Below are 68,111 nucleotides of genomic sequence, written 5' to 3'. Positions count from 1 at the left end.
GCGCGGCGTGAGGGGTTTTATATTTCCAGTGATTGCGCGGTGTGGGGGGTTTATATTTCCGGTGATTGCGCGGTGTGGGGGGGGGTTATATTTCCGGTGATTGCGCGGTGTGAGGGGTTTATATTTCCGGTGATTGCGCGGTGTGAGGGGTTTATATTTCCGGTGATTGCGCGGTGTGAGGGGGTTTATATTTCCGGTGATTGCGCGGTGTGTGGGGGGTTATATTTCCGGTGATTGAGCGGTGTGGGGGGTTTTATATTTCCGGTGATTGCGCGGTGTGGGGGTGGGTTTATATTTACGGCGATTGTGCGGTGTGAGGGGTTTATATTTCCGGTGATTGCGCGGTGTGAGGGGGTTTATATTTCCGGTGATTGCGCGGTGTGGGGGGGGGTTTATATTTCCGGTGATTGCTCGGTGTGGGGGTTTTTATATTTCCGGTGATTGCGCGGTGTGAGGGGTTTTATATTTCCGGTGATTGCGCGGTGTGAGGGGTTTTATATCTCCGGTGATTGCGCGGTGTGAGGGGTTTTATATCTCCGGTGATTGCGCGGTGTGAGGGGTTTTATATTTCCGGTGATTGCGCGGTGTGAGGGGTTTTATATTTCCGGTGATTGCGCGGTGTGGGGGGTTTATATTTCCGGTGATTGCGCGGTGTGGGGGGTTTATATTTCCGGTGATTGCGCGGTGTGGAGGGTTTATATTTCCGGTGATTGCGTGGTGTGAGGGGTTTATATTTCCAGTGATTGCGTGGTGTGAGGGGTTTATATTTCCGGTGATTGTGCGGTGTGGGGGGGGGGGGTTTATATTTCCGGTGATTGCGCGGTGTGAGGGGTTTATATTTCCGGTGATTGCGCGGCGTGAGGGGTTTTATATTTCCAGTGATTGAGCGGTGTGGGGGGTTTATATTTCCGGTGATTGCGCGGTGTGGGGGGGGGTTATATTTCCGGTGATTGCGCGGTGTGAGGGGTTTATATTTCCGGTGATTGTGCGGTGTGAGGGGTTTATATTTCCGGTGATTGCGCGGTGTGAGGGGGTTTATATTTCCGGTGATTGCGCGGTGTGTGGGGGGTTATATTTCCGGTGATTGCGCGGTGTGGGGGGTTTTATATTTCCGGTGATTGCGCGGTGTGGGGGTGGGTTTATATTTCCGGCGATTGCGCGGTGTGAGGGGTTTATATTTCCGGTGATTGCGCGGTGTGAGGGGGTTTATATTTCCGGTGATTGCGCGGTGTGGGGGGGGTTTATATTTCCGGTGATTGCTCGGTGTGGGGGGTTTTATATTTCCGGTGATTGCGCGGTGTGAGGGGTTTTATATTTCCGGTGATTGCGCGGTGTGAGGGGTTTTATATCTCCGGTGATTGCGCAGTGTGAGGGGTTTTATATCTCCGGTGATTGCGCGGTGTGAGGGGTTTTATATTTCCGGTGATTGCGCGGTGTGAGGGGTTTTATATTTCCGGTGATTGCGCGGTGTGGGGGGTTTATATTTCCGGTGATTGCGCGGTGTGGGGGGTTTATATTTCCGGTGATTGCGCGGTGTGGAGGGTTTATATTTCCGGTGATTGCGTGGTGTGAGGGGTTTATATTTCCAGTGATTGCGTGGTGTGAGGGGTTTATATTTCCGGTGATTGTGCGGTGTGGGGGGGGGGGGGTTTATATTTCCGGTGATTGCGCGGTGTGAGGGGTTTTATATTTCCAGTGATTGCGTGGTGTGGGGGGTTTATATTTCCGGTGATTGCGAGGTGTGAGGGGTTTATATTTCCGGCGATTGCGCGGTGTGGGGGGGGGGGTTTATATTTCCGGTGATTGCGCGGTGTGAGGGGGTTTATATTTCCGGTGATTGCGCGGTGTGAGGGGGTTTATTTTTCCGGTGATTGCGCGGTGTGAGGGGTTTATATTTCCGGTGATTGCGCGGTGTGAGGGGTTTATATTTCCGGTGATTGCGCGGTGTGAGGGGGTTTATATTTCCGGTGATTGCGCGGTGTGTGGGGGGTTATATTTCCGGTGATTGAGCGGTGTGGGGGGTTTTATATTTCCGGTGATTGCGCGGTGTAGGGGTGGGTTTATATTTCCGGCGATTGCGCGGTGTGAGGGGTTTATATTTCCGGTGATTGCGCGGTGTGAGGGGGTTTATATTTCCGGTGATTGCGCGGTGTGGGGGGGGTTTATATTTCCGGTGATTGCTCGGTGTGGGGGTTTTATATTTCCGGTGATTGCGCGGTGTGAGGGGTTTTATATTTCCGGTGATTGCGCGGTGTGAGGGGTTTTATATCTCCGGTGATTGCGCGGTGTGAGGGGTTTTATATCTCCGGTGATTGCGCGGTGTGAGGGGTTTTATATTTCCGGTGATTGCGCGGTGTGAGGGGTTTTATATTTCCGGTGATTGCGCGGTGTGGGGGGTTTATATTTCCGGTGATTGCGCGGTGTGGGGGGTTTATATTTCCGGTGATTGCGCGGTGTAGAGGGTTTATATTTCCGGTGATTGCGTGGTGTGAGGGGTTTATATTTCCAGTGATTGCGTGGTGTGAGGGGTTTATATTTCCGGTGATTGTGCGGTGTGGGGGGGGGGTTTATATTTCCGGTGATTGCGCGGTGTGAGGGGTTTTATATTTCCAGTGATTGCGTGGTGTGGGGGGTTTATATTTCCGGTGATTGCGAGGTGTGAGGGGTTTATATTTCCGGCGATTGCGCGGTGTGGGGGGGGGGGGTTATATTTCCGGTGATTGCGCGGTGTGAGGGGGTTTATATTTCCGGTGATTGCGCGGTGTGAGGGGGTTTATTTTTCCGGTGATTGCGCGGTGTGAGGGGTTTTATATTTCCGGTGATTGCGCGGTGTGAGGGGTTTATATTTCCGGCGATTGCGCGGTGTGGGGGGGGGTTTATATTTCCGGTGATTGCGCGGTGTGGGGGGTTTTATATTTCCGGTGATTGCGCGGCGTGAGGGGTTTTATATTTCCAGTGATTGCGCGGTGTGGGGGGTTTATATTTCCGGTGATTGCGCGGTGTGGGGGGGGGTTTATATTTCCGGTGATTGCGCGGTGTGGGGGGTTTTATATTTCCGGTGATTGCGCGGCGTGAGGGGTTTTATATTTCCAGTGATTGCGCGGTGTGGGGGGTTTATATTTCCGGTGATTGCGCAATGTGAGGGGTTTTATATTTCCGGTGATTGCGCGGTGTGAGGGTTTTATATTTCCGCCGATTGCGCGGTGTGGGGGGGGGGTTTATATTTCCGGTGATTGCGCGGTGTGGTGGGTTTTAGATTTCCGGTGATTGCGCAGCGTGAGGGGTTTTATATTTCCAGTGATTGCGCGGTGTGGGGGGTTTATATTTCCGGTGATTGCGCGGTGTGGGGGGTTTTATATTTCCGGTGATTGCGCGGTGTGGGGGGTTTATATTTCCGGCGATTGCGCGGTGTGGGGGGGGTTTATATTTCCGGTGATTGCGCGGTGTGGGGGGGGTTATATTTCCAGTGATTGTGTGGTGTGGGGGGTTTATATTTCCGGTGATTGCGAGGTGTGAGGGGTTTATATTTCCGGCGATTGCGCGGTGTGGGGGGGGGGTTTATATTTCCGGTGATTGCGCGGTGTGAGGGGGTTTATATTTCCGGTGATTGCGCGGTGTGAGGGGGTTTATATTTCCGGTGATTGCGCGGTGTGAGGGGTTTATATTTCCGGTGATTGCGCGGTGTGAGGGGGTTTTATATTTCCGGTGATTGCGCGGTGTGAGGGGTTTTATATTTCCGGTGATTGCGCGGTGTGAGGGGTTTATATTTCCGGCGAATGCGCGGTGTGGGGGGGGGTTTATATTTCCGGTGATTGCGCGGTGTGGGGGGTTTTATATTTCCGGTGATTGCGCGGCGTGAGGGGTTTTATATTTCCAGTGATTGCGCGGTGTGGGGGGTTTATATTTCCGGTGATTGCGCAATGTGAGGGGTTTTATATTTCCGGTGATTGCGCGGTGTGAGGGGTTTATATTTCCGGCGATTGCGCGGTGTGGGGGGAGGGGTTTATATTTCCGGTGATTGCGCGGTGTGGGGGGTTTTATATTTCCGGTGATTGCGCGGCGTGAGGGGTTTTATATTTCCAGTGATTGCGCGGTGTGGGGGGTTTATATTTCCGGTGATTGCGCGGTGTTAGGGGTTTATATTTCCGGTGATTGCGCGGTGTGAGGGGTTTATATTTCCGGTGATTGCGCGGTGTGGGGGGGGGGTTATATTTCCGGTGATTGAGCGGTGTGGGGGGTTTTATATTTCCGGTGATTGCGCGGTGTGGGGGGGGGGTTTATATTTCCGGCGATTGCGCGGTGTGAGGGGTTTATATTTCCGGCGATTGCGCGGTGTGAGGGGGTTTATATTTCCGGTGATTGTGCGGTGTGGGGGGGGGGGTTTATATTTCCGCTGATTGCGCGGTGTGAGGGGTTTTATATTTCCAGTGATTGCGTGGTGTGGGGGGTTTATATTTCCGGTGATTGCGAGGTGTGAGGGGTTTATATTTCCGGCGATTGCGCGGTGTGGGGGTGTTTATATTTCCGGTGATTGCGCGGTGTGAGGGGGTTTATATTTCCGGTGATTGCGCGGTGTGAGGGGGTTTATATTTCCGGTGATTGCGCGGTGTGAGGGGTTTATATTTCCGGTGATTGCGCGGTGTGGGAGGTTTTATATTTCCGGTGATTGCGCAATGTGAGGGGTTTTATATTTCCGGTGATTGCGCGGTGTGAGGGGTTTATATTTCCGTCGATTGCGCGGTGTGGGGGGGGGGTTTATATTTCCGGTGATTTCGCGGCGTGAGGGGTTTTATATTTCCAGTGATTGCGCGGTGTGGGGGGTTTATATTTCCGGTGATTGCGCGGTGTGGGGGGGGTTATATTTCCGGTGATTGCGCGGTGTGAGGGGTTTATATTTCCGGTGATTGCGCGGTGTGAGGGGTTTATATTTCCGGTGATTGCGCGGTGTGAGGGGGTTTATATTTCCGGTGATTGCGCGGTGTGAGGGGGTTTATATTTCCGGTGATTGCGCGGTGTGAGGGGTTTATATTTCCGGTGATTGCGCGGTGTGAGAGGGTTTTATATTTCCGGTGATTGCGCGGTGTGAGGGGGTTTATATTTCCGGTGATTGCGCAATGTGAGGGGTTTTATATTTCCGGTGATTGCGCGGTGTGAGGGGTTTATATTTCCGGCGATTGCGCGGTGTGGGGGGGGGGGTTTATATTTCCTGTGATTGCGCGGTGTGGGGGGTTTTATATTTCCGGTGATTGCGCGGCGTGAGGGGTTTTATATTTCCAGTGATTGCGCGGTGTGGGGGGTTTATATTTCCGGTGATTGCGCAATGTGAGGGGTTTTATATTTCCGGTGATTGCGCGGTGTGAGGGGTTTATATTTCCGGCGATTGCGCGGTGTGGGGGGGGGGGTTTATATTTCCGGTGATTGCGCGGTGTGGGGGGTTTTATATTTCCGGTGATTGCGCGGCGTGAGGGGTTTTATATTTCCAGTGATTGCGCGGTGTGGGGGGTTTATATTTCCGGTGATTGCGCGGTGTGAGAGGGTTTTATATTTCCGGTGATTGCGCGGTGTGAGGGGGTTTATATTTCCGGTGATTGCGCAATGTGAGGGGTTTTATATTTCCGGTGATTGCGCGGTGTGAGGGGTTTATATTTCTGGCGATTGCGCGGTGTGGGGGGGGGGGTTTATATTTCCTGTGATTGCGCGGTGTGGGGGGTTTTATATTTCCGGTGATTGCGCGGCGTGAGGGGTTTTATATTTCCAGTGATTGCGCGGTGTGAGGGGTTTAATATTTCTGGTGATTGCGCGGTGTGAGAGGTTTTATATTTCCGGTGATTGCGCGGTGTGAGGGGTTTTATATTTCCGGTGATTGCGCGGTGTGAGGGGTTTTATATTTCCGGTGATTGCGCGGTGTGAGGGGTTTATATTTCCAGTGATTGCGCGGTGTGGGGGGTTTATATTTCCAGTGATTGCGCGGTGTGAGGTGTTTTATATTTCCGGTGATTGCGCGGTGTGGGGGGTTTTATATTTCCGGTGATTGCGTGGTGTGGGGGGTTTATATTTCCGGTGATTGCGCGGTGTGAGGGGTTTATATTTCCGGTGATTGCCCGATGTGGGGGGTTTTATATTTCCAGTGATTGCCCGATGTGGGGGGTTTTATATTTCCGGTGATTGCGCAGTGTGAGGGGTTTTATATTTCCGGTGATTGCGCGGTGTGGGTGGTTTTATATTTCCGGTGATTGCGCGGTGTGAGGGGGGTTATATTTCCGGTGATTGCGCGGTGTGGGGGGTTTATATTTCCGGTGATTGCGCGGTGTGAGGGGGGTTATATTTCTGGTGATTGCGCGGTGTGAGGGGTTTATATTTCCGGTGATTGCGCGGTGTGGGGGGTTTATATTTCCGGTGATTGCGCGGTGTGAGGGGTCTTATATTTCCGGAGATTGCGCGGTGTGGGGGGTTTTATATTTCCGGTGATTGCGCGGTGTGAGGGGGGTTATATTTCCGGTGATTGCGCGGTGTGAGGGGTTTATATTTCCGGTGATTGCGCGGTGTGGGGGGTTTTATATTTCCAGTGATTGCGCGGTGTGGGGGGTTTTATATTTCCGGTGATTGCGCGGCGTGAGGGGGGTTTATATTTCCGGTGATTGCGCGGTGTGAGGGGTTTATATTTCCGGTGATTGCGCGGTGTGAGGGGTTTATATTTCCGGTGATTGCGTGGTGTGAGGGGTTTATATTTCCGGTGATTGCGCGGTGTGGGGGGTTTTATATTTCCGGTGATTGCGCGGTGTGAGGGGTTTATATTTCCGGTGATTGCGCGGTGTGAGGGGGTTATATTTCTGGTGATTGCGCGGTGTGAGGGGTTTATATTTCCGGTGATTGCGCGGTGTGAGGGGGTTATATTTCTGGTGATTGCGCGGTGTGAGGGGTTTTATAGTTCCGGTGATTGCGCGGTGTGGGGGGTTTATATTTCCGGTGATTGCGCGGTGTGTGGGGGGGGGGTTATATTTCCGGTGATTGCGCGGTGTGAGGGGTTTTATATTTCCGATGATTGCGCGGTATGAGGGGGTTTATATTTCCGGTGATTGCGCGGTGTGAGGGGTTTTATATTTCCGGTGATTGCGCGGTGTGGGGGGGGGTTTATATTTCCGGTGATTGCGCGGTGTGAGGGGTTTATATTTCCGGTGATTGCGCGGTGGGGGGGGGGGTTATATTTCCGGTGACTGCGCGGTGTGGGTGTGGGTTTGTGGGGTGAGATGTAGATTTTGTGGGTGACATTTTGGGGACTTTTTATTCCCTATGTTGGAGAATCGCGGGGACCATAAACAGCGACGTTCACATGTGAATTATTTCTGCCGGTTAGAACTTGATAGTTAATAATTTGGATAATAACGGATGCGGCGATTCCGTTACTTATTTTTAACATTTACATCATTTATTGTAAAAAAAAACAAAAGAACACATAAAACGCACTACAATGTCTTACTCTGGTGACCGGTCGGCATCGCGCACTTTCTTCGGAGGACAGAGGAAGCCGCTATCTCTTAGGCCTCATGCACACGACCGTGGTTTCCGTGGTTCCTGCGTGGCCCAGGAGCCGGGACCAAGAAAAGAACGGGCATGTGTTATTGCGGCCGTGTTCTGCGGTCCAGACTCTTAGAAAATAATGGCCACGGCCGTGCATGAGGCCGAACTGATCAGAAGCCGCCGTCGCTATTAGTCACGGCATCTGATGGGTTACACGGCCGGGATTGCGCTGTCTCCGATCTCGGCGGTTGCAGGCGGCGATCAGAAGTCGTGTACGGTGCCGGCTCCGCTCCTTCTAGTGTGACGGCGCACGTCCAACAGAATACTATAGATCTGATGACACCAACGGGTTAAACCCTCCTGTATTTCATATTTACAGCGATAATAATAAATAATAATCACCAGCACTGTGCCAGACAAAAACGCACCAAAACCGGACAGAAACCACCTCATGTAACCTTACCTTACTACTGCATGATGGGAAATACACGAAAACAGCTGAAGGACCTGTGATTGCGTCACCACCATGTGACCGGGACATTTCTCCGCCTCTCATGCCACGTGATTCTCTTTGCAGGTCCTTCATACAGCCTCAATCTTTCCACTTCTAAGCTCCGCCCCTGATGCCGCAGTCACGTGATCCTGATATAATCACAGGTGATTCATACGTCCTCAATCTCTCCACTGATAAGCTCCACCCCTTCTGTCTGTCATGTGGAGTGACGACGTCATCACAGCTCATTCATCCACCACGTCTCTCCACTGATAAGCCCCGCCCCTCCTGCTTGGTCACGTGGTGGTCACGTCATCACAGGTCCTTCAGCTATTGCCGTGTATGAGGTAGAGAGCAGCGCTGGTCGGGTGTTCTCTCTGTTATCAGTCACCCCTGTATGAGTGTGTATACAGAGAGCTGTCAATCATTGAGTGACCCCGCCCACTGGACTCCTAGCCGGGATGTAACCCCTCCAGTGCCGGCCTCTTTGGGGTAAGTTGTTATTTGGGATGTTTTGTGGGACGAGTCGTATTTTGTAATGACATAATATTCGGGACATACAACTTATTCACTGACTTTTATACGTTTCTTGTTCATGTCGTTCACCGTGCGGTTTAAGGGAATGTTCACACGCAGCGAATCCGCGGTATAAATCGGATATCCTGCGTGTTTAGAATCCGCAGCGCCGGTTAACCCCTTCACCACCAGGCCAGCTTCTGTTTCCGGTTCCCCCTCCGTCTTCTCTGATCTATAACATTTTTATTATTCCGTGGATGGCGCGGAGTGAGGATTAGATTTTGCGGGACGAGTTGTAGATTTTTACATTTTTATTTAGACCAATAAACAGCGATTGTAGTGATTGTTTGTCTTTATTGTGTTGGCCGTGCGGGTAAATAACGTTCTATTGTAATTCTGACTTTTACGGACGCCGAGATTCCAGTTTAGTTTATCGTTTTGTTTTTTTGTTGCTTTGGAGAAAAAAATGGAAAATGGTTTTATTTAAAAAAAAAAAAATCTAATTTTTTATTTTTTTTGTACAAAACTAAAAAGTGTGACTTGTAACAGATTGTATTCCTGGAGGACGTGAACCGGTGCTGATCAGATCGCTGGGACAATGCACTGTAAGGCGGGTCTACACCAGCGGGTGCGGTTCAGCTCCGGGTATCTTCACCATATGAGGCGCGGCTGAGCCGCCATCATTATGACACTCCGTTTGGATGTTTGTAGCAGGCCGTGCTCTTCTGTTTACGTTCATTCTTTTACTGCTGTGCGAATCACGCGCGTCCCACGGAAGGGCTTCTATGGGTGCGCGATGTGCGAAAAACGCACAAATATCGGACATGTCGTGAGTTTTTCGCAGCGGACACACACTGCGCAAAAGTCACGGACTGTCTGCACGGCCCCATAGACTGGCATAGGTCCGTGCGACACGCGTGAAAAGCAGTGTAAACGAGCCCTAACACTAATGTATCGCAGTATATTGTGATTAAGGGGTTAATAGGAGCAGAAAGATGGCGGCCCTTCATTAACCCCCAGGCTGATTACATTGTGAGGGGCCGATGAGCTGTCAGAGAGGACCCCCCCCCCTCTTCTAAAAGCTTAGATTCTGCACTCGCTATTGACCGCAGCATCTAAGTAGTTAAATGTCCGGGATCGGCGTTCTCTCTGATCCTGGCCGTCAGTGCGAGGTGTCGGATGTAATACACCTGCAGCGTGTGGAGCGGGCTCAGCCTGTAAACCCGCTCCATACTTCTCTCCCCGCACCATGACATTCAGTGTTGTCATGGGGATGGCCGCCTTTGGACATGACTGATGGATTACTGGCGTCTTTCTTGTTAGTATCTAGAAGAGGTTTCTGTATTCGCACCATTAATGTTGTACAACTGACATATTGACCCTGACATTGTAGAGAGCGGATGAGATAAATGACGTGATGTGTATAATCTATATCTGTCTTACTAGTGACACCCCGTTATCTGTACAAGACCAAGAACTATTTGTAGCTCTGTTATAATTCCAGGATCGGCTTTTTATGACCACGGTGGAAATAACCTTCAGTGGTGAGACAAGTCTGACTCCGTATTTCACTCTCACATAAACTCGGGGGAGACGTTGTCCTCGTGTTGGGGTCTCTCTGGAATAACTCGTACACCATCCCGAATAATGTCATCCAGTCCTGACCGCAAATGGGAAGACACTTTACAATAATGTTTCTGAGCTCCTTATACTTCACGCTGAAAGAAGTCGTAAAATATCATCATTTATAAGTCCGGACATTATTTTTGGGGCGATCAAAATTATTTATAGTTCCAAAAAATCCATAATAAAACATTTTGTAAGGTGAAGTTTTTTTCGTTTCTGTTCACAATTGAAATTGACATCTCATCATTACTACACAATCTCGAGGTTCGGATGATCTCACAGAGGAGCCCCCTCCCAAACACTTAGGTACCTCAGTCACTATTGACCGCAGCATCAAAGGGGTTAAATGGCTGTAATCGCAGTCCTCTCCGGTCTCCGGCCTTTGCAGCAGGTGTCCGGTCTTCCCTATGTCATGTGAACAACTCCTGAGCGGTAAATGTCCTGTGCAGGAAGGGGTTAAATGAGTAAAATACAAGTTTATACTGAATCTTATCCCATTAAACAATGTATCACTCTGCTCCGCTCCACCTGCGCTATAACATGATGATAAGAGATCACACTGCATGTTCCCTATATATAAATACACCTCAGCTGCTGCAGAACCTCACAGTTCATATCAAACACTGACTGCATAGTGTGCACCACGTCTTGTGAGATGTCAGCAATGTCTCCCCAGTATCCGCCATGTGTCAGGTTGTCAGGAGTCAGGTCTTCATTGTCTGGAGGGGAAATGTCTTCATTTTACTCTTCTCACCTGAGAGATATGCCATAAATGTCTGCTATATGGGGGTCCCACCTCTATGTGGAGAACGGGGGTCCCCCGACCCGCCCGGTGAGGTGATGACTACATCCAGGGGGAGAATGAATGGAGAGGTGACCACACATGTGCACGACTCTCTCCATTCACTTGTATAGGAGTTACAGAAACCACCTAACAAAGCCACCCAGAGGTGGAGCCACATCTATCAGACATTTCTGGCATATCCTGGGGAGAAATGTCCGTGTTGGGAATACCCCTTTATTCCATGTGGTGACGGCTCTGAGAAGATGTTTCTCTCAATGATGAATAAGTGAGGTTCTGTATGTCACACATGATGTTGTCCCCTGTATGATCTCCATCTTCTCCTTTCTTCATAAAGACGTCCTCAGTACTAGATCCTCCAGTTTTCTCATCTTCTCCTCCACAACGCTCCTTCTCCTGAGTGACCCACCAAGGATGGACAAGGACAGGAATGAGATGAGCAGAAGAATATTAGACTTCACCTTGGAGATCATCTACCTGTTGAGCGGAGAGGTAAACTTTTCTACATTATAGAACAAGTCACACATAGGCAAGGGACAATACATAATAGGAAGAATCCAGTGTCCTGTATAACAGCGTCCAGACCGTCCAAGTGACGTCAAGAAGCCACCAGCAGAAAAGCTGAAGATCAGCCGCCAATATGGTCAGTTATGTGTCATGTCACCAATGCAGCAATAGTAATGTTGTAGAGCAATGAGAATGACCAGGAACCAGGAGGATCAGGATGACATCTATATAGAAACATAAAAGATGACGGCAGGAGGAGAGCACATGGTCCATCTAGTCCCCCCAATATTATTTCCTGTTTAGTTTTGGCCTCGTTCTATTTTCTCAATGTCTTATTGTAGGTGAGGTCTCCAGTATTACAGATGTGGGGTCACTAGAGCTCTACACAGCGGGGTCACAATCTCCCTCTCTCTACTGAGGGGGGACTACTGTGTTCAGTTCTCTAAGTGTGTCTCTCCATACACAGGAGTCCACAATAGTGAAGAAGACATCGGGTGACTGTACGACTCCCATCATCCATGAGTCAGGAGGATGGAGCAGTAGTCAGATCCCCATCACAGAGCCTCCCCCTCACTCCCGGATACATGAGAAGAAGATCTTAGAACTGATCTACAAGATGACTGAGCTGCTGACTGGAGAGGTGGGAATGCTGGGAAATTCTACAGTAACAGCACTGGAGGTGTCTGGGTGATGACTGTATCATTGTGTGTGTCAGGTTCCTATAAGGTGTCAGGATGTCACTGTCTATTTCTCCATGGAGGAGTGGGAGTATCTAGAAGGTCACAAGGATCTGTACGAGGAGGTCATGATGGAGAACTACCGGCCGCGCACATCACAGGGTGAGATATAGATATATAATTGATATATTATTAGTTTGTTGTTGCAGTGTTAGTTTCGTAATGTGCAGTATATACAGACATGTGATTCCTGATCTCTGATCGCACGTTCCTCGCTTTGCTGCAGTGCTGCACTAGGGGATGGTCCCAGATTTGTTGTAGAAGTTTCCATATATCTGAATGTTGTAGTTTCTGCAGCAGGTACATTCAGCTGAGATGGACAGTGACTTGTGTGTGTGAACATGGTCTTATATAACCAGTGACTGATCTGCGCCGCTCTTATAATCTCCTACATGAGGAGTGTAAAGTTCTACCATGTGTGAACAGCGGACAGGACAATCATGTGGAAAGATGTTCTGCAGCTTCAGTGTGAGATCTAATACTGGGGTCTTCTCTTCTGCACATGGATGAGACGTTCTCCTGGTAGACACTTCATTCTGCACTTACACCGTCGCCTTTATGTCCTGGGGCAATGTTTTCCAACCTGTGTCGCTCCTGCTGTGCAGAACTACAACTCCCAGCATGTCCTGACAGCCTCCGTTATTATTGTCCCCAGTTCCCCCATAACTGCATGGAGTGCACATCTTTACACTGCAGTATACAGAGGTATTGCCGTGCCGGGGGGGTGTATTCCCCACATGATGAGACTCTTATTGTCCGGGACCCTCTTCTGTGTCATCATGTGGGGTATACACATCCGCAGCTTGGTAATACACATCTCCATACTGCGGTGTGTGATAGACGTGTGGTCCAGGGAGTGAGCGGCTGCCTCCCCCTCCTCTCAGTACAGCGGGCGAGGTGGGAGCATGCTCACTACACACTGCTGTATTACATAATGGGGTCACCCCCCCCCCCCTATTCTCTTATGTCCAGTGCTTGCTGTCCGGCATTCTATAGAGCTGTCGCTGGCAGCTCCAAACAAACACTTTGTCATGGAAATCCATCGCTCAAAATATATTAGACTGAAATTTATACGAGTCCCAACAGACTCTCAAGGCCAGACTCCATTAGTCAGAATCCTAATTAGGATATTTCACCGATATATATCGAGAGAGGAGAAGAAAACACACAGACACGCTTATATGTTCAAAATGCTCCTCTGAAGGATTTATTACCAAACTCAAACTGTTAAACTGAAATTCAGAAGGGGTGTCGGCTTGAGGTAAACCAATCAGAGACAATGTAACAATATTTGTTATTCAGTAAAAAGCATACAATAAAATACATCATTATAATACTTCACACATCAGGTTTGCAGGTGCCTTATCTCTTTTGGACAGAATGTTCTCGTGGAGATGGGGGAGACCTTCCCTCACGAATACTTGCCACCCTCCCTTCTTACTCCCTGTCCATTCTCTACCAACTACGCATGGGAACCAAGGTCAAAGATAAAACATACGAAATCAACATTACTTGTATTAAAGGAACAATGACTTTCCTATTCACTACAAAAGAACCAAGATGGGAACTCCAGACAAGATGGGAACTCCAGACAAGATGGGAACTCCAGACAAGATGGGAACTCCAGACAAGATGTGAACTCCAGACAAGATGGCTGCTGCATGAAACTAAATCATTTACACATTATCATCACTTTCAGATATTACACATCTTAGTAATCGGCCTCCTGCTTGATAATTCACAATGTAATTTCATACAGAGAATATAAGCAAATAAATCATCCTTCATAACTTTATAGAAGATGTTTGACCCCAGAACATAAGGTACACGTTAGACTAAAAAAATGCTTAAAGTGTAACTAAACGTTCACCAGACTTCTGACGTCTACTGAGACCCCCACCGATCGCTAAAACGAAGCGGCAGAAGCGCTCAGAAGTTTAGTTTCTGTTCGGCTTTGCTATGGCAACTGGAGGTCTAACAATGTCCTCCAGGTCTGCCATCTACGGAAGCCTGTCAGGTCCTACCAGAGGGAGAGTCTAATAGTCAGTCTGTCAGTGTAAAGCTGACGGGTCTAATACCCTGCAACACATAAGTATTATACCAGTGACCACAACGTTGGATCTTCAAGTCCCCTAGTAAGGCGGGATTCACACGACCGGGTCCCGCCCGAGTCCGAGTATCGGCCGGTAAAATCGGCCATTTTTCCCGGCCGGTTTGCATTAGTTTTGCATCCGTGCAGGTCTGGACAGTGACATCAGCGGCCACTCCTGAAGGGGAATCCCCATGTGTTCGGCGATTCCGCTTCTGGAGTTTCCCCTGATGTCACTGCCCAGATATGGACAGAGACATCAAGCGCTCTGTCCAGGAGCGGAATCCCCGAACACACGGGGATTCCGCTCCTTCAGGGAGCTAAAATGGAGCTAGCACATAGAGCGGGGAGATACCTCCCTGCTCTGCTATAGTGGCGTCGCTACAGCAGTAGCAGCCGCAGCAGCTGCTAGCAGCGCCATGGAAGGTGTCGACGAGCCAGGGTGCTTTTAAAACAAGCAGGGGAAGGGAGCCAGCGCAGCGCTCCCTCCACCTGCTGTACACCCCGGCCCTGCCACACAGTGTACAGCGTAGCCATTCGTCCGAATGGCATAAACTCCTCCTCACATGCGCTCTGAGGAGGAGGGGATAGAGCGCAAGCCACGGAAAACCCAGCCATCACTCGGGACACATTCCGGTGATGGCCGTGTATTACCCGGCCCCATAGACTTCTATGGGAGCCGGGCGGCCGGGTACCCGGCCGAAAATAGAGCATGTCCTATTTTTTGACGGCCGGTTTTCCCGGCCGTCAAAAAATCGGTCGTGTGAATAGCCCCATTAGGGGTCTATTATTCCTAATGCAGCCGGGTGCCGGCCGATTTATGAACGGCCGGCACCCGGCCGGGAAACCCTGTAGTGTGAATGAGGCCTAAGACGAAAAAAAGAAAAACGATTTCAAGTTTAACCCCTTTGTGACCACCAAAATGCCTTTTCATGGCAGCCCAGTCTAAGTTCTGCACGGTCGTCCCGTGCAGGCTGGAGCGGGTACCCCATAAATGCTGCAGTCAATGGTGATCGCATCATCAATTGTAGTTTACGAAGGGAGGGAGCTCCCTCTGTCACCCATGGGCGGCCCGCAAACGTGATCGCAGGCCCACGATGAGGTACCATGGAAGCCGGGGTCCTAACAAAGCCCCCAGGCCTGCCCTGGCTGTATGCCTATTAGGCCGTGCCAGAAGCAGAAATACTCCGGTATACTAAGTATACCAAAGCACTATATCTGCGATCAGAAGATCGCACAGTGAAGTCCCCTAGTGGGAGAAAAAACTAACTAATTACTGTGAAATAAATATTATTAATAAAAATGACTATATTGGAAACATTTTTTCCATTAAAAAGTGTTTTTATTTAGTAAAAGTGTAAAAAATAAATAAACGTACACAAATATGGTATCGCCGCGACCGTAATGATCCTCACAATAAAGTTAACATGTAATTTAAACCGCAGGGTGAATGCCGTAAAATAATGGCGGAATTGTTGTTTTTTTTCCATTGGCTCCCAAAAAAGTAATAATAAAAGTTAATCAAGAAGACCCATGTACCCCAAAAAAGTACCAATAAAAACTACGTCTCGTCCGGCAAATAACAAGCCCTCATATCACTACATTGATGGAAAAATAAAAAAGTTCTGGCTCTTGGAAAGCGACGATGCAAAAACAAATGATTTCGTTCAAAAGGGATTTTATTCTGCAAAAGTCGTAACACATAAAAAAACGGCGTAAAGGCGTAAGTTTATAATGCATAGAACGATGGCGGAATTTCTGGGTTTTTTTTCTATTCCCCCACCCCCCCCCCCCCCCCAAAAAAAAACACACAAGCACTGCACCTCCTTCAAAACAGCTGAACATTGGGGGTACCAGGAGTCGGACCCCGACCATTCAGCTATTGGTGGCCTATCATCAATTTGTAGGGTCTGGAAAACCCCTTTAAGGCCTCCTCAAACCTATAGTGGTGCCTAGAAAACACCCTAATGAAAAGGAGACCCCAGAATCCACAAGGTGCTCCTTCATTTCTGGGGCCCGTGTTTCACTAAATAGGACACATGCGCCACATGTGCGATATTTCTATAAAATGCGGAATCGGAGGAATAAATATTGGGTTGCGTTTCTTTGGTATCCATAGCGAGCGCCGCATCTGAGTGGTTTTGGAGAGAGGGAGGGAGCTCCCTCTCTCACCCCACCGGCACCCTGTGTAAGATCGCAGGGTGTTCTATGGCCGCCGTGGGCCTAATGAAGTGTCTGAATACATGACTACTGTATATCTGTCTATATATCAGTCACTGTGTGTTTCCTACAGATGGATCCAGTAGAAGAAATCCACCAGAGAGATGTCCCAGTCCTCTGTATTCCCAGGACTGTCCAGGGGAAAATCACAATGTGCCAGAGAATCATCAGGTAGATGCAGTGGCGGATTAAGTAGACCATAGGCCCTGGGCTGTTACCCAAACTTGGGCCCCCTTCTCCACTGCTGCACCGTAACTATTGTTAACACTACCTTTTTGTGCAATCATTGACAATTGGGTGTTACAATTCCCCTTGTCACAGGGTTGTGTCCCTACATGCTGACAATCTCCAACCATCGCTGACAGTATCACACTCTGCAGGGACACATCCTCCTGACAAGGCGAATGGTAACACACATTTGTCTATCAGTCCTGGACTGCACAAAGACATTATGCGAAATACATGGATTTCCTATAATAAACATGTCAGCAGAGGTGACAGATTCTCTGTAAATCTAGTGACTCACAGGTGACGTCTTCTCAAACTCTAGTAGTTTTTTTTTCCTCTTTTCTTCTCCATCGTATCCAGGCCATGACCCATTTCTGAAGAATTTTCCACTCAGATGTCTTCAGCTTCTCACTTTTCCAACGTTTCCACACCTATAAACGAAGATAAAATTATCATGGTACCACACATTATTCCCCTAAATATGATGGCACCAAACACTGTGCCTCTAAATATAATGGCACCACACACTGTGCCCCTGAATATAATACCACACACTGTGCCCCTAAATATAATGGCACCATACACTGCGCACCTAAATATAATAGCACCATATACTGCACCCCTAAATATAATAGCACCATATACTGCACCCCTAAATATAATAGCACCAAACACTGTAAGGTAAAGCACCACATACACAGTGCCCCCTGTACATAGTTCCACACACAGCCCCCTGTACATAGTGCCACACACAGCCCCCTGTACATAGTGCCACACACTGCTCCCTGTAGATAGTGCCACACACTGCTCCCTGTAGATATTACCACACACACTGCTCCCTGTAGATAACGCCACACACAGCCCCCTGTAGATATTACCACACACACTACTCCCTGTAGATATTACCATACACACTGCTCCCTGTAGATAATCCCACACACGCTGCCCCCTGTAGATATTACCACACACGCTGCTCCCTGTATATATTACCACACACGCTGCTCCCTGTATATATTACCACACACGCTGCTCCCTGTAGATATTACCACACACGCTGCTCCCTGTAGATATTACCACACACACTGCTCCCTGTAGATATTACCACACACTGCTCCCTGTAGATATTACCACACACACACTGCTCACTGTAGATATTACCACGCACTGCCCCCTGTAGATATTACCACACACGCTGCTCCCTGTAGATATTACCACACACGCTGCTCCCTGTATATATTACCACACACACTGCTCCCTGTATATATTACCACACACACTGCTCCCTGTATATATTACCACACACACTGCTCCCTGTATATATTACCACACACACTGCTCCCTGTATATATTACCACACACACTGCACCCTGTATATATTACCACACACACTGCCCCCTGTATATATTACCACACACACATTGCTCACTGTAGATATTACCACACACACACTGCTCCCTGTATATATTACCACACACACTGCTCCCTGTATATATTACCACACACACTGCTCCCTGTATATATTACCACACACACTGCTCCCTGTATATATTACCACACACACTGCTCCCTGTATATATTACCACACACACTGCTCCCTGTATATATTACCACACACGCTGCTCCCTGTAGATATTACCACACACACTGCTCCCTGTATATATTACCACACACGCTGCTCCCTGTAGATATTACCACACACACTGCCCCCTGTATATATTACCACACACTGCTCCCTGTAGATATTACCACACACACTGCTCCCTGTAGATATTACCACACACTGCTCCCTGTAGATATTACCACACACACTGCTCCCTGTAGATATTACCACACACACTGCTCCCTGTATATATTACCACACACACTGTTCCCTGTAGATATTACCACACACACTGCCCCCTGTAGATATTACCACACACGCTGCTCCCTGTATATATTACCACACACACTGCCCCCTGTATATATTACCACACACTGCTCACTGTAGATATTACCACACACGCTGCTCTCTGTAGATATTACCACACACACTGCTCCCTGTATATATTACCACAAGCTGCTCCCTGTAGATATTACCACACACGCTGCTCCCGGTAGATATTACCACACACACTGCTCCCTGTAGATATTACCACACACACTGCTCCCTGTAGATATTACCACACACACTGCCCCCTGTAGATATTACCACACACGCTGCTCCCTGTATATATTACCACACACACTGCCCCCTGTATATATTACCACACACTGCTCACTGTAGATATTACCACACACGCTGCTCCCTGTAGATATTACCACACACACTGCTCCCTGTATATATTACCACACGCTGCTCCCTGTAGATATTACCACACACGCTGCTCCCGGTAGATATTACCACACACACTGCTCCCTGTAGATATTACCACACACACTGCTCCCTGTAGATATTACCACACACACTGCCCCCTGTAGATATTACCACACACGCTGCTCCCTGTATATATTACCACACACACTGCCCCCTGTATATATTACCACACACTGCTCACTGTAGATATTACCACACACGCTGCTCCCTGTAGATATTACCACACACACTGCTCCCTGTATATATTACCACACGCTGCTCCCTGTAGATATTACCACACACGCTGCTCCCGGTAGATATTACCACACACTGAAGCCGTGGGCTCTGCTCTGCTCTCCGCTCTGCCTGACGTGACTTATCGGATCATGTGCTCTGCGGAGCTTCCCCCCTCTTACCACCTAATTGCGCCTGGGGCACATGCTCCGCCTGCCCCCCTAGCTATGCCCCTTGGTGGCTGTTGCTAGAACCGGTCCCCCTCCGGTGCCAGCGATGCGACCAGGTATGAGGGGTCATGTGCGGTTCGGGCGGCCATGGGCCCCCTGGAAGCCTTGGGCCCCAGGCTGCTGAACAAACCCTAATGATAATCTGCCACTGGGTAGATGGTGCCGAAGTCTCATCAAAATATGACCATAAAGTAATTAACCCGAAGTTCATACTATGTTTTTTCTTTTCTTGTTTGTTTAGAGTGAAAATCTGATGGATATTAAGGTTGAGGTTAAAGATGAAGCAGAAGAGGAGACGGATGTAATGGCTGATCAGTGTAAGGAGGGGGGGGGATGTTCATTAGTTGTAAAGACAAACCCGTATTGAGGGTCACCTAGATACCACTCCCATCATCTCATCATCCCATGTAAATAATCTATTCCGTCACTGTGTGTTTTCTACAGATGGATCCAGTAGGAGAAATCCACCAGAGAGATGTCCCAGTCCTCTGTATTCCCAGGACTGTCCAGAGGAAAATCACAATGTCGCAGAGAATCATCAGGTAGATGAAGCTGAGCCCTATACCACATTTATATAGGGGGGTGTGGAGCTTTATGGTCCTGCGGTCATAGATGGGGTCATAGATTTTGGTGGTTTCTTATGTTGATCTGTTAGATTCTTCGCACTCTCCGCTGTATTGTACTGAATTGTTACATATGTGAAATCAGGGGGAAGATCTGACTAATATTAAAGCGGAGGATGAAGAAGAGCGGGTGAGGGGCGATCAACCGTGTAAGAGTGAAGTGGAGGAGGAAATTCCAGGAGGTGTTACCAGAGGTCAGTAATAATGATATTAGAAAGTGAATTGGGAGGTTTGGTAAGGTGGGGTTCCTCCTTAGTTCTACATTACAGTAAAACGTCAGACAATGTGTTATACATAGTGCCGGAGCTGAGGGAGCTGTGACTGCACATAGAAGTTCTCTACAAGGTGTTCTATGAATCCGGTCATGCACTAGGCTTAGTGTCAGATTTTGGGGGGCACCAGGAGCCTGTAAAAATGACAATAATTCAATACATTAGTATGTCTGACGATCGCTGGTCCAAATCCCGTGCAGGGACTAATAAAAAGTGTTACAAATAGTTAAAAACATTATTTAGTGGTGTACAGAAAATACAAAACAAACTTTTCCCACTTTTCCTTTTAAAGTATTGTAAAAAAATAAACCTAATTACTATCACCGCATCATTAAAAGTCTGAATTACAATATAAGAGTTCACTGAAGTGATTAATGAGTAAAATGTATCATTTTTATTAGATAACTCTCTAAAAACAGGGGTACAATCACCACCGTGACAAGAGCCCCCCCGTGCTTGTTAAAAAACGTATTCTATGTATACTGCAATTACTGGTTCGTTTGTGACCCCTCCTCTAATTGAGTGCTTGAAAATGTGGGATCAGCGGTTAAACATTGGTGTATCAGTGGATGGGACCCTGCAACACACCAGAGCCCTCAGTTACCGCTCCTCAGTACCCCAGTGCTGCCACTGTCACCTGCGCTATAATCCCTCTCTCACCTGACCTACGCGTTTCTATGTATTATTTCATCAGGGGTCTGTACTTTTATCAGCCTGGCTGAAGCGCCAGTGATGTAGAACTGTAAGAGATATTCTGTTACACACACGGAAGCGTGCTCGCATGGGTGTCAGCGGCGCGCTTCACTCAGGACTCAGTGTTTATAGAATTAATACTCCTCCCCTGGGGCTGAGGCAAAGCCTCGAAAACGGCCAATCACCGTCGCCCATGTCATCCGTGACGTATGGTCATGCGACTCCCGGCGCGCCATTAGACGGAAGTCCACCACCAACATCATGCCGAACGCGCAGGCGCAGAATTACAATATAACGTTATTTAAATCGCACGGTGAACACTGTAAAAACAAAACAATGAAACCGGCAGAATCGCTATTTTTTGGTCACTTTAGCGCTAAAAAATAATGTAATGAAAAGTGATCAAAAAGTCGTACCAATAAAAACTACAGCTCGCCCACAAAAATAACCCTTTACTCTGCTCAATCACCAAACAATAAAATAAACGGCAGGATAAAGGTAACGAGATTTATACAGAACCGGGAAAGCAAATAGAATAAAAAGTGTCTAAAAAGTTGCAAGTGCCCAAAATGGTGTTAAAGGAATAGTGTCGTCGCAAATAATTTTTTTATATGTTAAAGATGTTAGTGCTTTAATAAAAACGTTTATATTCATTTGTGTGTTTGTGTTTTACTGTTTCTTATTTTTACACTTTTTCTTCCCTATGGGGGCTGCCATTTTTTGTTCCATTTCTGTGTGTGTCGATTAACGACACACACAGACATGGAATACGGCAGCCACAGTCCCATAGGGACTGTGAACGGCTCCCGTCCCATTGACTCGCGTGTACGGCGTCTGTGTGGGAACTGCGCATGCGCCGCTCCCACACAGTCCTATTCGAAATTGGCGCCGTCCGGCGCCATTTTCCTGTGGACCGGAAGTCGCGGCCAGACAGTAATATTACTACTTCCGGTCGCGGCTTCCGGACTTGTGCACATGGAACAGCGGCAGCAAACGGAGCGGACGGGCCGGAGGGAGCGGCGGCGGCAGGAGCAGGTAAATGATTTCTATGTATGTTCGTGTTTGTGTACGTTTACTACTGTATGTAAACCTACTACGCTGTGTGTTAGCTCAAAAAATGGCGACACACAGTGTAGGAGGTTACACCGTTCAAACCCCTCGTTTATCCCGGCACTAGCCAGGATAAAGGAGGGGGGGATGCTGAGAGCTCACTAGAGCGAGAGCTTTTAACCCAATGTTGCAATGCTGCAATTTTGGGAAATAGCTCCATCTAGTGACCAAAAATGGGTAGTATTATAAATTAGAAATAATTTATAATATTTCCTGACTCGTGAAAAAAATAAAAAAAATGTGAACAATGTTTAATCACCCACACACTAAATGTTTAATTAAAAAAAAAAAAACATGTTTTTCGGGCAACACCATGCCTTTAATAAAAAGGCTCCCATTAGTCGAGGATGAAAAAATATGCAGATGAGCCGGTCCGAGGGGAACTTTCCTTCTATATCAGGAGGAGATTATCAGGGCTCTAATATTTGGGAACCAGGAAGAGAAGGGCCCAAACATCTGCTGGAAGCGAGGGGGCCCGTATTATACCAGGACAACACTTTCCCAGCAAAATACCCCAAACAACAAAGGTGCGGAGTGTGGACCAAAAGGGGGATAAGGAAGGACACCATTTATCAGTGCGACACCGGCCTGTGCATAACGGATTCATCATAGCGTAACCCACATCTATGGAGAATTGTATTATATACCCCATTATTATACCCTCTTATTATACCCTGATGTACTCCTCACAGCTTATATATACCCTGATGTACTCCTCACAGATTACATATATCCTGATGTACTCCTCACATATTACATATACCCTGATGTACTCCTCACAGATTACATATACCCTGATGTACTCCTCACATATTACATATACCCTGATGTACTCCTCACATATTACATAGATCCTGATGTACTCCTCACAGATTACATATACACTGATGTACTCCTCACAGATTACATATACCCTGATGTACTCCTCACATATTACATATACCCTGATGTACTCCTCACATATTACATATACCCTGATGTACTCCTCACATATTACATATACCCTGATGTACTCCTCACATATTACATATACCCTGATGTACTCCTCACATATTACATATATCCTAATGTACTCCTCACAGCTTACATATACCCTGATGTACTCCTCACAGATTACATATACCCTGATGTACTCCTCACATATTACATATACCCTGATGTACTCCTCACATATTACATATATCCTGATGTACTCCTCACAGCTTACATATACCCTGATGTACTCCTCACAGATTACATATACCCTGATGTACTCCTCACATATTACATATACCCTGATGTACTCCTCACATATTACATATACCCTGATGTACTCCTCACATATTACATATACCCTGATGTACTCCTCACATATTACATATATCCTGATGTACTCCTCACAGCTTACATATACCCTGATGTACTCCTCACAGATTACATATACCCTGATGTACTCCTCACATATTACATATACCCTGATGTACTCCTCACATATTACATATACCCTGATGTACTCCTCACATATTACATATACCCTGATGTACTCCTCACATATTACATATACCCTGATGTACTCCTCATAGCTAACATATACCCTGATGTACTCCTCACAGATTACATATACCCTGATGTACTCCTCACATATTACATATATCCTGATGTACTCCTCACATATTACATATACCCTGATGTACTCCTCACATATTACATATACCCTGATGTACTCCGCACAGATTACATATACCCTGATGTACTCCGCACAGATTACATATACCCTGATGTACTCTTCACACATTACATATACCCTGATGTACTCCTCACACATTACATATACCCTGATGTACTCCTCACACATTACATATACCCTGATGTACCCCTCACATATTACATATACCCTGATGTACTCCTCACATATTACATATATCCTGATGTACTCCTCACAGATTACATATATCCTGATGTACTCCTCACATATTACATATACCCTGATGTACTCCTCACATATTACATATACCCTGATGTACTCCTCACAGATTACATATACCCTGATGTGCTCCTCACATATTACATATATCCTGATGTGCTCCTCACATATTACATATACCCTGATGTACTCCTCACATATTACATATATCCTGATGTACTCCTCACAGATTACATATATCCTGATGTACTCCTCACATATTACATATACCCTGATGTACTCCTCACATATTACATATACCCTGATGTACACCTCACAGATTACATATACCCTGATGTACTCCTCACATATTACATAAACCCTGATGTACTCCTCACATATTACATATACCCTGATGTACTCCTCACATATTACATATACCCTGATGTACTCCTCACATATTACATATACCCTGATGTACTCCTCACATATTACATATACCCTGATGTACTCCGCACATATTACATATACCCTGATGTACTCCTCACATATTACATATACCCTGATGTACTCCTCACATATTACATATACCCTGATGTACTCCTCACAGATTACATATACCCTGATGTACTCCTCACAGATTACATATACCATGATGTACTCCTCAAATATTACATATATCCTGATGTACTCCTCACATATACCCTGATGTACTCCTCACAGATTACATATACCCTGATGTACTCCTCACATATTACATATATCCTGATGTACTCCTCACAGATTACATAAACCCTGATGTACTCCTCACATATTACATAAACCCTGATGTACTCCTCACATATTACATATACCCTGATGTACTCCTCACATATTACATATACCCTGATGTACTCCTCACATATTACATATATCCTGATGTACTCCTCACATATTACATATATCCTGATGTACTCCTCACATATTACATATTACATATACCCTGATGTACTCCTCACATATTACATATATCCTGATGTACTCCTCACATGTTACATATATCCTGATGTACTCCTCACATGTTACATATATCCTGATGTACTCCTCACATGTTACATATACCCTGATGTACTCTTCACATATTACATATATCCTGATGTACTCCTCACATATTACATATATCCTGATGTACTCCTCACATATTACATATACCCTGATGTACTCCTCACACATTACATATACCCTGATGTACTCCTCACATATTACATATATCCTGATGTACTCCTCACACATTACATATATCCTGATGTACTCCTCACATATTACATATACCCTGATGTACTCCTCACACATTACATATATCCTGATGTACTCCTCACATATTACATATACCCTGATGTACTCCTCACATATTACATGTATCCTGATGTACTCCTCACATATTACATATATCCTGATGTACTCCTCACACATTACATATATCCTGATGTACTCCTCACATATTACATATACCCTGATGTACTCCTCACACATTACATATATCCTGATGTACTCCTCACATATTACATATACCCTGATGTACTCCTCACATATTACATGTACCCTGATGTACTCCTCACATATTACATGTATCCTGATGAACTCCTCACATATTACATATACCCTGATGTACTCCTCACATATTACATGTATCCTGATGTACTCCTCACATATTGCATATATCCTGATGTACTCCTCACATATTACATATACCCTGATGTACTCCTCACATATTACATACTCCGCACATATTACATATACCCTGATGTACTCCGCACATATTACATATACCCTGATGTACTGCACACATATTACATATACCCTGATGTACTCCTCACATATTACATATACCCTGATGTACTCCTCACAGCTAACATATATCCTGATGTACTCCGCACATATTACACATATCCTGATGTACTCCTCACATATTACATATACCCTGATGTACTCCTCACATATTACATATACCCTGATGTACTCCTCACATATTACATATATCCTGATGTACTCCTCACATATTACATATATCCTGATGTACTCCGCACATATTACATATAACCTGATGTACTCCGCACATATTACACATATCCTGATGTACTCCTCACATATTACATATATCCTGATGTACTCCTCACATATTACATATACCCTGATGTACTCCTCATATATTACATATATCCTGATGTACTCCGCACGTATTACATATATCCTGATGAACTCCTCACATATTACATATACCCTGATGTACTCCTCACATATTACATATACCATGATGTACTCCTCACATTACATATACCATGATGTACTCCTCACATATTACATATACCCTGATGTACTCCTCACAGATTACATATATCCTGATGTACTCCTCACATATTACATATACCCTGATGTACTCCTCACATATTACATATACCCTGATGTACACCTCACAGATTACATATACCCTGATGTACTCCTCACATATTACATACTCCGCACATATTACATATACCCTGATGTACTCCGCACATATTACATACTCCGCACATATTACATATACCCTGATGTACTCCGCACATATTACATATACCCTGATGTACTGCACACATATTACATATACCCTGATGTACTCCTCACATATTACATATACCCTGATGTACTCCTCACAGCTAACATATATCCTGATGTACTCCGCACATATTACACATATCCTGATGTACTCCTCACATATTACATATACCCTGATGTACTCCTCACATATTACATATACCCTGATGTACTCCTCACATATTACATATATCCTGATGTACTCCTCACATATTACATATATCCTGATGTACTCCGCACATATTACATATAACCTGATGTACTCCGCACATATTACACATATCCTGATGTACTCCTCACATATTACATATATCCTGATGTACTCCTCACATATTACATATACCCTGATGTACTCCTCATATATTACATATATCCTGATGTACTCCGCACGTATTACATATATCCTGATGAACTCCTCACATATTACATATACCCTGATGTACTCCTCACATATTACATATACCATGATGTACTCCTCACATATTACATATACCATGATGTACTCCTCACATATTACATATATCCTGATGTACTCCTCACATATTACATATACCCTGATGTACTCCTCACAGATTACATATATCCTGATGTACTCCTCACATATTACATATACCCTGATGTACTCCTCACATATTACATATACCCTGATGTACACCTCACAGATTACATATACCCTGATGTACTCCTCACATATTACATAAACCCTGATGTACTCCTCACATATTACATATACCCTGATGTACTCCTCACATATTACATATACCCTGATGTACTCCTCACATATTACATATACCCTGATGTACTCCTCACATATTACATATACCCTGATGTACTCCGCACATATTACATATACCCTGATGTACTCCTCACATATTACATATACCCTGATGTACTCCTCACATATTACATATACCCTGATGTACTCCTCACAGATTACATATACCCTGATGTACTCCTCACAGATTACATATACCCTGATGTACTCCTCACATATTACATATATCCTGATGTACTCCTCACATATTCCCTGATGTACTCCTCACAGATTACATATACCCTGATGTACTCCTCACATATTACATATATCCTGATGTACTCCTCACAGATTACATAAACCCTGATGTACTCCTCACATATTACATAAACCCTGATGTACTCCTCACATATTACATATACCCTGATGTACTCCTCACATATTACATATATCCTGATGTACTCCTCACATATTACATATATCCTGATGTACTCCTCACATATTACATATTACATATACCCTGATGTACTCCTCACATATTACATATATCCTGATGTACTCCTCACATGTTACATATATCCTGATGTACTCCTCACATGTTACATATATCCTGATGTACTCCTCACATGTTACATATACCCTGATGTACTCTTCACATATTACATATATCCTGATGTACTCCTCACATATTACATATATCCTGATGTACTCCTCACATATTACATATACCCTGATGTACTCCTCACACATTACATATACCCTGATGTACTCCTCACATATTACATATATCCTGATGTACTCCTCACACATTACATATATCCTGATGTACTCCTCACATATTACATATACCCTGATGTACTCCTCACACATTACATATATCCTGATGTACTCCTCACATATTACATATACCCTGATGTACTCCTCACATATTACATGTATCCTGATGTACTCCTCACATATTACATATATCCTGATGTACTCCTCACACATTACATATATCCTGATGTACTCCTCACATATTACATATACCCTGATGTACTCCTCACACATTACATATATCCTGATGTACTCCTCACATATTACATATACCCTGATGTACTCCTCACATATTACATGTACCCTGATGTACTCCTCACATATTACATGTATCCTGATGAACTCCTCACATATTACATATACCCTGATGTACTCCTCACATATTACATGTATCCTGATGTACTCCTCACATATTGCATATATCCTGATGTACTCCTCACATATTACATATACCCTGATGTACTCCTCACATATTACATACTCCGCACATATTACATATACCCTGATGTACTCCGCACATATTACATATACCCTGATGTACTCCTCACATATTACATATACCCTGATGTACTCCTCACATATTACATATACCCTGATGTACTCCTCACATATTACATATATCCTGATGTACTCCTCACATATTACATATACCCTGATGTACTCCTCACATATTACATATACCCTGATGTACTCCTCACATATTACATATACCCTGATGTACTCCTCACATATTACATATACCCTGATGTACTCCTCACAGCTAACATATATCCTGATGTACTCCGCACATATTACACATATCCTGATGTACTCCTCACATATTACATATACCCTGATGTACTCCTCACATATTACATATACCCTGATGTACTCCTCACATATTACATATATCCTGATGTACTCCTCACATATTACATATATCCTGATGTACTCCGCACATATTACATATAACCTGATGTACTCCGCACATATTACACATATCCTGATGTACTCCTCACATATTACATATATCCTGATGTACTCCTCACATATTACATATACCCTGATGTACTCCTCATATATTACATATATCCTGATGTACTCCGCACGTATTACATATATCCTGATGAACTCCTCACATATTACATATACCCTGATGTACTCCTCACATATTACATATACCATGATGTACTCCTCACATATTACATATACCATGATGTACTCCTCACATATTACATATATCCTGATGTACTCCTCACATATTACATATACCCTGATGTACTCCTCACAGATTACATATATCCTGATGTACTCCTCACATATTACATATATCCTGATGTACTCCGCACATATTACATATACCCTGATGTACTCCTCACATATTACATATATCCTGATGTGCTCCTCACAGATTACATATACCCTGATGTACTGTTCGGGTACTAATCAGTCTCAACCGGCAGGGATAATACGCTGAGTTCGTACGAAAGGAATCACACCACACAGAGTCTGGTACAAAGCTCCTCACTCAGCATCAGGCGTCACTGACTTATTTATTACACACATTTGTTCTATATCCCCTTTCTCCTGGGGGTGGGTACATGTTATCACACTTTTATAAAAGCACGTATCACTGTAAGCCTCTTGTTACTTTGTGTCATCCTTGGATAGGTTCACCCTTATCTGGTCCTTTAGATATGTCTTCATAGTTCATAGTTCGTTCATACCAGGAAGTGACTTGTTATTTTGTTAGTGCGTAGTCCCTGTTCAGGGGCCATCTTGCCACGTATACTTATCTAATCCTACTATTGCTTCATCACAATTATGTACACAACTCTATAGTCTATATTTTATTAAAGAAAGAAAATTATTATAAACATTAACTTCTGTCCACCCCATCCTTCACAGTCCCCCCTTTTATCATTATTTTCTTCATTTCTTAACCTAAGTGTGTCCGTGCTCTGGGAAAGGGGAGTAAAAGGATTTTTTCACCAGTTTGAGACGAGCCTCCCCTATTAGGAGACCCCCCTTTGTAGCTGGACTTAAAGAGTCGGTGCACACCCTACACTATCTATTCAACTTCAGAACAATATTCTCGATAAAGGGTGGTTGTTTTCATGGATGGAGTTGGTAAAAGTCCTTCAATTTCTGAAGAAAACATAAAAGTGGGAGTTACTTCAGTTATAGTTTTAGTCATTAATTTCTTTATACATGGTAATACACAACAAGCAATAACTGCGAAAAGCACTAGAAAGATTAAGATTACAATCCCAATTTGGGCCAGAATTTTCTGCCATCCGGTTAACCATGAGAAATACTGATCCCATGGGTCTGTGAAACCTGAATTTCGTTTTAATTCCTCGGATAAAGAAACAATCTGTTTGATTGCCATGGTTACTTTGCCGTTTGGTCCTGTGTTATCTGGAATAAAAGTACAACAGGTAGTACCTATCATGGCACAAACGCCTCCTTTTTCTGCTAGTATCATATCAAGGGCCATACGGTTCTGGAAAGTCATAGTAGATGTGGGTCCTAACTGGTCAGCTAGACCTTGTAAAGCGTCCCTAGTATAGTTAACAAACCGTTGCTGGTTGTAATAGATATAATTTATCCAATCTACATTTTTGTTAACTGTGATCATAGGGATTAATGATTCAAATCCAGCTGCTACCTGATCCCGGGCCTTGAATTCATCTGGGACCCCCCTTGGGACTCCTATAGCATCTATATACACATGGGGGTCAAAACTTCCTTTCAGATCTCTTTTTTCCCTTGTAAATATGTGACTATTTTGAGAGGTGGTCTCTTGGGTCTCAGAGAGTATATGAAAAGGCATGATCGCTTTCGCCAGGGTGCATTCTCCCTTCCAGTTCCCTTCTATCCGCCGAACTGTTTCTAACTGTATACCATTCAATACTCCTAATCCCGTTCCTACCCCTCCTAATAGCGGGTCATACCATTCTCTTTTTTGTCTATGACAGCTGGGGGATTCAGGGAAGGAAATATTGAAGTGTACATTCTTTTTCTGCTGTTGGGTTACAGCGCTCTTACAAGTGTGTGGGATTCTTTCCAGACTTTGTACTGTTATATGTGGCTTAAAACTATCTCTTAAAATTGTTATCAAGAATACAAAATATCTTCTATTTCTTATTTGGCTATTATTCATACATAATATCATCCCATCAGTTTCTTTTATTACAATCGTAGAGTTGAGCCTCTCCTTGTTGCATCTTTCATAAGTCTTATTTATCATTTCGTTTCTATTTTTACTGGTTGTATATTTCTGTCGATACTGTAAATCTGGTTCATAACAACAAAACCACAGCCCCGGCGTCTCTTCTTGTATGCTAATGTTGGCTGTTTTGTCTATGTGAAGGTACACAGTCCCTCCATGTGGCCCTTTTTTCCAAGTCCCTTCGGTTGTAGTCACATTTGTAGTATAACACGGGGCATTGGCCTTACAGGTGTAGTTACCCTGCTTTCTATCACTGTGGCATTCGCCCACCCTGTCCTGAACTGTTCCAGTGATTCTGTACTGATTACGTGTACAGGAGTAGCAGTTCTGCCTTTTTGTATAAGAGCACACGCAACAACCGCCGCAACAACCGCAAAGATCTTCATTCTTCTGGCTGAAGAACCTTTTTACAATGACTGGCGTGAATCCAGCTTGCCTTTCCTTCGAGCTTCACTGAGGTGCTTGTAACGAGCAAAACTTGAAAAGGACCATCAAACCGTGGCTCAAGGCTCTTCCTCACGTGTCTTTTGACAATGACCCAATCTCCTGGTTCTAGCTTATACGTCCCTTCAACTGAATCAGGACCTGGAATGGAAGCAAAGACTTGTGCATGCACCTTGGTCAATTGTTTGTTCAGCGTTTATACATAATCTGTTAGTCTACCATACTGCATTTGGAGCACCTATGGAAAATAACATCCTAATCTGGGAGCCGACCCAAATAAGATCTCATATGGGCTGAGACCTGTTCTTTTTGTGGGCGTGTATCTTACTGAGAACAAGGCTAATGGTAGACACTCGGTCCATGGTTTCCCGTTTTCTACCATTGCTTTTTGGATTTTCAATTTGAGAGTCCCATTTAGTCTCTCAACCTTCCCACTGCTCTGTGGATTGTATGGTGTATGTAGGGCTTGACTTATGCCTAGAGCTGACAACACATGGTTCATGATTTCACCCGTAAAATAAGTTCCTCTGTCGCTCTTGATCATCTCTCGAACTCCATATCTGCACACCACCTCGTTGATCAGTTTCTTTGCTGTGGCTACGGCTGTAGCTTTGGTTACTGGAAAAGCTTCTGGCCATCCTGAAAAGAGATCAATACAAACAAGCACATACTCCTAGGTACCAACTTTGGGTAGTTGAATATAGTCTATCTGCAGTCTCTGGAACGGATATATAGGTCTGGGTGTGTGCTTCTGTGGTACTTTTACAGTTCTTCCAATATTATGTGTTGCACAGATCATGCATCCTTGTGTAAAACTGCTGGCCATCACACTAAACCCTGGAGCATACCACACCTTGTTTACCAAGTCCATCATTGCCGTTTTTGACTGGTGTGTCTCTCCATGTGTTATTTGGGCCATCATTGGGAACATTGTCTTAGGCAGGCACAGTTTATTCTGGCATTGCCAGAGGCCATCTTTTCGTAGCGTTGCTCCTTGGGCCGTCCACTTGTCTTTTTCTTCTTTTGTTGCTTGTCCTTGAAGTTTTTGCCGTAGTTCCGGGCTTACAGCTGGTCTTGTTTCCTCTGGATCTTTTATCTGACATACGGCTGCTAACACGGGTAGCTTCTGTGCTGCTTGCTTTTGCGGCTTGGTCTGCCAAAGCATTTCCTTTTGTCTCTGGTGAACTCACCTTAGTGTGAGCTTTTAATGTTTACTACTGCTAATTGAGAGTCAGTGTATATATTTGCTGTCTTTCCTTCTGCATGTTGGCATGCTGCTGCCAGGGCCTTAAGCTCCGCTTCTTGTGCTGAGCGGGACGCTGGTAAGGAGGCCGCTTCTAGGACTACATCTTCGGTGGTTACTGCATATCCTGTAAGAAAAGATCCTTCTTCACAATACTTTGAACCATCCACAAAGAGTATTAGGTCTGGGTTTTGGAGTGGGGTATCTTTTACATGTGCGAACCCCACTGTTTCCTGGGCCATAAGGGCCATACAATCATGTTCATCAGTTTCAGGCAAAAATTGTGACCATACTTTACCTACGTCTTCTCCCCCTTGCTCCAAAGGCAGTAAGGTAGCTGGGTTCAATGTAGTACAGCGGTGTAAAGTAACCTGCTCAGGAAGAAGAAGAGCACAGGTTAATCTCAAATGTCTTGCAGTGGACAAATGCTTAGGTTGTACTTGAGTTAGAATAGCAGTAATATATATATCATGTGGTGGAAATGCCAGGACCAAATCTGAGGCCTTGTTTAACATTGAATTTACAGCAATGATAGCTCTCACACATGATGGGGAACCTCGGGCCACAGGGTCTAGTCTAGCTGAATAATATGCTACCGGGCGCTGCTGTGGTCCATGACTTTGTGTGAGAACTGCAGTGTCATGTCCATTTTGTTCAGTACAGTACAAAGTATATGCTTGCGTAGAGGTACTCCATGGATTGGTGTCACAAGCCGCTACCAAACACAACTCCTCCTCATTCAGCTGATAATCCAGAATACTTTGAGAATCTCACTTTTATCAGGTTCTGCAAATACTTGATTAATACAAAAACAAATAAAAATAAAACATTCCTAAAAACTTTACATCAAATTAACAATGTCCAGACAAGTTTTGTTTTGCCTTCTCCCTCATCTAAATCCATAAAGACTCGTGTGAGTGATGTCACCTCGCCTCCTGTGTAACTTTGCTGGAGGGGGATGGTCTCTTACACATAAACCAAAATTGTACCTGATCAGTTCCTTCACCCTTCCCCCCTTTGTGGACTCTGCGAGAGTGATGTAGCAGAGTTCAAAACTACATCTCAACATAACACTAATTTAACCCCCTGTAATGTACAACAGCCTGAAACAAAAATGACTTTTCCTGACAAACATGTTATCTTTACAATGACATAACTCATGTGTGAAATCAAAAACAAAACAATTGTAGTTAGTTATTCAATAAAACAGAAAATATTATCTCTGATAACATTAATTACTGCAAACCAATAAACAGTATATAAAAATAGGGAACGGTGGGGGCACATACATTTTCAAAACCCCGTGTCTCACAGTATCTGTAGTTTAATACATCTGAATTAACATCAAAACACATGAAATCTGATCACATCATAACACATAAATATCGTAACTTTTATAACCAACAGCGCTTGCGCAAAAGAGAAGAAATGTATTTAGGTTTGTAGACATTACTGATATATATATCTCTCAGCAGTGCATATTGAAATCCCTTTGTCTCATCAGCCCTGCAGACTGCACCCAGTCAGCCCCCCTCCTCCTCCTCCCAAACACAGCACACTTTAGGGGGGAGGGAGGTCACAAACTCGCAGCTTCTCACAACTTCTTCTCTCACCATCTTAACACTTTCAATGCCGGCAAAACAACATACGTATCTGCAATCATTTATCACACCATTGTACAGGAATTATCTACGTTAATGTTTAACAGTACAATCTGACGGCCACCATCTCTATATTATGATGACGTGTTGTTTCATCAGTGAACTAGACTGGAACTTCTGTAAATAGAAAAAACACTACAAATGACAAAATTAACAAGGTGATTATTTCATACTGATTTGGTTGGGCCGGGCGTGGCCACATCCTACGGAGGGGGCTTATAAAATCCACCTTCTTGTGTGAGTACCGGATATAACGGAACAACAGGTTTAGGTGTACCAAAATGGCCTCCTGGGGCGGGGAGTGGTGCCGAAGGCGTGGCATATATGGGAGGATCGGGGCGTGGAAAGTGACATGATACACAATATTCAGCTTGGGGCGGGTTCTGTTAACCACAACTGGGACACTCCCACGAAGTTAGAATTCCACCGTCGCCATTATAGGGCGGTGGCTGGACACGTTCTTTGTAATACACATATTTGATGATTTTACCCTTTCTGTCTCGTATTTCTTGCTCAGTAAACTTGTCTTTAGTTATGGCTATGGCTGTTCTTTGCCAAGCTAATGCTTCATCTAACTTTCCTTCGTCACTTAATCTTCCCTTGTTTTCCCTAAGAGCTGCAGCCCATTCTTCCATCTATAAATATGCCACATATGTGCATAACTTTCTTACTATTTTCTACATTCTTCTTGCCTGTCTCTTTTTTTTTTTTTTTTTTTTAAACACATTAAACATACTGTTCTATATTTAACACCGTCCTGAGAATGAAACCTTATTCTCGATGTTTCTGAACACAAAACACAATTAATTTTTTTTTATTTTTTTTTAAACACAAATAATTTTTTTTTTTTTTTAAACACAATTATAACTGACTGTCTGTCTCTGTCGTCTTAATGGTATCAACCTATACCCTGCGACTATTTGTCTCTGTCGTCTTAATGGTATCAACCTATACCCTGCGACGAATTAAATTATTACACTTACACATGTCGTCTTAATGGTATCAACCTATACCCTGCGACTATTTAAATTATTACACTTATACTTGTCACCTATGCCGGCGAGACGCGACTATCTATACTATGATTCTTGGAACCACACAGCGGGTTAACTCTCTGTCGCTGAGAGTGTGGCCGGGATCGACTCCAAATACCTCGGTATCTTATCACCTGCTCACTCTCCCACACGGATAAGAGCCAATATTCATAAACATGAACTTAACCTTACCGTGTTTTATTTGAAGCTGATCAGACTTCCTGGGAGCGTGGCTGGTGATTCGATGTTGAGGCGTCTGGGGGTCGTCGATCACGGACACGGCTTATCCCTCGAGTGTGGCCCCACGTCGAGCGCCAAAATGTTCGGGTACTAATCAGTCTCAACCGGCAGGGATAATACGCTGAGTTCGTACGAAAGGAATCACACCACACAGAGTCTGGTACAAAGCTCCTCACTCAGCATCAGGCGTCACTGACTTATTTATTACACACATTTGTTCTATATCCCCTTTCTCCTGGGGGTGGGTACATGTTATCACACTTTTATAAAAGCACGTATCACTGTAAGCCTCTTGTTACTTTGTGTCATCCTTGGATAGGTTCACCCTTATCTGGTCCTTTAGATATGTCTTCATAGTTCATAGTTCGTTCATACCAGGAAGTGACTTGTTATTTTGTTAGTGCGTAGTCCCTGTTCAGGGGCCATCTTGCCACGTATACTTATCTAATCCTACTATTGCTTCATCACAATTATGTACACAACTCTATAGTCTATATTTTATTAAAGAAAGAAAATTATTATAAACATTAACTTCTGTCCACCCCATCCTTCACAGTACTCCTCACATATTACATATAACCTGATGTACTCCTCACATATTACATATACCCTGATGTACTCCTCACATATTACATATACCCTGATGTACTCCTCACATATTACATATGCCCTGATGTACTCCTCACAGATTACATATACCCTGATGTACTCCTCACGTATTACATATATCCTGATGTACTTCTCAGAGATTACATTTACCCTGATGTACTCCTCACATATTACATATACCCTGATGTACTCCTCACATATTACATATACCCTGATGTACTCCTCACATATTACATATATCCTGATATACTCCTCACAGATTACATATACCCTGATGTACTCCTCACGTATTACATATATCCTGATGTACTTCTCAGAGATTACATTTACCCTGATGTACTCCTCACATATTACATATACCCTGATGTACTCCTCACATATTACATATACCCTGATGTACTCCTCACATATTACATAAACCCTGATGTACTCCTCACATATTACATAAACCCTGATGTACTCCTCACATATTACATATACCCTGATGTACTCCTCACATATTACATATACCCTGATGTACTCCTCACATATTACATATATCCTGATGTACTCCTCACATATTACATATATCCTGATGTACTCCTCACATATTACATATTACATATACCCTGATGTACTCCTCACATATTACATATATCCTGATGTACTCCTCACATGTTACATATATCCTGATGTACTCCTCACATATTACATGTTCCCTGATGTACTCCTCACATATTACATATACCCTGATGTACTCCTCACATATTACATATATCCTGATGTACTCCTCACATATTACATATATCCTGATGTACTCCTCACATGTTACATATACCCTGATGTACTCCTCACATGTTACATATATCCTGATGTACTCCTCACATGTTACATATATCCTGATGTACTCCTCACATGTTACATATACCCTGATGTACTCCTCACATATTACATATATCCTGATGTACTCCTCACATATTACATATATCCTGATGTACTCCTCACATATTACATATACCCTGATGTACTCCTCACACATTACATATACCCTGATGTACTCCTCACATATTACATATATCCTGATGTACTCCTCACACATTACATATATCCTGATGTACTCCTCACATATTACATATACCCTGATGTACTCCTCACACATTACATATATCCTGATGTACTCCTCACATATTACATATACCCTGATGTACTCCTCACATATTACATGTATCCTGATGTACTCCTCACATATTACATGTATCCTGATGAACTCCTCACATATTACATATACCCTGATGTACTCCTCACATATTACATGTATCCTGATGTACTCCTCACATATTGCATATATCCTGATGTACTCCTCACATATTACATATACCCTGATGTACTCCTCACATATTACATACTCCGCACATATTACATATACCCTGATGTACTGCACACATATTACATATACCCTGATGTACTCCTCACATATTACATATACCCTGATGTACTCCTCACAGCTAACATATATCCTGATGTACTCCGCACATATTACACATATCCTGATGTACTCCTCACATATTACATATACCCTGATGTACTCCTCACATATTACATATACCCTGATGTACTCCTCACATATTACATATACCCTGATGTACTCCTCACATATTACATATATCCTGATGTACTCCTCACATATTACATATAACCTGATGTACTCCGCACATATTACACATATCCTGATGTACTCCTCACATATTACATATATCCTGATGTACTCCTCACATATTACATATACCCTGATGTACTCCTCACATATTACATATATCCTGATGAACTCCTCACATATTACATATACCCTGATGTACTCCTCACATATTACATATACCATGATGTACTCCTCACATATTACATATACCATGATGTACTCCTCACATATTACATATACCCTGATGTACTCCTCACATATTACATATACCCTGATGTACTCCGCACATATTACATATACCCTGATGTACTCCTCACATATTACATATACCCTGATGTACTCCGCACATATTACATATATCCTGATGTACTCCTCACATATTACATATACCCTGATGTCACTTTTGTTTGGTACATCAGGGGTTTTGCAAATGCAACATGGCGTCCGCAAACCATTCCAGAAAAATCTACGCTCCAAAAGATAAATACCGCTCCTTTTCTTCTGAATTCTCCCATATACGTAAACAGCTTATTATAACCACATATGGGGTGTTACCGTACTCGGGAGAAATTACTTTACAAATGTTGGGGTGCTTTTTCTTCTCTATTCCTTGTAAAAATGAAAAATGTTGATCTAAAACGACATCTTGTTGGGAGAAAATTTTTTTTTTCATTTTCATAGCTTAATTCTAATTAATTCAGTAAAAAACCTTTGGGATCAATATTTTCACTATACCCATAGATGATTCCTCAGGGAGTGCAGTTTCCCAAATGGAGTCAATTTTGGGGTGTTTCCACTGTACTAGTACTACAGGGGCTCAGCAAATGTGACATGGCGCACAGACACTATCCATAATCCAAATGGTGCTAGTTCCATTCTGAGCCCTACCGTGTGTTTAAACAGCCGTTTATGACCACATGTGGGGTATTGTTTTACTCGGGAGAAGTTGCTTTACTAATTTTATGGTGCTTTTTCTCCTTCAGTCCTTGTGGAAATGGAAAAAAAAATAAAATAAACCTACATTTTATTTGAAAAAATGTAGATTTTCATTTTTACGACCTACTTCCAATTTGTTCTGTAAAACACCTGTGGGGTCAAACTGCTCACTGTACTCCTAGATAATTTCCTCATGGGGTGTAGTTTCCAAAATGAGGTCACTTGTTGGGGGTTTCCACTGTTTTGTCCCCTCAGGAGCTTTGCAAATGCGACGTGACCTCCGCAAACCATTCCTGCTAAATTTGAGTTCCAAAAGCCAAATGGCGCTCTTTCCCTTCTCAGCCTCGCCGTGTCTCCAAACAGCTGTTTATTACTACATGTGGGGTATTGTTTTACTTGGGAGAAATTTCTTTACAAATTTTATGGTGCTTTTTCTCCTTTCGTCCTTGTGGAAATGAAAAAAAATTAGCTAAACCTACATTTTATTTGAAAAAATGTAGATTTTCATTTTCATGGCCTAGTTCCAAAAATTTTTGCAAAAAAACTGGCCGGTCAAAATGCTTGCTACACCCCTAGATAAATTCCTCGAGGGGTATAGTTTCCAAAATGGGGTCACTTGTTGGGGGTTTCCACTGTTTTGTCCCCTAGGGGGGCTTTGCAAATGCGACATGGCGTCCGCAAACCATTCCTGCTAAATTTGAGCTCCAAGAGCCAAATGGCGCTCTTTCCATTCTAAGCCCTGCTGTGTGTCCAAATAACCGTTTATTACCACATGTGGGGTATTGTTTTACTCGGGAGAAATTGCTCTACAAATGTTGTGGTGCTTTTTCTACTTTAGGTCTTTTGGAAATGAAAAAAAATTAGCTAAACCTACATTTTATTTGAAAAAATGTAGATTTTCATTTTCATGGCCTAGTTCCAAAAATTTTTGCAAAAGAACTGGCGGGTCAAAATGCTTGCTACACCCCTAGATAAATTCCTCGAGGGGTGTAGTTTCCCAAATGGGGTCACTTTTGGGCGGTTTCCACTGTTTTAGTTCCACAAGACCTGTTCAAAGCTGACATGGTGCCTAAAATATATTCTAATAAAAAGGAGACCCAAAATCCACCAGGTGCTCCTTTGCTTCTGAGGCCGGTGCTTCAGTCCAGTAGCACACTAGAGCCACATGTAGGATATTTCCTAAAACTGCAGAATCTGGGCAATAAATATTGAGTTGCATTTCTTGGGTAAAACATTCTGTGGTACAAAAAAAATGTATTCAAAATGAATTTATGGAAAAAAATAATGAACTTTGTAAATTTCACCTCTACTTTGCCTTAATTCCTGCGCAATGTCTAAAGGGTTAAGAAACTTTCTAAATGCTGTTTTGAATACTTTGAGGGGTGCAGTTTTTAAAATGGGGTGACTTATTGGGGGTTTCTAATATCTAAGGACCTCAAAGCCACTTCACAACTGAACTGGCCCCTGTAAAAATAGCATTTTGAAATTTTCTTGAAAATGTGAGAAATTGCTGCTAAAGTTCTAAGCCTTGTAACGTCCTAGAAAAATAAAATGATGTTCAAAAAACGATGCCAATCTAAAGTAGACATATGGGGGATGTTAGTTAGCAACATTTTTGTGTGGTATAACTGCCTGTCTTACAAGCAGATACATTTAAATTGAGAAAAATGCAAATTTTTGCAATTTTTCGCTAAATTTTGGTGATTTTCACAATTAAATACTGAATGTATCGGGCAAATTTTGCCAGTAACATAAAGTCCAATGTGTCACGAGAAAACAATCTCAGAATCACTTGGATAGGTAAAAGCATTCCGGAGTTATTACCACATAAAGTGAAACATGTCAGATTTGAAAAATGAGGCTCTGTCAGGAAGGTCAAAAGTGGCCAAAGAGGGAAGGGGTTAATAGACAGGCAATATCACCGGACTAAACCTTACTACTACACGACACATTTTGCTTCTATAGAATGCAAATATTAGTAACTCAAGCGCAGGCATATACAATAGAGTAACATTCTTATAGATACATAGGATAATACTATTACTCCGTACATGAACATTCCCTGCTTCACTCTCTACTAACTCCTGCTACGGAGTGTAACACGGAGCATTAGACAGCGGACCTTTCACGGGATTCAGAGACTTTTACCGTCCCTCATAGTACGCAGACAGTTCAGGAGTAAGGCTAGATTCACACAAGGTCATTACGTCCGTAATTGACGGACGTATTTCGGCCGCAAGTTCCGGACCGAACACTGTGCAGGGAGCCGGGCTCCTAGCATCATACTTATGTACGATGCTAAGAGCCCCTGCCTCTCTGCCAGACAGCTGTCCCGTACTGAAAACATGATTACAGTACGGGACAGTTGTCCGGCAGCGAGGCAGGAACTCCTAGCATCGTACATAACTATGATGCTAGGAGCCCGACTCCCTGCACTGTGTTCGGTCCGGGACTTGCAGCCGAAATACGTCCGTCAATTACGGACGTAATGACCTCGTGTGAATCCAGCCTTACCCTTCACTTGCCTCATACATTCACACACCTTCCAAAGGTCCTTCATTCATTCATTCACTATATTGATAGCGAGAGAACCGTCCATACATCCACATCACAAGACAATACAACACAGAAGTATAGTGGAAACGCTTCTAACCCCAACAGAAAAGACACAGAACTTATGTATACAAAACAAGTCATACATATACTTCTATTTTTCTTTGATCAATTGTTAACTCGATAACTCACTCCTGACCATGTGCGCAATAGTAGTCACAAGAGTGCTGTCCAGATTCACGGACAGAAGTGGTTACCCGCCACTTCACACACGAAGTGTGACATCAAATCATTAAATAAAAAGAAATGGAGACAGCACTACCAAATTTTCAAAGTGAAGATCCTTTTATTCCACAGTGCAACGTTTCAGCTCAACACGAGCCTTTCTCAAGCATAATAATGTGACACACAGAACGCATATATATGTAATACAAGGTCATAAAGCCAATTACATACATATAGTAAAATTGTGTAATAGTGATACAGCAAGTATACAAAAAAATTTTATATCAATGGAATCCCCCATAGATGTGCTAATACATAAATAAAAAAATAAGTTAGAAACACTCCATATACATAGTGTAAATAGTGCATTCACTGTAATAAGGCCAATCAATCAGATGGGCTACATGTGTATAATAACATGTGAGAATGTTAGAAAACAGGTGTATAAAATAAAGTTAAAAACATCTTACCCTCGCTGGATCGGCTGATAGCGTTGTGCACTCTCTTACTACGTAGAACTAAACATTGCGTAATCCTAGCACCTGTGTGTATGAGTCATCGCACAATACGTCATTATGCGCATGCACATTGTCTACCAGAGGCGCTGATCGCCATATTGAAAGAGGGCTATACACCCATAGATGTTTCCCATGGATGACGTCGGATCCTGTCCGTCTCAGCTATGAGTCATTGGACATATCGTAGATTCGTGTCTGCGCAATGCCCATTAAGGATCGTTGGCCCCATTTTGAAAAAGGGCAACATCACTCCATATGTTGCAATCAATGGGAAGAAGGAAGGAGGCTGGCACTGCCAAAACCGCACAGTCGGAATGGAGTATTGAAGTGTGGCTTGCTTTCTATTTGGATAATTGCAGGTAAATTACCACGGAGTTGCTCATCGAAAGAGTAGCACAATCGGCTGAATATAAATGTGTAGAGGAATGATCGAGGCACTCACCGGAACTGGCAAACAATTTCTTTATTACAAAAAGATCTTGGTCAGGATGTGGAATTGCCAATTCCACATCCTGACCAAGATCTTTTTGTAATAAAGAATTTGTTTGCCAGTTCCGGTGAGTGCCTCGATCATTCCTCTACACATTTATCACTCCATATGTTACACATCTATTCTATCCACTATAGAGTCTAATAGGTCAAATATATAGCGATATGAACTACATGTACTATCTCTGTAATATAAATGAAGATAGATATTATGTCTCAGATCAATAATCCTTGTACCTCATCTGTAGCGATGGGGATTTTGGAGCACATATGGGTAAATATAAAACTCATAATATACAAACACAGAGATTTACATATCGTCTTAGAAATATTGTGGACGGAAGACATGAACGGCATATATGGGAAAACTTTTCCAAAAAATACGATGCATATAATCAGGTATAAGAGTAGTGCAAATATATAGCTTCAACCGATCCTTGAGGCAAATCTTGAGAATAATATCTAGGATGAAGGGAAAAATGTATAAAGTAATTTGTAGGACATTGACAATATATATCAGACCTAAACATTGTAAATAGCATATATAAAATGTAATTATAATATAGATATGGTCAAATTATTTCCTATTCTCCCAGTGCAATGAGGATGGGGAGGAACACGGGGGAGATGATGAATACACGAGCAGATGTTCAAATCGGAGTGTCCCACTTGGTTATCTAGAAAAACTTGGAAAGATCTTGAAGTCTATATTAAGACCTCTAGGGGATAAGGTATCTAATTTAAAAATCCATTCCAACTCCAACCTTTTCAATTTGGAGATCCTATCTCCACCTCGTCTATGACGCGGTACATGATCGACAATATATAACTTAAAGTCATTCTCCCCATGGTTATTTTCCACAAAATGTTTAGGTAATGGTAGGTCAATTTTCTTGGTACGAATGGTGGACTTATGGTTGTTTATGCGTTTTCTGCAATCTAGAGAGGTTTCACCTACATACAATAATTTGCAAGGACATTGGATGATATATATTACATGATCCGATTTACATGTAAGATGATGTTTAATTTTGTAGGTAGAACCTTTAATGGGATGAATGAATACCTCGCTTTTAACCATATTCCTACAATTATTACAACCTAAACACGGGAAGCAACCAAATTTTTTGGGGGCTAATAAAGACTGATAATTCTTAGTCAAAGAGCCCACATCAGCATGTACTAGACGATCTCTCAAATTTTTGGTCCTGCGGTAGGCTATACGCGGTGGGACTTCAAATTCTGGGATTTTATCAAAAGAACTCCTAAGTATACCCCATTCTTTTTTAATGATGTTGGCAATATCATTGCTCTTATGGGAGTATGTGGACACCAGTGTTAGTCTATGAGAGGGCGATTGTTTACGATTTTGCAGAAGATCATCTCGGAATCCCCTCCACTTTAGATCTTTTATTGTCCAATAATTTTTTAGGGTACCCCCGATTCCTGCATTTCTGAGACATATCACTCAACCTATCGTCGAGAGTTAAAGGATCCTGCACGATCCTCTTCACCCTCAACATCTGGCTATAGGGGAGAGAAGCGATCATAGGGTGGGGATGACAGCTTTCGAACCTCAGTAAATTATTACGGTCCGTAGGTTTACTGTACAAATCCGTGGTGAGTTTATGTTCCTGAATATACACTCTAGTGTCAAGAAAATTTAGAGATGTTGTTGAAGAATCCATAGTGAATTTAATATCGTCATCTATATTATTCAGAAAGCTAAAGAAACACTCCAACTCCACTTGAGTACCTGTCCAGATGACTAAGACGTCGTCTATGTATCTCCACCACCTCAAAACCTTAGTGAAGTGGGGAGAGCCATAGACGGCGCCTTCCTCCAAAGCTGTCATGAACATATTTGCGTATGTGGGAGCCACGTTAGATCCCATGGCCGTACCCCTCCTCTGTGCATAAAAGGAGTCACCAAACAAAAAATAATTTTCTGTAAGGACAATTTCCAAGAGACACATAAGAAGATTAATGCATTCATGGGTATAATTGGACTGTTGTAACGCTTCAGATACAATATTAAGACCTCTCGTGTGGTTAATTGAAGTATAGAGACTGCACACATCAAACGATACAAGTGTGCAGTCCCCCATCAACTCAACCTCATTCAATTTGGTCAAAAAGTCAGTAGTGTCCTGAATATATGATTTAGCATTAATGGCAAAATCACGTAACATTTTATCTAAAAAAATGGCTATCGGTGAAAAAATGGAGCCGCAACCCGATATAATCGGTCTGCCCGGAGGGTCTACCAATGCCTTATGGATTTTTGGAAGACAGTACAGCACAGGGACCACCGGATGCCGCACCGTCATAAAATCCAACAGGTCACTATCAATGATACCCGCATTATGGGCCTCAACCAATATTGTGTCAATGGTATTTTTGATTCTAAATTTAGGATCCCCAGGAAGTGTCTCATAGGCATTAACATCTGACAATTGTCTAGCCAATTCAGCCAAATAGCGTGATGTGGCCATGACCACCAAGGCACCACCCTTGTCTGCGGGCTTGATGGTCAGGGACACATCACGAGAAAGGCCATCAACCGCCACTATCTCATCCCTCGTCAAGTTAGGAGGACCTACAAATCTACCATTGTCGCTCTCTCTCAGGGTACGAATACAATGTTTCACAATATCAATAAATGTATCAATTGCAGGTTCATTAATAAAGGGTTGGTGTGCACTCTTTTTATGTAGCCCAATCTCTTTTAGTGTAATTTCAGTATGGTGTACAGATCTATTGTCAACATTTTTACCGGCAAACAATACCTTGAATTTTATTTTACGAAAAAAATCAAAAAGGTCCAGTTCTAATTGGAACCAATCCACACTAGAAGTGGGACTAAATGATAATCCCTTATTCAGGGCTGAAATTTCCACATTAGATAAGTCACGTGATGATATATTTACCACAAGATTTTCTATGGATTTTTGCTGACTTTGTATTCCTTGTTGACAAATTGACGGTCCCTCTTTGCTCTGAAGGCTCATCAGCGATCAGCGCCTCTGGTAGACAATGCGCATGCGCATAATGACGTATTGTGCGATGACTCATACACACAGGTGCTAGGATTACGCAATGTTTAGTTCTACGTAGTAAGAGAGTGCACAACGCTATCAGCCGATCCAGCGAGGGTAAGATGTTTTTAACTTTATTTTATACACCTGTTTTCCAACATTCTCACATGTTATTATACACATGTAGCCCATCTGATTGATTGGCCTTATTACAGTGAATGCACTATTTACACTATGTATATGGAGTGTTTCTAACTTATTTTTTTATTTATGTATTAGCACATCTATGGGGGATTCCATTGATATAAACATTTTTTGTATACTTGCTGTATCACTATTACACAATTTTACTATATGTATGTAATTGGCTTTATGACCTTGTATTACATATATATGTGTTCTGTGTGTCACATTATTATGCTTGAGAAAGGCTCGTGTTGAGCTGAAACATTGCACCGTGGAATAAAAGGATCTTCACTTTGAAAATTTGGTAGTGCTGTCTCCATTTCTTTTTTTGCCTTGACTGAGGGGTCACCTCGGACTGTGACCCAGGAGACGTGCACCCTCTTGAAAAATGTATCCTGTGCTGCTGATCTATACAAATCATTAAATAAAATTGTACCTTCAGAAGACTCAATGACGGAACCAGTGTATACCGGTTGACAGAGCGGAGTCACAGGCAATAAGTGCTCACCGGCTTGGGCCCAAGAATGAATCCACTGTCTCGGTCAGCACCACTCCTTGTTCCCATCTGGACGTCCTGAAGGACCATGCGGAAACACCAAATGTTATGGCAGTATAGACTCTTCTCAATCTCCATATGAAATCACATCATTCACTTTCTTTAGGTTAAGAAGGTTTATTGTGTGTACAGAGCTCTGAAGTCTTATTCAGAACGGACATCATCATTAATTACAGCAGTTTATATAGCCAATATGACGTATGTGTGACATGTGCACCAGGAAACCGAAATAATTAGCATACAATAGCAAATGTTTACATTACACAATGTGGCCAAGTTAAATTAATTATCAAACAATAGTCTACATAACAAAATGTGGTAAGGCTAATTTATCATATACACAAAGGTTAGTTGAACAGATGAACTTCCTGTAACTTTCTGTCTGTTAGCTGACACAATAGAATCAGTATAGCTTCAGTTCTCCTACTAGACACGTCAGTATTCTCCATATTGATACATTAGTAAAAAGTTTTAAGCGTAGCTAAAAACATATTTAAACTGCTATTATGTCCCTCTATGTGAATACATTACTCCTAGCAATTTTTTTCACTTCAAAGTACCTTTTTTTTCTTGTGAAACCGTCCACATCTATTTTCTCACACTTCCTGATTCTGGCAGTTGCTAGGGGCGTGTCTTACTGTGTGTGATGTTATGATTTGTCTGTATCTTTCATGGGCAGTGAACTCCGAGGTGATCATTACAATACTGTGAGCGTGCACTGAGCTATACAAAGCACAACACATTATATATAGAGATGGAAATATCTCTGCACACTCCAGAAGAAAGCAATCAGAGGTTTTCTTTTCACTTTCCCTGGCAAGGGAAGGGAAGATAAAACGGCAGGGTGATTGGGGGGGGGGGCGGTACGGAGCAGTCCTAGTCTTATCTGATGCTAATTAGCAGCTCAGATTACAGTGTCCAGAGACTCTTTGCTGGAGGGAAGGGGGAGAATCATCCAGGCACAGAGACCAGTGCGCACAGTGTCTTCCATGCGCTCTAATGCTAGAGAACTGTGTAGTGTATAGAGGCAGAGAGACCTTCCTGACGTCACGATGGGGGCGTGAACATCTGACGTGAGGATGGGGCCACCACCCACCCGTACTCATAGGCAGCAGACTCTGTACACTGATACATTCAAACGGTGTACAGATTTCTTCTAGCAACGGGAGAAATACAAGAAATAAAATGTGGTAGAAAAGTGTCAGAGTGGCCATTTATAATACAAAAGGGATCCAAATGAATTATTAAAGTATATTACAAAATATATTTATACTACACATGCTGCTAGAAAATACAAAGTTGATCGAACGTTTAGTTACGCTTTAATGTCTTAATTTTTGCCTATGACTGGGAGTTGTAGTCCTCTCCTCCCTGCGGTGTCCTCTGATATATCATAATAAAAGCCTGGGCATGCTGAAAGTTGTAGTCCTCTCCTCTTATACCTCCTCCCTGTTGTGTCCTCTGATATATCATAACAGCCTGGACATGCTGGGACTTTTAGTCCTCTCTTCTTCTACCTCCTCCCTGTAATGTCCTCTGATATATCATAACAGCCTGGACATGCTGGGACTTTTAGTCCTCTCCTCTTCTACCTCCTCCCTGTAATGTCCTCTGATATATCATAACAGCCTGGACATGCTGGGACTTTTAGTCCTCTCCTCTTCTACCTCCTCCCTGTAATGTCCCCTGATATCACATAATGCTATAATAAAGAATATCCACCCAATACGGAAAATAAAATACTACATTCTTTATTAAGACACAAAACAGTTGTAAATACCATTTAAATAGCAGCCATAAAACCAAAATGTACCTAAAATAAAACAAAAAGAGGACAGTGCATAATCGTAAGGCAGGACATATATGGCGGTAACATAGGTCAAGATCACTCAATATAATGACTCTTCAAACACAAAACGGAGCCTTTAAGACAAAATGGATTCCAAATATCCAAGATGAAGTCCACACAGAATGTACTTATTTAACCCCTTTAATGACCAGCCTATTTTAGACCTTAATGACCAAGCTATTTTTTACGTTTTTCCATCGTCGCATTCCAAGAACAATAATTTATTTTTTTTGCGTGGACATAGCAGTATAAGGTCTTGTTTTTTGCTGGACAAATTTTATTTTTTAATAGCACCATTTTGAGGTACATATTATTTCTTGATTAACTTTTCTTGGGGGGGGGGGGGAATAGGAAAAAAATCAGACATTTCACCACTCTTTTTCGCGTCCTGAATCTATGCCGTTTTACCGTGTGGTATAAATAACACAATAACTTTATTCAGCGGGTTGTTACGATTGCAACGATATCAAATTTGTATCGTTTTTTTGTATGTTTTACTATTTTTATACAGCAAAAACGCTTTTCTTCCATATTTAAAGAGCTATAACATTTTTTATTGTTCCGCTGATGCAGATGTATGAGGGCTTTTTTTTTTTTGCGGAAAGACTTGTAGTTTTTATTGGTAACATTTTGGAGTAGATGCGACTTTTTATCAAATTTTTTTAATATCAGGATTCACAGAAAACAGCAATTTTTCCGTAATTTTTTATTAATTTTTTACGGTGTTCACCGTGCGGGTTAAGTAATGTAATAGCTTTATGGACGGGGTCGTTATGGACGCGGTGATATCAAATGTGTGTAACTTTTTTAATAGTAAAGCAGTTTGTAAGGGGAAAAAGCGGGTTTTTCATTTTTTTTTTTAATTGACTTTATTAAACTTTTTTTTACTAGTCCCACTAGGGGACTTTAATATGCGATCCTCCGATCGCTATTATAATACACTTCAATACTTTTGTATTGCAGTGTATTACTGCCTGGCCGTTTAAAACGGTCAGGCATCTGCTAGGACATGCCTCCGGCATGACCTAGCAGGCATTCGCTACAGGCAGACCTGGGGGCCTTTATTAGGCCCCCGGAGACACAGGACCTCGGCGATCTTATCGCCAGGTGTCAGTGGGATGAGAGGGAGCTCCCTCCTTCTCTCCAAAAATTACTCTCAAGATGCGGTGCACGCTATTGAGCACCGCATCTGAAGGGTTAACGGGCGAGATCGATACTTATATTGATCTCACCTGTTAAAATAGGGACGCCCCCAGCCCTCAGCTACGCCTGGCAGGTGAGAGCAGGGAGATTTGACAGCTCCCTGCTCTGTTTAATTTATTCTGATGCAGCGCCGTAAAAAGGCTTATGCATGAGAATAAAGCCCTTTAGTGGCCGCCGTGAAAAAGGCGTATTGGCGGTCACTAACGGGTTAAACATCAGTTAATCACTTTCACGTACACTTAATTATAAGAACGCAGTAACAGATGATTTTGGTTTCCTTAGACTTAATTCTTCTTTTTCTTATCTAGTGAAATAATGAGAAGCAGATCAGCTAGGGCAATCCTACCCCTGACGAATAGGTCCGTTCAGTCCCTGAAATGCGTTGGAGCTTTATTGTCCATGCTGATACCCCAGGCTACTATCTCTTACATTACAGTTTAGTTTTTGAGCACTAACTACACCAGTCAGGGTGCCACTATAGTACAGGCAATCCTCCATTACTTTAATAAAATGTAGACACAATAAAGAACCAGGATGTGGTGCCAACTCCTGAGCATGAGAATAGCCCAACCAATCCTCAACAACCATCTGCCCAAGTGGCGAGTTTTCTGGTATCTTAGCGGAGTATCTTCCCTATCTCTACATTTTAGACGTACTAGCTTGCTTACCTACTGCATGAAATACTTAGTGAGTAAAGTTGTGTGGACTGTAGGACTTTGATAAGGTGAATTATCCCTTTATCCTGGTCCATGGTGTATCACTGTCCCCTGGATGAGCAATCCCTAGAATCTTATTTCTCACATTCTAAACAAGAATATGGCTTCATGTAAATTCTCTAAGTTTAAAAAACGTATTTCCTTGTAAAATATATTCCACATATAGAGCATCAAAACAGCTTCTCCCCTGTGTGACTTCTCTGATGATCCTTAAGTTTGCATTTAGTAATAAAACATTTCCCACATTCTGAACATGAATATGGCTTCTCTCCTGTGTGAATTCTCAAATGTGTAACAAGACTTGCTTTATCTGTAAAACATTTCCCACATTCTGAACATGAATACGGCTTCTCTCCTGTGTGACTTCTCTCATGTATAACAAGACGTGATTTATCTGTAAAACATTTCCCACATTCTGAACATGAATATGGCTTCTCTCCTGTGTGACTTCTCTCATGTCTAACAAGATGTGATCTATATGTAAAACATTTCCCACATTCAGAACATGAATATGGCTTCTCTCCTGTGTGAATTCTCTCATGTGTAACAAGACTTGCTTTATCTCTAAAACATTTCCCACATTCTGAACATGAATACGGCTTCTCTCCTGTGTGACTTCTCTCATGTACAACAAGACGTGATTTATATGTAAAATATTTCCCACATTCTGGACATGAATATGGCTTCTCTCCTGTGTGACTTCTCTCATGTCTAACAAGATGTGATCTATATGTAAAACATTTCCCACATTCAGAACATGAATATGGCTTCTCTCCTGTGTGAATTCTCTCATGTGTAACAAGACTTGCTTTATCTGTAAAACATTTCCCACATTCTGAACATGAATACGGCTTCTCTCCTGTGTGACTTCTCTCATGTACAACAAGACGTGATTTATATGTAAAATATTTCCCACATTCTGGACATGAATATGGCTTCTCTCCTGTGTGACTTCTCTCATGTACAACAAGACGTGATTTATATGTAAAATATTTCCCACATTCTGGACATGAATATGGCTTCTCTCCTGTGTGAATTCTCTCATGTACAACAAGTCTTACTTTATCTGTAAAACATTTCCCACATTCTGGACACGAATACAGCTTCTCTCCTGTGTGAATTCTCTCATGTACAGCAAGATTTGATTTACGTGTAAAACATTTCCCACATTCTGAACATGAATATGACTTTTCTCCAGTGTGAGTTCTCTCATGTATAACAAGATCTGATTTATGTGCAAAACATTTCCCACATTCTGAACATGAATACAGCTTCTCTCCTGTGTGCCTACTCTCATGTACAGCAAGATGTGATTTTTGTGTAAAACCTCTCCCACATTCTGAACATGAATACGGCTTCTCTCCTGTGTGACTTCTCTCATGTACAGCAAGATGTGATTTAGCTTTAAAGGATTTCCTACATTCTGAACATGAATACGGTTTCTCTCCTGTGTGACTTCTCTCATGTACAGCAAGATGTGATTTCGATTTAAAGGATTTCCTACATTCTGAACATGAATACGGTTTCTTCCCGGTGTGACTTCTCTCATGTAAAGCAAGATGTGATTTATCTGTAAAACTTTTCCCACATTCTGAACATGAATACAGGTTCTCCCCTGTGTGACTTCTCTGATGTACAGCAAGATGTGATTTATGTGTAAAACATTCCCCACATTCTGAACATGAATATGGCTTCTCCCCTGTGAGAATTCTCTGTGTTAAAAGACCTGAGATTTTTGTGCATTGTTGACCACATTGAAACCTTTTACCGCCTTTCTGAGCTGTACTTGTGGTAGCAATCTGTGATTGGTCAGGAGAAGGTTCCTCATGATTAGGGGAAATATATGATAGATCTGTACTGTGAAGTCCTGGATTTACATTAAGGGTAATGAGGTTTTCTCCTGAAGACTGCTGCATATCTTTATCTTCTACTTTATGATTTATCGATAGCATGAAGTTTCCCTCAGTCTTCTTACTGGAGTTTTCTGTTAGGATTAGGATGAATATAATTAGCTTTTTTTAACCCACAAAGCAGACAAAATTTATAACATTCATTTCAGACAAACACAAATGCAGTTTTGACGGAGTTTTTTTATTTTTATTTCTTAAATTAAAGCCAGAAGTGGATCAAGCAGGAAGGAGAAGTATACGTAATTGGTTTTGATTCTACTCCTGGCTTTGGCTTAAAGAAAAAACTTTGATTACAAAATAAAATATATAGATGGACTTCCGATGGCGGGACATCCAGGATGGCCGCGTTTCAACTTGGCTCCTGCTCCACGCTGCAGCTCCTAGTCTCTGGACCAAGCATCATAGGCTTTTGAGACCTGAGACACGACTACACCCCGGAGACAGCCTTACTCTGCTGCGGGAGCTCATTATCTATTGCCGAATTCGGCCCAACAGGTGAGTGTGAGATCGCTCTTAGAGGCGGCGGTGCCATTACCCGCCAGGCCGCGGGATCTAGGGCCTAATTCCCTGACACGCTACAAGAGAGGTGACACAAACGACCACCGGAGAAAGGGCGGAAAGAGATGAGGGTCCCTTCCAGCACGGCTCCCTTCAGTGTAGTGGGATGATTTGCAGTGCTTGACCGCTGACGACTTCTCACACATTCCCGCAAGACCGACCGGGACACCTCACTGGTATCGGACACTACATCACCGCCTGGATACAGAGAAGTTCTCTGCACTGCTACCCTACTTGCCTCACTGCATGACAACATATCGATGTGGTTTGCTTATCTATGTGACTTGAGGAGAATAACGTTCCTTAAAAACTACTGTTCCCTGCGTGTGAACTGGAAACTTTTAGATATGAAATACAACTTACTGCAGAAACTGCACAGTGTCTGACGCCATGTAGTGGCTGATTTGTAGATTTCTCTACATCCCTGTAACTTTGAATCTCTTGACGCTGAAGTGCACTATACTCTTATGTGCGGACTGACATCCATTGACGGTTTATACTGAGAATACTTTTATATGCACAGGATACTCTACTATCTCTGGTAATCACTACCGACTGGATCATCACATTCACTTTTACGACACAGATATTGGGAAAACTGCCCTCCTCTGTTACATCTTCTAACTAGATGACCGCAACTAGAGGGCGCCTATTCTTCAAATGAGGCAATAGAAATAGGTACATGGGGACTGTGCTCTTTATGTAACCTATTTTGCATTTATAACTCTGCCTCTCCCTTGCATTTGAAACGGTCCGCTGGGACCTTGCTATGGACAGAAATCTTACTACAAAATCGTCTGGCAGACAGCTGCGAGCTGACTAAAGATCAGGGACAGAAAAATGCATATACAAAAGCTGCAGGCCAAATACAAGGCCACTTCCAAAACATCCAATACTAAAAGTAAAGTTTCACCTGATGAGGTATCCAATACGGCTGATCTTTTTTCAGGAGATGACATCACTCCTCCAAACCGCTCTCCTAGTTCTAGTCCTCTGGGACTTTTTAATAGGGATGATCTTCAAGCAGTCTTGGTGGCTGACAAAGTATCACAACTATTGATCCCATTGTTTGACAAACGTCTCGAAGTGCTCCATACCTCAATAAATTCCACGCTATCTCAAATTACTAACAATGCGCATAGAATAGTGGAATTGGAAACTCGGGTGCAAGGGATGGAACAAACTATTGCCCACCTTGAAACCACTCTACAACACAGCCAAACATTGGAGGTGGCACTCCGAGACCAGGTGGAAGACATGGAAAACCAACATCGTCGAAACAATCTGCGCTTTGTTGGCATCCCAGAGGGTGTAGGAGGGGAACATCTTTTCGACTGACTAAGGAACTGCCAGCGGCTCTGAAATTGGAGACACTGAGTGACCCTCTAACAATTGAAAGAGCGTTTGGAATTGGCCCTCTGGATGCCAACAGGGGAAACGGAAATAGCAGACCACGTTAGGTTATTGCAAAAATATCTAAATTTATGGGTAAAAGAGAGAATTCTGAGGGCATATAGACAGCAAAGGGAGTTGCGGATTCAGGGTAACCGAATCTTAAGTTTCCAAGATTTTTCAGCCGCAGTATCGCAAAAGAGGAAGACTTTTGTACCCATCTGTAAAGTGCTAGCAGAGAACACGAAATTTCAACTACTATACCCGGCCAAGCTGAGAATAAAAGATGGAACAAGATCACTAACCTTTGACAATCCTTTGGATGCCAGGCGACACCTTCACATGGAAGATGGCTGAGAATATCAAATCATAATTAGGGGAGAGATAGTCCCCACTTTAGCACATTCCTTTAAAAACTTGTTGAATTGCAGATGTACTATGTACTAAACTATATATGAGATTGGATCATATTAAATGCTAGAGCTCAGTACAAATCGTACGGTGCCAACCAGTAAGTGTAAACTATTATAATGCGAAAAGGGGAAAGGGACAAAGGGAACTGGGAAAGGGGCAAGGAGAAAGGGAAATTGAGGGGAAACCACTGGTAAACTGGCACTCGGCTCAGCGATGTATAAAAATATCAAAAATGTATTATCAGTAAGTTAAGAAACAGAGGGTAGCGATAAGTGCGACCCTGTATCAATTTAAACAATCAAACACAAAATACATACAATAGACAAACAAAAATAGACACCACAGGCCCGGCCGGGTCACTAGTACACATGAATTATCAATAATAATCAAGGATTATAACATCAAGTTCAAGATCAAGTGTTGCAGTATGGTAAGCTAGTAATAGACCCGTTCAGTAATGGGCAGTGTGCAGATCATGCGTTTAATAGACCCGTTTAGTAATGGGCAATGTGCAGATCATGCGTTTAGCGATTGTAATTAAAGGGAATGTGTTGCCAGAAAAACATGTTTTTTTTAAAAAAAAGAAACATTTAGTGTGTGGGTGATTAAACATTGTTCAAATTTTTTTTTTTTTTTTGGCACGAGCCAGGAAATATTATAAATTATTTCTAATTTATAATACTACCCATTTTTGGTCACTAGATGGGGCTGTTTCTAAATTGCAGCATTGCAACATTGGGTTAAAAGCCCTCGCTCTAGTGAGCTCTCAGCATCCCCCCCTCCTTTATCCTGGCTAGTGCCGGGATAAACGAGGGGTTTGAAAGGTTTAACCTCCTACACTGTGTGTCGCCATTTTTTGAGGTAACCCACAGTGTAGTAGGTTTACATACAGTAGTAAACACACACAAACACTAACATACATTGAAATCTCTTACCTGCTCCTGCCGCCGCGGCTCCCTCTGGCCCGTCCGCTCCGTTTGCTGCCGCTGTTCCATGTGCACAAGTCCGGAAGCCGCGACCGGAAGTAGTAATATTACTGTCCGGCCGCGACTTCCGGTCCACAGGAAAATGGCGCCGGACGGCACCAATTTTGAATAGGTCTGTGTGGGAGCGGCGCATGCGCAGTTCCCACACAGACGCCGTACACGGCAGTCAATGGGACGGGAGCCGTTCGCAGTCCCTATGGGACTGTGGCTGCCGTATTCCATGTCTGTGTGTGTCGTTAATCGGCACACACAGAAATGGAACAAAAAATGGCAGCCCCCATAGGGAAGAAAAAGTGTAAAAATAAGAAACAGTAAAACACAAACACACAAATGAATATAAACGTTTTTATTACAGCACTAACATCTTTAACATATAAAAAAATTATTTGCGATGACACTGTTCCTTTAATGTGTGGAACATATTCAATGTGTCAGGTGTGGATACAAAAATGGGTGTAACTTGATGCACTACATGAGTGCATCCACATATATAACCTATGGATCCCACTGTAAGGATACAATGAAAGGGATGTAAACAATATGTGTAACCTATAGAACTCGCTGTAGGAAATTACAATGAAAAATTGCAATAAATTGCATCAACATAGCATGCAGATTTTAGCCAACAAGATTTGTTCAACAGCCCATGTCAAATAATATACTTATCGCCAATAGTTATGGCTTCTGAAGTGGAGGTTGAGATGTTGTCATTAAATTCCATATGTGCTGTGGATCTGTCAGATTGCAAGCTTTGGTGCTTTTCCAGAGATCATGTTGTGGCCGGCATCCAGGCCAGAAATACGCAGGAGCCCAAAAGGCAATAGTGGTTTTTGAAAAGAAACAGTTATTGTTCAAATGAAGAGAGTTCCTTGATGAACCATATATCATATGGGTTAATAGGCAAGTAAACTAGGACGAAACGTATGTATATTAACCACGTCTCTCTGGTCATCAAGCTCTTGAGTCATCAGGCCCTCATCGGCATGAAGGTTATACGTTTAAAACGTGTATGCAGCAAGCGGTTCCACAGGTGAGTCCACAGATCAATCCACACAATGCTCGGCATTTGACGTCACAGAAAGAGGTGCGTACGCTGACGCGTTACGTCACCACTTGACTTTCCCAGAGCTCTGAGGAAGTTACGTGGTGACGAAACGTGTCACCACATGAGCAGTGTGTGGATTGATCTGTGGACTTTAAGGAACAACTGGGTTCCTGCGATCCTTGGAGGATCACAAACTTAAACTCACGGGAATACAGATGCCATTCTGCGGTACACAACAAATTTTCATATTGATTATTTTTTTATATCCACTACACTCTTTACACACCATCTCGTATCCCGAATTAACCCAATAACAATTTCGGATCATGCACCTATACATATGTCTTTTCGGATAGCTATACCTCAACAGAGAACTATGTTCTGAAGGTTTGCATCGTACCTGGTAGATTCAGAGGACTTTAAATACTATTTAAAGATACAATGGACTAACTACCTGGATGATAATATGGAACACCTAGAAGATGCACCTTTGCTCTGGGCAACGGCAAAAGTCGTAATCCGAGGTCACATAATTGGCTACATAGCACATAGGAAAAAATACAACGGGAACAATTCAACAAACTACATACATCTTTGCGGTCAGCCCAATCAATATATGCTCAGGACCCAACCCCTCAAGCTCAACAAATATAACAGCTAAACATCTTCTAGAAACTTTTGGACAAGTGAACCCACAATGGCAGGTCAAACACACACAGAATAGATTCTATAGATGGGGAAATAAGGCAGGATCTTTACTAGCCACTATGGCAAAGTGAATTAAACCATACAAACCCATCCAGACACTGCGTAATCCTCAAACAGAGAGCTTAACCTGTAATCCGGACAAAATAGGGAAAATCTTCCAGGACTACTTTCAAGATTTATATCGAGCTGCCCCAGCGGACCCTTTAAAAATTTGATCTTTCCTTCACACTTTACAGGTGCCCACCCAGAGGAACAGCAAAATATGTTCGATTCTGTTATACAAAAGGAGGAAGTTTGTGATGTAATTAAAGCATCTGTAAATGGTAAAACACCAGGGTCGGATGGATTCTCGGCTGAATTTTATAAAATGCTGTCTCCAGAAATAATTCCAACTTTAACTAACCTATATAATTCCGCTTATACACAGACAGTTCTGTCAGACTACTTTACGGACTCCAGAATTATTCTCTTGCCAAAACTAAACAAAGATCCGATTGACCCACAGTCTTATAGACCCATATCACTGCCGAACAGCGATTATAAATTCTTATCTAAAATTCTAGCCAAAAGATTACAGCTCATTGTACCACAAATACTTAGTCCAACACAGACAAGCTTCAGTTAGGGAAGCCAGTGCATAAAGAATATTCATGCGGCAGTAGCGGCCACAGTGATAGCTCAAAATCAACATAGCCAGGTAACTATGCTCATGAGTCTAGACTCGGAGAAAGCGTTTGATAAGGTGGAATGGCCTTTCTTGACTGAGGCCCTAACACAGCGCAAATTCGGTGCTACTTTTATGAACTACATAGCGCTCCTACAAACTGACACTAGGACTACAAATCACGGTTAACGGACATAACACACCTCATGTAGATATGTTTAGAGGGGCATGACTAGGATGCCCACTTTCTCCCCTACTTTTTAATTTGTCGATAGATCCTTTATTACATCATTTACAGATCTCCCCAGCATTTCAGGGCATAAAAAAAAAAGACGAGGTAGAACTCAAATTAGCAGCGTTTGCGGATGACATACTCCTGATTTCCAATCCCAAACAAGCCATACCTCATATATTGAGGGACCTGTCCACCATTTGAAGCCTTTCGGGCTACACTCTCAACATTGATAAAACTGAGGCACTTTTGCTTAGGGGACTGTCACGACCTTTATGGTCATCTGCATATCCGTTTAGGTGGCAAGCTTTCTCGCTGAAATCTCCGTCCATACATACAAACTTTGGAGGGGACTCTGAAGATATGGGGATCTCTGGCCCTTTCATAACTGGAAAGAGCATACTTATTAAAAATGACCGAATTACCCAGACTTTTATATCTATTTCATACGTTCCCAATTTATCCCACGCCAGGGGGACAAAAAAAAGTCTCAATTTCTTATACCGTAATTTTATTGGGGGGGGGGGGGGGGAGAGGCCAAGGATAGCGTACAAACTGTTACAACAACCTAAACTCAACAGAGGGATAGCTTTCACTAATATCAGAATATATAATCTGGCATCCTTACTTCGGGTGATAAGGGATTGGATAAATAACAAATCACATTTTTCAGACTCCAAGTTAGAACAAGACCTCCTCCCATATTGTGCACTACCCACCATGCTTCATTTACAGCATCAAATGCTGCCGGAAGGAGTGAAAGATAATCCTCTCTTGCTTTCTACATGGAAAGGGTGGAACAAAATCAGATGCATATTGGAAGTTTCCCCTTTGATCTCACCTTATCTAACCTTAGTCAAGAATCCCAACTTCCAGGATGATGGGTCTCATGCAATATTTCGACACTGGTAAAGGGCGGGTATCAAAAACATATATTTCTTACTTCATGTTGCTGAAAAGAGGATGTATACAAGAATAGAGCTTCTGCGGAAATATCCAGATATCTTATTCCCACAATTCATGTATTTTCAGGCGAAAAATTATATTAACACTTTATTACATAAACTAACCGATAGAGATTGGAACCCCACTATTCATGCGAAATTCAATAAACTCACAACTGTTAAGGGGGCGATATCACGAAACTATCAAGCTCTACACATACTAATAAATTATGCAGAGGCGGCAGTTTCTCTTTCCAAGTGGGTACTGGATTATTCAACTCTTACTTATGGAAATGTTCTGTTGGCAAAAGAACAAGCTCATAAATATTTACCGTCTGCTAGGTATTTGGAAATGAGAATGAAGATATGTCACAGAGCGTATCTCACTCCCACAATGGGTTATTTGATGGGCATATATAATAGTCCTGTTTTAAATGTAGTGGGACTGATGCAAATCTGTACCACTGCTTGTGGCCATGCCCTGTAATGAAATCATTTGGGGATAGACTAAAAACTTTTACTTTAACACACCGGACTAACTTCGTTCCTAATGATGCCTTGTGGCCTATTTTTGGATGCTTGGACAAAGGAAGTTATAACTATACACTGGGAGCAGGTAAATTATTGCACATGATAGCTGTAATGGCAGGAAGGAGGTGATGGAAGTGAGCCCTAATCTACCCACCGCTCTGTCCCTACCTACTTGCAACGACCCGCCCTAGGCGACGGGGTACAACTGGGCGGCGGTCCCTACGCTGTCTAAGTGCACGGGAGAACAAACAGGGAACACGCAAGGGAAGGGGCAGTAGCCACGGAACGCTGCGAGGAAACGCAGCGGTGAATGAGAATGCAGGACCAGGATGAAGAGTATACCAAAGTGGGCGCGGAGAAGGAAGCAAGCCAGGGACAAAGCAAAGCAGGGTAAGCGGAACTGCAGCAAGGCAGAAGCACGGCAGGAGCAGGCTGGAGCAAGCAGCAGTGAGGCCAGGAATCCAGAAGAATTACAAGCACTGAGGAAGAGAACAGGGCAGGTAATAAAGGACAGGGGGCGGAGCTAACTCCGACTGACCAGGCCACGATAGGCTCTCCCACTCCTGAGCCTGCCACCCTGGTTGGTGGGAGATGGTGTCAGTCGAACAGGTCTGGCCTCAGGTGTGGATTGATTAATCCCAGGAGTATACCTAGACGTAGTAGCTGGCAGATCCCTAACAGTACTCCCCCTTTTATGAGGGGCCACCGGACCCTTACTAAGAGGACCCGGTTTAGTAGGGAAGCGAAGGTGGAACCTCCTGATCAATACCCCAGCGTGAACATCACGGGCAGGTACCCAAGTCCTCTCCTCTGGCCCGTATCCTCTCCAATGGACCAGGTACTGGAGGGAGCCCTGGACCATCCTACTGTCCATAATCTTGGCCACCTCGAATTCCACCCCCTCAGGGATGAGAATGGGAACAGGAGGTATCCTCGAGGGGGACCAGGACGGGGAGCAGCGTTTAAGGAGGGAGGCATGGAAGACGTCATGTATGCGAAAGGATGGGGGCAGCTCCAGACGGAAGGATACAGGGCTGAGGACTTCAATGATCTTATAAGGTCCAATAAATCGGGGGGCAAACTTCCTGGACGGGACCTTAAGGCGCAAGTTCCTGGACGACAACCAGACCAATTCCCCGACGACAAAGCGGGGGTTAGCAGAACGTCTACTATCCGCCTGAATCTTTTGTGTGCTCTGGGACGCCTCTAGGTTCTTCTGAACCTGGGCCCAGACAGTGCACAGTTCCCGATGAAAATCCTCTACCTCAGGATTATCGGAACACCCAGGGGAGACGGAGGAGAACCTTGGGTTAAACCCGAAATTACAGAAAAACGGGGAGACCCCTGACGAGTTACTGACCCGGTTATTCAGGGAAAATTCAGCAAGGGGAAGGAATGAGACCCAATCATATTGACAGTCAGAGATGAAACACCTTAAATATTGTTCCAGGGACTGGTTAGTCCTTTCCGTTTGGCCATTAGTTTCGGGATGGAAGGCGGAGGAGAAGGACAGATCAATCTCCAACTTCTTACAAAAGGCTCTCCAAAATAAGGAAACAAACTGTACCCCTCTGTCAGAAACGATATTGACTGGGGCCCCATGGAGATGCAGGATGTGTTTCACAAACAAGGAAGCTAACGTCTTGGCGTTAGGTAGCTTCTTAAAGGGGCACAAAGTGACACATCTTACTGAAGCGGTCGACTACCACCCACACCACCGACTTGCCCTGAGATGGAGGCAAATCGGTGATAAAATCCATGGAGATATGGGTCCAAGGTCTCTGGGGGATGGGCAAGGGACGTAGTAGGCCCGCAGGTCGGGACCTAGGGGTTTTTGACCTAGCGCAAACCTCACAAGCGGTGACGTAAGCCCTAACGTCTTTAGGCAACCCAGGCCACCAATAGTTTCTGGTAATGAGGTGTTTGGTGCCCAAGATGCCAGGATGACCAGATAGAGCGGAGTCATGGTTCTCCCTAAGTACCCTCAGCCGGTATTGCAGGGGAACAAACAGTTTGTCCCCAGGGACGTTCCCGGGAGCTGCACCCTGATGAGCCGCGATATCAGAAGCTAAATCAGAATCCGTGGCAGAAACGATTATACCGGGGGGTAAAATACAAGCCGGATCCTTCTCAGAAGGAGGATTGGCCATGAAACTACGTGACAGAGCATCAGCCTTAATATTCTTGGACCCAGCCCTATAGGTAACCAAGAAATTAAATCTGGTAAAGAATAGTGCCCACCGAGCTTGTCTAGGATTAAGCCTCCGGGCCGATTCTAGGAAAACCAGATTCTTGTGATCCGTAAGGACCGTTACCTGGTGTCTGGCCCCCTCCAGGAAGTGCCGCCACTCCTCAAAAGCCCATTTAATGGCTAGAAGTTCGCGGTTGCCAATATCATAGTTACTCTCCGTGGGCGAAAACTTCCTAGAGAAGTAAGCACAGGGGCGGAGATGGGTGAGGGAGCTGGTACCCTGGGACAAGACGGCCCCCACTCCCACCTCGGATGCGTCAACCTCCACAATAAATGGCTCCTCTTGGTTGGGCTGAATCAGCACGGGGGCCGAGATAAAGCACTTCTTGAGGGTCTCAAAGGCCTGGACGGCCTCAAGGGGCCAATGGAGGACATCAGCACCCTTGCGAGTAAGGTCCGTAAGAGGCTTAGCGACGACCCGCCCTAGGCGACGGGGTACAACTGGGCGGCGGTCCCTACGCTGTCTAAGTGCACGGGAGAACAAACAGGGAACACGCAAGGGAAGGGGCAGTAGCCACGGAACGCCGCGAAGAAACGCCGCGGTGAATGAGAATGCAGGACCAGGATGAAGAGAGTATACCAAAGTGGGCACGGAGAAGGAAGCAAGCCAGGGACAAAGCAAAGCAGGGTAAGCGGAACTGCAGCAAGGCAGAAGCACGGCAGGAGCAGGCTGGAGCAAGCAGCAGTGAGGCCAGGAATCCAGAAGAATTACAAGCACTGAGGAAGAGAACAGGGCAGGTAATAAAGGACAGGGGGCGGAGCTAACTCCGACTGACCAGGCCACGATAGGCTCTCCCACTCCTGAGCCTGCCACCCTGGTTGGTGGGAGATGGTGTCAGTCGAACAGGTCTGGCCTCAGGTGTGGATTGATTAATCCCAGGAGTATACCTAGACGTAGTAGCTGGCAGATCCCTAACAATAGCAGCAGCAGGTGTAAAATCTATTTTACAAACATGGTTACAAAAACAAGCACCGCCATTCCAATTGTTTTTGGATAAATTTCCTTTTTTGTTTAAAATGGATTGGACGGAGACTTCGATATGCAAGACAGCGCTCAGACTCCTTTTTTGGCACATGGGGTTTTATCTCTGTACTTCCGCACCGGATCAGGGAAGCTATACAAAATAATTTCCAGAACACTGTATGGTACCAGGAAAGGGTATTGATGGGGTCTCCGCCGATATCATAACAACAATATTATGAAATGTGAGTACTGGACATGCTCACTGATAGGCGGAATCGCACGATTCACTCTAAAACACTTTGGCACATTTTTTTACCTATACATGTCGCAAGGGAATAGGGTACTTAGTCCTCATTGGGTGGCTATATCTGGTGGAACGTGGGAAGCATGGCTGGCTTTGAGTTCCTCTTAGGAACTCCTACTTATACTTATTTAAAGCACTATTTGATACTTGACTTGGTGTTATTTTATTGTTTTCTTTACTATATGATTTATTGTACTGATAGTGGCGATGTTCATTCCTATTTAATAACTTAGTAGACGCCTCTAAATACTTGAAGTTTGTACGCAAGATCAGCAACAAATTCTGATATAACATCGCTCCTAGATACAGTGGTGTTATCGCTTTGTTGTTTTTGTTCAACTGTAAAAAAGATATTTATTGTGCAAATAGCAATAAAAACATTTTGGAAAAATAATGTATATATCGATGATAAAGTACAGGTTTCTGGTCTATTCCTAGTCAGCGCTTTTATTACATAAACCTTGACTTAATAAAACAAATAAATGTGCGTGCCACCTTACCTGGCAATCAAGCCTTTCTCCTACCAACACATTTGATCCTTCAATACCAATTAGAAATCACTTTAATACTACAGCTTAAAGCAACCCTCCAGTTCCAGGACAATGTATTTAATATGATAGTGTATATGGTGTAACATTACCTGGTGCCCTTCAGTTGTGCCCCTCTCACGTGGATTTTCCGTTTTAGGGTTCCCTCTGTGCTGTTCCATAATGACTTCAGCACTTCTTTGACTATGAGACACTCCCACTGTTCTCGAATTGGCCAGAGCAGCTCACGTGAGCAGTTCTGTCCAATACTTGAACAGATAGAGTATGTTCGACAGTCTGAGAAGCGCTATGACTTCTTTGAGAGAACACAGAGGGGACCCTAAAACAGTGTATCCCCGGCAGAGGGGCACAACTGAACAGCACCAGGCAATATTACACCATGTATCCCATCACACTTATAATTTTGTCCTGAGACCAGGGGGGGGGGGGGGGCGGCTTTAATATATTTGCTGAAAATCTAACCTTACACACAGTCTTCATTTAACAGGATCATTTTAGAGATTCATGGACATGAAAATTAGATAATAATGGCTGCAGTCACCAGATGTCCATTTTCTAGAACACATTAAGTATGTAGCAAATGTCATGATCTGTGGGTACGTGTACCCACTATGCCGCACCGCCGTAGCGCGGAGGCAGCTGGTCAAATAACAGAGTACCCAAAATATACAAACTTCAGCACAAGGGTACCTGAATAATCTGGACAGTCGCAGTAGCTAGGCACAGATGGAACTTTAGACGGCAGAGAATGTCACACAAGGCGGAGGATATCAGGCTAGGCCATACGTGGTGTACGACAGCAGACTTGACCGATGACAGAACACGACTCCAACACGACTTAGGGCTCAGGAACCAACACAGCACAGTAACAGGCAGTAGGTCATGGGAACAGGATAACACAGAGGGACCATTTGCAAAGACTAACATGGGAATTACAAACAATGCTCAGGCAGGGAGTGAAAGGGGAGGGCACCTTTTATAGTACAGAGAGATTAGGGCTGATTAATAATAAAATTCATGTGCGCGCACTTGCTCTTTAAAGCCGGGCATGAGCGTGCGCGTGCACCCTACGGGACACAGCCGAACAGAGCGGAAGTGAGTGCTGGCGTCTCCTAGGAAGATCCATGGCCGCAGCCGCTGAGGGGTGAGTAGGAACGGCGGTTCGCGGCCGTGTACACTACAGTATGCCACCTCTTACTCCCTCTTTTCTTGGGACCAGAGCGAGAGAGAAATTTCTTAATGAGGGTAGGGGCATTAGGGCTCTCCTCTGGCTCCAAGGACCTCTCCTCAGAACCAAACCTTCTCCAGTCTACCAAATAGAAAGTCCTTCCTCTTACCCTCTTGCAGTCCAGGATCTCCCTCACCTAAAAAAACACCACAGATGAACCGCTGGGAGCAACTGCGGGACTGGGAGTCTTACTGTAGTGGCTCAAGACAACCTGTTTCAGGAGGGACACATGAAAAGTTTTGGGGATTCCGTGGGTAGGAGGCTGCCGAAGCTTACAGGAGACAGGGTTTATCTGTTGTAGTATTTCAAAGGGTCCGAGGAACCTGGAAGAAAACTTGTACGAAGGCATCTTCAGACGGATATTCTGTGAGGACAACCAGACTTTGGTACCTGGAAGATACAGAGGCGGCTCTCTCCTTTTAATATCCGTTTTTCGCTTCATGCGATCAACTGCTAGCAGAATAGAGGACCGGGTCTGTTGCCAGATTTGCAGAAAGTCCCCAAATGCAGAGTCCGCAGCAGGTACCTGAGATGTAGCCAACACAGGAAGAGGGATTCTAAAATGTTCACCGTACACAATGTAGAACGGTGTGGAACTGGTGGACTCACTTGTGCGAGTGTTGCATGAGAACTCACACTGTACCCAGTCATCATGCTGCATGGAGATGACGTGGCAGAGATAATTATCCATGATCTGGTTAATCCTCTCGACTTGACAATTGGACTGGGGATGGTAGGCTGAGAAAAAGTACAATGTCACATCCAGGAGTTTACAGAGAGCTCTTCAGAATTTCGAGGTGAACTGAACCCCTCGATCAGACCATATGTGAGAGGCAAGCCATGCAGGCGGAAGATGTGCTGAATGAAGAGAGATTAGCTAGTCAAAGAGCAGTAGATAGGCCAGTCAGCGGAACAAAATGAGCCATCTTGGAGAACCGATCCACCACCACATTGCATCACACTGATGGAGGAAGGTCAGTGATAAAGTCCATTGCAATATGCTGCGAGGGGGCGTTGGGCACAGGCAGAGGTTGGAGCAGACCGGCAGGCTTGGAGTGAGCAACCTTGTTAGAAGCACACACAGTGCAGGAAGACAGATTGTCCACAACATCCTTGGGCAGTGTGGGCCACCAGAAATGACGAGTTGTCAGGTCTAGAGTCTTATGAACACCCGCGTGTCCAGTCAGTTTGGAGCAGTGTCCCCAGCGAAGGATTATCCTCCTTTCTGCCAGCCCCACAAAAGTCCTCCCCGGCGGGATGTCTCTAATTTGAAGAGGATTAGCTGTAATAATGCAGGATGGGTCTATGATACATTGCAGGAACACCATAATGTCCTTTGTTTCAAACTACCTGGATAGGGAATGGACCCTCACATTTTTGTCAGCAGGACATTAGGGAAGCACAAACTGGCTTGACGGGGATTTAGCCATTAAGCCGATTGGAGATAAGGGAGGTTCTTGTGGTCAGTGGATATCAAGATGGGATGAGCTGCGCCCTCTAGCAGATGTCTCCACTCCTCCAGAGCCAATTTGATGGCCAATAACGCCCGAACCCCAATAGAGTGATTGCGCTCAGTGGAGGAAAAAATTATTGAATAATAGCCACACACCACTGCCTTTAAATTGAAGCTTCTCTGGAACAGAACTGCACCAACAGAGTAAGCGTCCACCTCCAGCAAAAACTGTCAAGAGACGTCAGGATGATGGATAATTGAGGCGGAGGTAAAAGCACTCCTGAGGCTATTAAATGCAGATTCTGCCTCTCGAGTCCACACCCTTCTTGGTAAGGGTAGAGAGACTGGAGCCGTCAGTGATGAGAAGTTTGGGATAAACTGCCGGTAGAAGTTGGCAAATCCCGAAAAATGCTATATGGATCACAGGCAATGAGGACGTGGCCATTCCAGGACGGACTTTACCTTCTCAGGGTCCATCTTGAGACCTTGATCCGAAATGATGTAGCCCAGGAAGGGCAGAGAATTATTTACAAAGACACTCTTCTCCAGCTTGCCATACAGACGGTTCTCCCTTAAATCACAGTAGAAGTTGACGAACATGCCTTCGATGAGTCGTGGGATCTGGAGAGAAAATCAAAATATCATCGAGAGAGACCACAACAGAGACATAGAGATCTCGGAAGAAATCAAGATATCCTAATTCCTGGAAGCCCGCCTTACATAAACCGAACGGCATCACCAGGTATACGTAGTGCCAGTCTCGAGTGCTTATTGCCGCTTTCCACACGTCACCTGGACTGATTCGGATCAAATAGTAAGCCCCACGCAAGTTTAGTTACGAAAAAATCCTGCAGGGTCAAAGAGATCCGCCTTTCCTCTTAACTAAAATGAACCCGGCCCCGGCCGGAGAGGAAGACATTCATATGGAACCCTTCTCCAGATTCTCCTTGATGTAGGCTGACATGGATTGAGTCTCTGGCAAGGAGAGATGATATACCCATACACGTGGAGAAGCATTTGGAAACAGTTCAATTAGACAGTCTTAAGACCGGTGTGGGGGGAAGCATCTCAGCCTCCTTTTTGCTAAAGACATCTGCAAATCGAGAAAAATAAGTAGGTAATCCCGCTAATGACTGAGGCCGAGGAGGCTGGACGGGGTGGATGTGAAAAAGGCAACGCTGGAGACATTTGGGACCCATAAAGAACTTCTCCTGAACTCCAATCCAGGACAGGAGCATGCAGCCGGAGCCAAGGCAGGCCCAGTAGAAGCGGATTGACGGCAAGAAAAGGAAGTTCAA

The 68,111-nt window shown here is 43.6% G+C and overlaps 2 protein-coding genes across 2 annotated transcripts; one reads left to right on the top strand and one right to left on the bottom strand.

Annotated features, from left to right (window-relative positions):
• Positions 1-11,303: 11,303 nt before the first annotated feature.
• On the top strand, positions 11,304-44,191 carry LOC142710255 (uncharacterized). The gene is made up of 7 exons (XM_075848526.1): positions 11,304-11,447; positions 11,929-12,102; positions 12,178-12,301; positions 13,549-13,913; positions 19,774-19,833; positions 43,730-43,864; positions 44,171-44,191. The coding sequence occupies exons 1-7, from the start codon at positions 11,370-11,372 to the stop codon at positions 44,189-44,191; spliced, it is 957 nt and encodes a 318-aa protein (XP_075704641.1). The 5' UTR covers positions 11,304-11,369.
• Positions 44,192-48,643: 4,452 nt separating this feature from the next.
• On the bottom strand, positions 48,644-53,376 carry LOC142710256 (uncharacterized). The gene has a single exon (XM_075848527.1). The coding sequence runs from the start codon at positions 52,631-52,633 to the stop codon at positions 50,852-50,854; it is 1,782 nt and encodes a 593-aa protein (XP_075704642.1). The 5' UTR covers positions 52,634-53,376; the 3' UTR covers positions 48,644-50,851.
• Between the last annotated feature and the right edge of the window lie 14,735 nt (positions 53,377-68,111).

This window comes from Rhinoderma darwinii, unplaced genomic scaffold, assembly GCF_050947455.1.
Source record: "Rhinoderma darwinii isolate aRhiDar2 unplaced genomic scaffold, aRhiDar2.hap1 Scaffold_4227, whole genome shotgun sequence".
Classification (NCBI taxonomy): domain Eukaryota; kingdom Metazoa; phylum Chordata; class Amphibia; order Anura; family Rhinodermatidae; genus Rhinoderma; species Rhinoderma darwinii.
Note: the sequence above shows the minus strand (reverse complement) of the source record. Positions and strands in the feature narration are given on the sequence as shown.

Excerpts from the sequence above, each read along its gene's own strand:
- LOC142710255 (XM_075848526.1), top strand. The coding sequence starts at position 11,370 with ATGGACAAGGACAGGAATGAGATGAGCAGAAGAATATTAGACTTCACC. Across the intron at positions 19,834-43,729 it reads AAGCAGAAGAGGAGACGGAT|TGCAATGAGGATGGGGAGGA; the intron begins GTAATGGCTGAT and ends CTATTCTCCCAG. Across the intron at positions 43,865-44,170 it reads TAAGACCTCTAGGGGATAAG|GTAGAACCTTTAATGGGATG; the intron begins GTATCTAATTTA and ends TTAATTTTGTAG.
- LOC142710256 (XM_075848527.1), bottom strand. The coding sequence starts at position 52,633 with ATGCTATCGATAAATCATAAAGTAGAAGATAAAGATATGCAGCAGTCT.